The sequence below is a fragment of the Gossypium hirsutum genome, chromosome A02 (assembly GCF_007990345.1).
Source record: "Gossypium hirsutum isolate 1008001.06 chromosome A02, Gossypium_hirsutum_v2.1, whole genome shotgun sequence".
Taxonomy (NCBI): domain Eukaryota; kingdom Viridiplantae; phylum Streptophyta; class Magnoliopsida; order Malvales; family Malvaceae; genus Gossypium; species Gossypium hirsutum.
The window spans coordinates 11,269,869-11,341,957 of record NC_053425.1 but is presented as its reverse complement, the minus strand read 5'-3'; the positions used below and the strand labels follow the sequence as shown (position 1 = coordinate 11,341,957).

Genomic DNA, 72,089 nt, shown 5'->3' with positions numbered 1-72,089 from the left:
TATGAGTCATTAATCTATTTTGCAGGTATGTATGGCATGGAGGGAAACCGTTCGTGGGTGTGCTGGAGTGGAAGAGTGGTGGAGAACATGGGTGCATGGTGGTGCTGAAAATAGTTGTGGGCTAGGTCTAGAAAAATTGGGCTTTCTGCTTTGGGCTGTTTTGATTAGGCCCGGGCAGAAATTGGGCCTTGCACCCTGTTTGGCCAGATGATGTGCCACCTCATTAGCATGCCTCTTTCTTTGTTGAAACCTACATTGCTGAACCTGTTTAGCAAGTATTCAACTCTTTGCTATCAAGGTCCGATTGTTGGTAGGTCTTCTTTGTCTTCCTTCAACTTCGAAACCACTTAGAGAGCATCTCTTTTAGTAATAATGTGTTGCAATCCCAATTGGAGCCCCATTTCAATGGCTACAGTGGAAGCTAGTGCTTCGGTAACTTTAGTAAGGATTAGTTCTCCATTACCGTTGTAGTTGAAAAGTGGTAGAAAAGTGCTATGAAAAAATGTACTCATTAGTTTTTGGTGTTCTCCGTTACTACAAAAAATTCCCGTTAAAAGTCTATCATGTCTAAAGAAAAGGACATTTTAAGTTATGTAATATTTAAATAATTTAATATAATGGTACATGAAATATAAGTTCCAAATATTTTTGAAGTAATTAATATAAATTATTTGTAAAATAGATGATATATAAATTATTAAAAGATATAATAATAAATAATATTTAAATAATTTAATATAATGATATATAAAATATAAATTAATCTAATTTTTATATACCCTTTAAATAGTTAATATAAATAATGGTATTTGATAATTTTCACATTCTAATGTAAAAGCTAAAAGTCAAAAGCATTTATATCTTAATTTTTGTATTTGAATGAAAAAGTACTTTTCCATCACACTTTTAAGTGTAAAAACCAAATGTTCTTTTTAAGTGCTTTTTCACCTTAATGTAGAACGCACCCTAAATTGGATGGTTGCGTAGTCGGACTAAAAAACCATCACAATGCTGCATAACTACCCTCTTCCTCATTTCTTGCTTCCACGTCAAAACTCTCATCAAAATTAACTTTTATCATGTTTGTGGGTGCTGGCTTCCAAGTAGTATTCGTATTTAATATATAGTTAGAAACATAATAATTTTTCTATATTCTGGCTGTTAGAAAAATAAATAATAGGAAAATAGAAGTTAGAAAAATAAAATAATGTTATAAAATATAATGACTTTGAGGCATGTAGAGCACTTTCTTTAAGATTTTAAAATACCTTCAAGATACAATAAAGGCCTCAACACTCCAAGTAAAACAATTTAAATGACTAATAGAAAAGTCTTTTATATAGACATCCAATAGATGTATCTTTTATGAGATACCCTTTAATATGAATATATCTTTTAATAAGATACCTTTTCATATAATTGTGTTGTTTTACAACACAACTTTACATAAAGTTTATAAGACAACTTTACATACAAAAATTCTCTTTACAACACAATTATTTGGCCAATAATTATAAGTTATTAGACTTTTCTACATAATAAAATATTTTTACTGCCAACATTATAAACTACTAACAATCACCCTTAGTTTAAATGTTGGTACCATACTTTATAGCCATTCACTCCAACAAATATTATGCATATAAGATGATATCTCTCAATATGAACCATCAATTAGCGGATGCTTTTCAAAGTTCTAATAAGTCGTTGGTGTCCGAAGATTGAACCACAACTCCTAGTATTAGAAGTTGAAATACACTACACATAATATTCATTTATATTTCTATAAGAGGTTGTTCACTTTTAGCACTAAAATGATCATGTTCTTATCTTGTTCATAATAAACATTTACAAGAGAGACCCTACCTTTACTTGTTGAAGTGGCATCACTTCTTATGTTTATATAGGTAGAGTTCTTTTAATGTTTCCCTTGCTTTAGACATTTAAACAATAAACAATGAACTTCATTAATAGTATTCAAATTCATCCTCTATACACAATGGATAACACTAGTTTCCATTAAACTTTTTTTTTCTATAATGAGTTTTACTAGTGTATCACAGACATATAACGATAACTTGCTTTTACCCATTGAACTTTAAAACAAGAGGTTTCTAATTAAAAGTTGGGTTTCTACTATCAGTTTCTAAGAATAGGATCGAAACACATTCTAGTTGTAGTATTACTATACAAAGAAAATTATTCTCTCACATTCATTAGCATAAATTAGAGATTGAATGTAATATCCCATTTTTCAGTAGTATCGAAAATGGTTATTTCAGGACCATAATTCCAACAAGTGAGTTAGTATTTTATGTTTATTTTATGTTTATAGAGTTATATTTGAGTCGTATTAAAATTTGGATAAGAAATTTTAATGTCTAGTTAGTTAATTTAGTAAAAAAGACTAAATTGTAAAATATGCTAAAGTAGCTTCTATTAGTTAAATGTGCTTGATTTTTAAAGAAAAACTAAAATAATGGACTTGATTGATAGATAAACCTTATGGTTAGTTAATGGAAAATTATGGTCATGTTATGTTAATAATTTAGTTCAGATTAAAAGGTTAATTTGGTAATTATTTTAATTAAAGAAAAGAAACAAAAGATAAAATATGGTATCATCATCTTCTCAACTCTCTCCTACCAAAAAAGAAAAAGAAAAAAAGAAACTCCATTTTTTGAGCTTAAAGTTTCGGTTAGCAAATTGGTGCATGTAAGTGTTTCTCTCACACATATTTAATAATTTTTATATTTTTTGAACTCGTTGTAGCTTAAACTATTAAACCTGAGGATGAAATTATAAAAATGTTGAAGTTTTAGGGATTGGTTAGTAATGGAATTTTGGTGTTCATGATTTTTAATGGTAGTTGTATATATTTGAATGTTGATTAGGATATTTTTGTAAAAGAATTTGTGTTAATTTTGAGTTTAATGATCAATGTGTAAATAATTAAAATTTGCATAGAAATTTTGTGAATTGTAAATAATTGGGGATTGTACTAGTTTAGAAAGAAGTTCGGCTAGCATGGAAAATTGTAAAATTTTGTTAAATTTTGGAATTTCGGGTTTAGGGACTAAATTGTGAGAAATGTAAAAGTTTAAGGAAAATGTGAAAATAATGAAAACATAAGGGTGTCATGCATTGAATTGATTTTTAAATTATGTAAATTTAATAAATTAAATTAAATTATTATATAGATCAAGAATCGAGTCAAAAAGACAATAATCGAGGAAAGAGAAAAATTGCGGAGTAGTCCCTGTATATTATTTGGAAGTGGATTGCAGGTAAGTTCATAATGTAATAATATGTCTATGTGTATCTCTTTATGATTATATTATTTTTTTCTAGTTAATGGTATATATGGGAAATTTCATTAGTTACTTATATATTATTAAAATTTGTAATTAAGTACAAATATAAAATGAATGTTTGATGATGGTAATTATTGTTATTATGTGTACGAAAATAAGAAGTGCCTCTAAATGATGGATTTATTGGTATTGCGATTTTAAGTATAATGCCCCATTCTTAATGCCCCATTGAACATAGTAAATGATTAGGATACGATTAGTATGCCAATAGGGTTTTAATGTGCGCTTGTACGGGTTTGCACTTTGGTGCATTTGTTTGCACTTCAATGCCTTTGATTGCATATTCCTTCCTCTGTTTGCACTTTGGTGCCTCTGTTATGCATCATTGAGTATCCGAGTCCAGTTACTATAGTTCAGCGGGATATGCATCAAATGACTTAAAACTCATTTATTTGTTCAATTTTGTTGGATAGTTATATTACTACTAAATGATAAATGTTTCTATGAAGTTTTTGTTTTATAAATGTTAATGGTTGTATTGAGAAATTTTGGATGATGAATTGGTTATGACTTTTGGAAGGTATCATTTATGATGTAAATAAATATATACTAATGTGGTGTGATCTTGCATTTGAATATCAAGAATTAGAACTTATCTTTTTTGTTTATCTATATTGGTTGAGTTGGCATTTTATGGACTGACTAGACGAATTGTTTTGGAGCACACACTATCCAGCCATCTTGGTAGCTTTTGTATTTCATTTTGGGATGTGGTGTCTTATTGTTGATGTGTAAATCGTTAAGTTATTTTGGTATTTCTAGTGATGTGCTTTGTTTTGGATGTGTACTTGTGTTGGATATAATTAAGTTGATCCTAAATGGTATATAAAGATTTGGTGATGATGTTTTGAAATGGTTGCTTGTTGAGTATGCCCATATTTTCGTCAATTAGATTGGTGGTTTTAGGCATGAATGGTTAACTAATGATAAAACTTGTTCCTTTATTGTAACTTTGTTCTTGAGTTGAATGAATGTATGGATTGAGATGCCTTTTGATGGTATATTGGTTAGACATAGGATGAATGAAATTTTGGTATGTATTTGGTGATCTGAATGTGATTTTTACCATGTAAAATTAGTTAGATATGGTATGTCTTGCTGTGCAAGAAATGATGCTTGATTAACTTAATTTAGGGGTTAAAAATGGAGCATACAGCCTGAGACACAAGCTACCACACGACCATGTGCCACACATAGTCACCACACATGGTCGTGTATATTTATTATTTTAGGTGCATATTTCACATGGTCTGTGACACGACCGTGTGTCTCAAAACAGTTTGTGGCACGATCGGTCACATGGTCGTGTGACCTAACTTCGAATACACACACGGTTTACAGTCTGCAGCACAGCTGTGTGACCCTATTTCGATTATACACATGAGTAGACACACAGGCTGGGACACAGTTGAGTGTTTTGACTTCTAATGTTTACGCGGTGTAGGCTTTGTCACACGACTTGGCCATACAACCGTGTGACCCCTGTTTTCCCAAATTTTTATATTTTTTTCAAAATGTTTTGATTTGTTTCGATTTGATCCCAAATTGTTCCTAAATTTTTTCTAGGGCTCCATAGGCTCGATTCAAGGTCTATAAGTGTAATATTTGCCATGATTAGATTTAATTGATATATGTTGGCATTTAATTGTATAATTGTTTCTGTTGGAAAGTTAAATGTTCTATTTTTCTTAGTAATAGTCTGAAATCCTAATCCAGCAACAGAGATAGGATAGGGGTGTTACATTGAATCTATAATATAATAAATTCATATGCTAACATGTCTAAAATTTTATTTTACTACATGTTTTGGACATCAGTCCCTGTTTCTAGAAAATAGTCGGCATCAGTTGTGGCCACAACTTTAATTCTCATTAACACAAATTTTCAACCATTCTATTTCCACAACTTTAATCCAACTTGTAGTTGGATAAAATGAATAAAGTAGTCAACCACTCTAATTCTTCAATATTAAGAACCAACTCAATGAGTTTTATTTAACGAGATAGGTAAACTTTTTTGCTTATATAATTTTACAAATTTTACAAAATATTACAACACTATGGTGATATATATTATTTTTCTTTAATTTGTGCTTAATTGATATATAAGAAACCAACACACCCACAATGTGCAAAATGTACATTCTTTTACTAAAGAATGTTTAATTCAACACTCAAGATACCATATATATCAATATGCTCTTTCATTTATGTTTTTACTATTTGATGGATTTTTAAACATTATTTTCACATATCTAGGAGGCCTCCAATTATGCACCCTTAGTAAAATATCACTTACGCAACAAGTGATACCTTGAAGTTTTCTATAAAGTTTCAAAACTGTTGATCAACTCAATATGAAAGTGCATAAAAGTAAATATATATAAAATATAATCACTATCAAAACAAAATGTCTAATTCCTTGACATTCTTGTACTTTACAAAATATAATCCAAATATATGCTTTTGAACTTGTTAGTAATTCACATTGATTGATTTCTTTCTTTGCTTGTATTCAAGTTTCCATTATTGATGAATCCTTCTATATATATTGTAACCTCTCCAACCCAACCTAGATGTTAGAACCGAATTTGGGAGATTACATCGACCACTAAGATGGCCTATGATTGGAGTTTATAAAACAATCATTTCAAAATATTTGTTTATTTCAGAAGAAAACTTAACCTATTTTTAGAAAAACATATGAGTTAACAAAAACCAATTAATTTTGACATTCTTCTCATCACGGTGACTTTTGTTTTTGAAAACTTATTCTTCTCATCACAGTGACTTTTTTTTTTGAAAACTTAGTTAATTTTTTATTTATTTACTACTCAACATTTATTTATTAATTAGCAACGGAAAAGTGATTAAGATGATGGTAATTTGTATGTAAATGAGTTTTAATGGTGATTCTATGTTTTGTAAGCAGTTTTTACTGTTGGTTTGAGAAGGGTGGTTGAGTCCAGAACTTTGAATTGCAATAGATGAGAGTTAAGTGGGTCTCTATCCTGACTTTTTGATATGAACTGTTCAAACAAGAAGCATATATATATGTGATGATGATGTCTATAGAAATTAGTATAAATATGAGTTTAGCAAAGATGAAAGATGTGCTACGATGATATGTATAAATTCTATTAAAAAGAATAATGTTTGGTAAGCATGCAGGTAAGGTCTGATGTAGGAGATGTATGAGCTAGTAAAAAGGTGATCATCTAGGGAAGTAAATGCTGAGCAAATTTTCCTCTATGATGCCTCTGGTAGGGCAGTTATATTGCTAACTAGACTGGCAGATCACGATACGAAAACAAGAATAAACTATAAGGTTGAGACCCATGACATCTTACTCTGATTTGGGAACACTCATGGTGTAGCCTCTAATAAGATGAAGATTGGATTGGCAGATTACAATACATGAATGTGTGTGTAAGCTATATGGCTAAGACCCATTGCAAGATATGTCTGTATATATGCTTATGGTGTAGCCTTCGATAATGTATAATTTGAAATGGCAGATCACAATACATGAAATTATGTATAAGCCCATGTTGGAGAAACCTATGACACCTTCTGTGATAGTCCATTGATAAACCATAATTTATACATATTCTTACCTCATGCTTAGCATATTTTTGGATGAATTATCATTAGATTTGGTGAATTCGATACTCCTAATCCTTTAATTTCATGTTTTATACTTAGGTGAGCATAAGAAATGGGCCGAAAACGAAGAAAATAGACCAACATGGGAAATTAACAAGGCCTGGACTTCCTCACACAGATAGACCATACGCCCGTGCCTATTTAACAGCCTTGACCATGGTCTGAAGCAATCGCACACGGGCGTGTCACACAAGCGTGTCCCTGTCGAGCCCAAGTTCAGTATTATTCGAAAAAGGCCACTCTTGAGGGCTTTTAGGCATTCTAAAGCCTATTTAAACACCTGAGGAGGCACTTAGAAGACACACAGGGAGTAGGAGGCAATGAATTACTCAAGCAAAGCCAATTGATCCATCTCAAAATCCGGATTATTCGTCAAGACTGAGGATCTCCTTCAATTTCCTTCAGGAGTTTTGGGTTTTCTTTATATTTTGTTATCATTTTTCTTTTGAGATGTTTTCTTTCATAATTATGAACTAAAACCCCTAAATACCTAAGGGGAATGAAACCTAAGACGGATCTTGTTATTATTATCTGAATTGTATGATAAATATTTGACTTATTCTTAATTATGTGTTCTTAATTCTTGGTTTAATCTTCCAAGATATTGATTCAAGTTAATGCCCTTATTCAGAGGAGCAAAAGTCCCTGTCTAAGAGTAAATTTTTCATAATTAAGCGGAGTTGATTGCACGCCTAGAGATAGGGTGACAAGATTTTGCCGGATTAGGGTGAAACCTAATAAGGGAGTCCATAGATCGAGTTAATGCAACACTAGGGTGTTAATTAGAAAGAGATTTCAATTAATCAACCTAGGGTTAGACGTTATCAGTCTCGAGAGAGATAATAATATAACTTAGGGATTTCTACGGATCAAGTCAAATGAATAAATCGTCTGATTCAGAGTCAAATAACAAGTGAAGTCTAGGTGGATTTTTCCTTGGGTATTGTCTTAATCAATTGAGTTTTCCCAAAAGCTTTTCCCCAATTTTCTCTCCGTGCACCCTTAGTTTAGTTAATTAGTTAGATAAACAAATCCCTTAATTTTTAGGCTAGATAATAAAAAGAAAGCAATTACTAATACTCTTGGTTCCTTTAGGTTTGACAATCCGGTCTTGCTAAAGCTATATTACTGTTCGATAGGTACATTTGGCTTCATCGTGATAATAGTTAGTTTCAAGAATGATTAATTATAAATTTTTAAAACCTGTCGCGAATATCACGTATCAAGTTTTTGGCGCTGTTGCCGGGGAACGAAGATATTAGGAACACTCAATTTTTATTACTTTAGCCATTTTACTTTTGTTGCAACTTGAATTTTTATTTTATTTTCTTATTCTTATTTTTCGTTTATTCGCTTCTGGCAAGTTTTTATAGTGCATGACTAGAAGAAACCCGTCAGGACCATTACTTTTTGATAGTGAGATCGATCGCACAGCTCACAGAAATCGAAGAGAAATAAGGCAAAGCCTAAGATACACAGAGAAAGAGCAAGAGGACGATATTTCCACCACAACTGAGGAGATGACTGAAAATCAGGAAAATCCGCTACCTCTTGCGATTGCTGCTAATCAGAATCCTACTCCGCGTACTATGTATGATTATGCTAAACCTACTTTAAGAGGAACTGAGTCAAGTATAGTTAGGCCAGCTGTTGCTGCAAATAATTTTGAACTAAAACCTAACACAATTCAAACGATACAACAATTTGTTTAGTTTGATAGTTTGCAAGATGAGGAATAATCACTTGGCAAATTTTCTAGAGTTTTGCGACACATTTAAAATTAATGGCATTTCTGATGATGCCATTCGCCTTCGGTTATTTCCCTTTTCATTGAGGAACAAATCTAAACAGTGGTTGAACTCGTTACCACGAGTGTCAATCACTACTTGGGAACAAATGACAATAAAAAATTCTTATTAAAATATTTTCCGTCGGCTAAAATGACTAAATTACGTAGTGATATCTCTTCTTTTATGCAGATGAATCTAAAAACGCTTTATGATGCATGGGAGAGATACAAAGATCTGTTGAGAAGGTGCCCTCATCATGGGTTGCCTCTATGGCAGCAAGTTCAGACGTTTTACAACGGTGTAAACCCCTCAACAAGGCAACTTATCGATGCATCCGCTGGTGGGACTATCAATAATAGGACATCTGAAGATGCTTATGAATTTATAGAAGAGATCTCACTGAATAATTATCAGTGGCAAGTAATGAGGACAAAGCCGACTAAAACAACTGACGTTTTTAACGTTGATTTAGTCATGATGCTCTCTAGTCAGGTAGAACTATTAAATAAGAAAATTGACGGGTTATTTGGTTATTCACAGGTTCACCTAGTAATGCAGTGCGAAGCAAGTAGAGGTGGATCAAGCAATTCAGAATACCCACCTTATGGCCACAGTATGGAAAATGAGCAGTTGAATTACATGGGTAATAATCCTCGATCTTAAAATAATCCTTATAGTAACACTTAAAATGCAGGTTGGAGGAACCATCCAAATTTTTCATGGGGAGGCCAAGGAAATCAGAGACCCCCACCACCTCCAAGCTTCCAACAACCACCTTACCAACAAGAGAAAAAGCCGAACCTTGAGGAGATGCTAACAAAATTCATCTCAGTGTTAGAAACTTGTTTTTAGAATACCAAGAAAGCACTTAAGAATCAACAAGTGTCGATTCAAGGGCTCAAAACTCAGATAAGCCAGCTTGCTAAATTGGTATCTGAATGACCACAAGGTAGCCTGTTGAGTAACACTAAATCTAATCCAAGGGAATAGCTCAATGCGATTACCATTCAAGATGAGGAAGGGTTAGTTGCACCTCAACCAGAACTAAGGCAAGAAATTGTGGTAAGTAAAGGTAGAGGTAAGGTGGACCATAATGAGCAAAAACAGGTAAGTAAAGAGTACAAACCACGTGTACTATACCCAAATACGACAAGGAAAGACCACTCAGACGAACAATTCGGTAAATTCCTTAAAATTTTAAAGAAATTACATATTAACTTACCGTTTATTGAAGCTTTTTCGCAGATGCTGAACACAGTCAAATTTTTAAAGGAGCTTTTAGCGAATAAACGGAAGTTAGATGAGGCATCGCATGTGGAGATGAATACAGTTTGCTCAGCCATTCTGCAAAATAAGCTGGCCTGATAACACTCTAGAATGTCATGTTTTTATGTGCTAATTATATATTTATTCTGAGCTTGATCCTACTAATTTTAGCTATTTATGTCTTTTTATCTTTAAAGGACTGATTTGGAGGCAAAAAGAAAAATTAAGGGACAAAAGTGCGAATTTGGAGACACAATGGGCTGATATGCGACACAGGAAAAAGATTGTTCCAAAAGTGCGAGCATGGAAGACACAAGGACTGAAAACTCAAAAAGAAGAGATTTTATTTTATAAGACTCCATTTTATTTATATTAGAATAATTATTATTAAGATAATTATTAGGATTATTTAATTTTAGGATTTTATTTTAATTATCTTTAATTAAATGTATTTATCTTTTTAGAATTTAAGTTAAATTAGATTATCTCCCTAGCACTATAAATAGGGGGTGAAGTGACTCTATTTGGGGTGTTCATCTTTTTCTATAAACACTCTCCCCCTAAAAGTCTAGGCTTTTGTTTCTTCATATTTTCTTTGAATAAAATTTTATTTTCTATTTTTATATTTATTTCCTTTTCCACCATTATCATGAGCCATTAAAACCTATATAGCTGAAGGTTGTCAATATTCCCCAAAAAAGGGTTTTTGAGGCCTAAAACCCGTACTTAGCCTTCTCGCCAAGTATTCATCGTTTCTCCGCACTACGGGCTGACGCTTCTGTCCATGGCCCTTAAGAAGTAAGCTTTTCAGCATATGCAAAAGCGACCGCTTTGTATGTTTTGAAAGGATTGCACAGTCGGTTCGTTAATTTACTGCGTCAAAGGTTGGCGATCCAAAGAGACAAAATGACTTGGGATTCGCCATTGAGAAGCGTTGATCTAGCATAGATTACTGGTTAGAGTCAGGTTCCCTAAAAATCGTAAGTCTAATCTTTGGAGCTGGTGGTCGTAGGCATCCTCTTCCACTATAACTGGCTTACTTGAGTTGAGAAGGGTTACTTAAAGGCCAAGGATTGAACCCAAGGCGGAACGAGACAACCGGAGCTTGGAATCTCGCCACATAAGAAACTTTCTCTTTTCCCAACTCTATTTATTTTTCCTCATTTTAATTTCGACAATTTATTTAATTTCGCAATTTCAATTCCCTTTAAATTCTATTTTTTTTTCCAGATTCTTAATTTTATTTTTTTTTATTTTTTAGGAACGCAGGTTTTCTTGGCCAAGAAATTGTCCAGGATTTCAAGAAACGAGCATTTGTACAATCCGGTCCCTGAGGATTCGACCCTACTTCCCTTTTACTGTTATTTTTACTATTTTACAGAGAATAGGATATTTTTGGTGCTCTCAACGAGACATCATGGCCAACAAATTGAAAGATCCAAGGAGTTTTACGATTCCTTATTTAATTGGTAGCTTAGATGTTAATAACGCTTTGGCTGATTTAGGGGCTAGTGTCAATTTCATGCCTTATAAAATGTTTAAACAACTAGGTCTTGGGAAACCTAAACAAACTAGGATGAGTATTCAGTTAGCTGATAAAACTATTAGATTTCCCAGGGGTATCATTGAAGATGTATTGGTAAAAATCGATAAATTTATTTTCCCAATTGATTTTGTTGTTCTAGACATAGAAGAGGATAGCGACGCACCTTTAATTTTAGGACGGTCCTTTCTAGCAACTGCTAAAACTATAATTGATGTTGGCACAAGTAAACTCACACTTCGTATGGGTGATGAATCAATTACTCCTCAAGCTCGAAATTCTATCAGTACTGATCATGTGGTGAAACCCTCTGTGCAGGAAACACATTCGAGAAACACACTTGAGCCACATTCAAATAACGACAAAGAACCCATCTATGAAGAACAAGGCTACAGGTTGAGGAACTAGATGAATGGCAGACACAGAAATCGAAATCACACGATAAAAAAAAACCATGCCATGACGAGCTCAATATTTCTCCAACTCAACTTAAGGTTGGAAACAAAGTACTATTAGATGCAGCAGACCTTCGGATTGCCACCTTTGAACCTAATGGAGAAATCCCTCTTACGGTACTTAGTATTTTCCCATACGGCACAGTCGAGGTAATTCATCCCAAATTCGGTACGTTTAAGGTAAATAGTACTTGTCTAAAACCTTATTTTGATAAAATTGATAGTAGGGATGAGGAGTGTAAACTCCTTGCACTACCATGACTATGCAACAGAGAGGTAAGTCGAGCTTAGACTATAAATAAGCGCTTTTCGCGAGGTAACCCGAGCACTAATAGTGTTACCTTCTTTAAAATTTTAGTTTTTAACATCTAATCACTAACTGAGTCATTGAAATACTGGTTTTCTAATTCACACGGTGAGGTACACAGGCGTGCCTTAGGCCGTGCTCACACTACGGGAGGAGACACGGCCTTGCGACACGACCGTGTGGAAACAGGGAAAAATTTTTGCTTAACACGAGATGTGATAAGTTGCCACGGCCGTGTAACGTGGCCGTGGGTGAGTCTGTCAAATCAACACGGGCGTGTGATACGCCCGTGTCTTAAAATCGTGCTTGAAACTGAGAATTTAGCACAAGTGTGCGACACGCCCATGCCCACCAACCGTGCTCAAGACTGATAAAACAACACGGGCGTGTGCTTATACACACGGGCGTGGGAGAAGTGAACGAAGTAGGACACGACCGTACGACACGGCCATGTGCACCAACACGCCCAAAGGACATAGGCGTGGGACGAATTTCAGACGTGCCCAAATTTGAAAATCGCGATAAACACGGGCTGAATAAACCCCTTATATTCATCATTCCCTTCCCCAAAATCCCTAACTGTAGCCACCGTAACTCTTGCCCACGCCTTCCTGCCACACCCGTGCGCCAACCACAACACCACCAACGACGACCCAAGCTCCTCCCTCTACCAAGCTTTTGCGTTTGTCCATTCTTTTCTCTTCATTTCGTTTATGAATTCGATTTTTCTTGTTTTATTTTGACTGTTAATCTTCATAGTTCTAATAATAGCCTTGCTTATGCTCTTTGTTTCTTGCTATCTTAGTTGATGCATTATGATACCATCATTCTTGTGTTGCCATGGACTTCATTCTATTTTCCATATCATCATTTCCATATGCATTCATTCACTAGGCATTATTATCATATTCCCATTCGTAGTAATGACTTAATATTTCTGATTGGGTTATTTTTCAGCGTAGTTGTTCTTTAGTACATGACTCCTATAAAGTATCTCTATTAGTTTTAACATGCATTGCATATGTTTTTTCATGTTATTGTTGGAGAGTAAGTTTACTTTTTTATTTATTATTTTTTTTGTCTTGCCATTGCAGATATCATGTCAAACCATGGTAAGAAAATCGCTGTCCCCGCTTCAAAGAAAAGGAAATGAGCAGTGTCATCCTTGGGTCCTACCGTGGAGATCAGACACCCCTTTATTTAGTTTCCCTTAGGACCTCAGGAAGAACTCTTTTAGATACTTCGGGCCTGACCCTTAGGTGTGGGCCGCTGCATTGAATGGGCCGCACTTGAACAAGTCCAACTGGTTGACGCGGTCAGAGCCCTTCTGTCGACTGATCCATGGGAGCTCTTCTTTGGGATCATCAAGCCGATATACCTTAAGCTCACACTGAAACTCTACTCGACCTTTCACTTCCAAACTGTTATGACAGAGTTCGACGATCCTACAACGGTCCAGTTTCGTCTTGGTGGTTTAGTGTGCCAATTGAGCGTACCGGAGTTCGAAATTGTACTAGGGCTGTATACGAAGGAGTTCATGAACTACAACAAACTCGACATCCTTCATCGCCACATCCATTACTCTCACTCGAAGTGCTGGAAGGCCCTCGTCCCTGCCTCGGCCACCTACGACCCTAACCGTTCCAAAACATCAACTCTCCCTTCATCCTTGAGGTACCTACACGCCCTCTTGGCCCACACTCTGACAGGAAGACAAGAGAGCACCGGCATTGTCAACACTCACGATGCCTACTTTTTATGGAGCATGGCGAATGGGCACATCTTCGACCTCGCCTATTTCATTGCCCTCGCCATTCGCCATCAGACGGAACGGCATAGGAAGGGAGTCATCTCTATTGGCCCCTATGTGACTCGATTGATTCGGCACTTTGGACTCCTTAACACAGCGGCACAATCATTCTCGCTCACTCTCATCGGCTAGATGTCCCCACAGGGTATTTCAAGCATGCTACATATGAGGATGATCGAGAAATGACATGGAATCGATTCTGCTCAGTACCGCCTCATCCAGTCAGCCGAGGAGGAGGACCCGGAGGAATTACTAATGATGTCCCTCCACGTCATGAGGACCCACCATTTCAGCCACAACCCATCTATCGTCCAGTTCATGCGGCGATTTCATACTCTGACATCTCTGAGTGCCTTATTGATTTGAGCAACAGTGTTTTCAGCGCTTTGATAACATTAATGCTACTCTACATCAGATTTGTCAGCACCTTCACATCTCATCACCACCACCACCTTGCGAACCATCCAACGATGACGATGTTTAAAAACTTTTTATATTTTATTTTTATTTATATTTTTAAGTACTTTTTATTTTATTTTCCTTTAATATTATTTCATTTTTAGGTTTTATAATTTTTATTGAATAATTTATAGTTTCAGCTATTTCATTACGTGTAATTATGCTTCCTTACATTTCTTAAAGAGTTCTTGATTTTATCACAGTTACTAAGAGCCCCAAAGCTCACCATCACTTAGAAACTTGAAACTCCACTGGAAAAGGTTCTCCATAACTGTAATGTCTTGCTCGACCACCACGATAACTTCTTCGCTGGACACTGAGGTTGTGGAACCCAACCTCTACCACCACCGAAGTATCCTCCTCCAATCTTATCATTGCCTTTGCCGATTATTCTCCATAACTCCAATTCAAGGAGTTCATTCATTATTCAGGAAGTTTCACTTCTCTCCCTATCTTATGATCTTATATCTATATCGTTGTAAATCTAACTTTGTACATTGAGGGCAATGTACATCTTAAGTGTGGGGGGCCTTTATATCATTATCAAAAAAATCCTTAAATTTTGTCTTGTTCTCAAATAATCTTCTCATATCATTATTAGAATGAATTTTGATTAATTTATGATTTTTATTGATATGTCTTGAATTAAAACATAGGTATTTATGCATTGACCGTTTAAACTTTGAAGGAATTAGAAAATCAGACATGATAAGTTGATTTTTGAGTATTTAAAATTTTTAGGTTGTTTCCCCAAGTTTAGGTATTATCTTGAGTTGAAATTCACAGGTTCAACATCAAAAAGCCATAATTTTTTGTGAGATTTTAAGCCTTTAGATCATATTTTATTTCTTTCATGCTCACTTTTATTATGAGTGCGTCAGTATTGATTTGTTATTCTAGAACTTGCTTGATTATGCATGTCAAGACCACACCATTTGATTTAATATGTCGAGATGATAAAGGCACTTAGGTTTAACCCACTCACTCCACAAAAGCCTACCTTCATAATTTATCCTTAGTGAACCCCTTTGAGCCTAACAAACCATCCATTGATTTACCCTCAATATTAACCTATAAACTATTACTGTTGAAATCCCCTCAATCAAGTTGATCCCAATTTTTGTCGAGATTTAATTTGAATAAATTACTTAGCTATGTTTTATTTTTGATAATTAACCTATATTATTTGACTTGTTCTTAAAAAAAATTATAATACATACATATATTAGTAGTAATTCGTTGTTTTCGAGCTTAAGTGTTCAATTTCATATTTTGAGAAGAAGTTTACATGTATTCAAGTAATGACTAGTTATTTTTCTAGTTAGGTAATTTTTCAATTCAATCTTGATTCTAACCTTTCTTTCAGCTTGTGACTACACCCCCTAACAAAAGCCACTTTACAACCCTCTAAAGACCTTTTGATTGATGTATCATCTCAATTTATAGTGGTGGAGATTTGACTTTCATACAAGCCTTTGGTAATAACTTTTCATATTGACTAATGAGTGCTTCATTTATTATCCTTAAACACCTCGAGTGATTTGAGTGAATCTTTAGTGAGGTTGTTAAAACTTTGTGATATTTTGAATCAAAGGTAATCACTTAGATGAGGGGAAACACCTATGTTTTCGTGATAAAATGCTCGACTTGGAATGTTTGAGACTTTAATGCTTTTCTAGTTGAATTCTCAATATATGATTACTTATGGTTTATTTTGAGATATTATTGATAGGGGTTACAAGTTAAGAAGAATTTATTTTGATTTTGAGTTGAGGATTTTGCTAAAGGACAAGCAAACGCTTAAGTGTGGGGGTATTTAATAAACCATAATTTATACATATTTTTACCTCATGCTTAGCATATTTTTGGATGAATTATCCTTAGATTTGGTGAATTCGATGCTCCTAATCCTTTAATTTCATGTTTTATACTTTGGTGAGCATAAGAGAGTAAAAAGAGCGAGAAACGGGCTGAAAATGAAGAAAATGGACCAACATCAGAAATCAACACGGCCTGGACTTCCTCACACGGGTAGACCACACGCCCGTGCCTATTTAGTAGCCTTGACTACGGTCTGAAGCAATTGCACACGAGCATGTCACACGGGCGTGTCCCTATCGAGCCCAAGTTCAGTCCTATTCAGAAAAGGCCACTCTTGAGGGCTTTTAGACATTATAAAGCCTATTTAAACACCTGAGGAGGCACTTAGAAGATACATAGGGAGTAGGAGGCAATGAATTACTCAAGGAAAGCCGATTGATCCATTTCAAAAGCCGGATTCATCGTCAAGACTGAGGATCTCCCTTCAATTTCCTTCAGGAGTTTTGGGTTTTCTTTATGTTTTGTTATCATTATTCTTTTGAGATGTTTTCTTTCATAATTATGAACTAAAACCTCAAAATACCTAAGGGGAATGAAACCTAAGACGGATCTTGTTATTATTTTCTGAATTGTATGATAAATATTTGACTTGTTCTTAATTATGTGTTCTTAATTCTTGTTTTAGTATTCCAAGATATTGATTCAAGTTAATGTGCTTATTTAGAGGAGCAAAAGTCCTTGTCTAAGAGTAAATTTTTCATAATTAAGCGGAGTTGATTGCACGCCTAGAGATATGGTGACAAGATTTTACTGGATTAGGGTGAAACCTAATAAGGGAGTCCATAGATCGAGTTAATGCAACACTAGAGTGTTAATTAGAAAGAGATTTCAATTATCAGCCTAGGGTTAGACGTTATTAGTCTCAAGAGAGATAATAATATAACTTAGGGATTTCTACGGATCAAGTCAAATGAATAAATCGTCTGATTTAGAGTCAAATAATAAGTGAAGTCTAGGTGGATTTTTTCTTGGGTATTGTCTTAATCAATCGAGTTTTCCCAAAAGCTTTTCCCCAATTTTCTTTCTGTGCACCCTTAGTTTAGTTAATTAATTAGATAAATAAATCCCTTAATTTTTAGGCTAGATAATAAAAAGAAAGCAATTACTAGTACTCTTGGTTCCTTTGGGTTAGACCATCCGGTCTTGCTAAAGCTATATTACTGTTCGAGAGGTACACTTGCCTTCATCGTGATAATAGTTAGTTTAAAGAACGATTAATTATAAATTTTTAAAACCTGTCACGAATATCATGTATCATCCGTCGAGATAGTAAACACATGATTTTGTATGAAGCCTTTATGGCATATTTTGTTTGGCCTTTGTAGCACTTTCAGTTAAGTTTGTCTACTATAATATGATTATCTGCCTTTATTGTAAAATCTGGGTAAATGCCAATTTCTTTGTGACAGATATTGATATGATAGGTTTATGATACGTCTGAAGTTAAAGGTTGAATAAGATCTGTGATATAACTGAGTAAGTCTTAAGAGATTTTTAGAAAAGAAATGCATATATGTATAAGAAGGGTATCCGTCATGATTATCTGTTAGTATTGAATATGGACGTATTCATAGTTATTTGGGACATAAGAAATTATCAATGTGATTTTGTCTATGTTATACAGTTGTTGAATCTGAGTTGTCTGGAATTCGCCATATTTGGGTTGTATTATATCCTTTTTTGAAATCATATGGAAATTGAGTTATTGTTATGATGATTTTCTGGGGTCCTGTAACAAAGTAGTGGAAAATTCATTTGAATAAATTGTGTAGTACATTATCAATGGGAGTTTGTATGGTATCGAATCAATGTATGATTTGATTAGTAGTTTGATGGTATTCAGATCTGCGTAAGTATTCACCAAAAATGTATGTATCTGTCAGTGATTAATATATGTGAACAACTGTTCTAGAATAAGTGAGTGTGTTAAGAGTATGATAGCTGACGTATAAGTGAAAGTCGAATCTGTAATAGTATCCGTCTGATTCAGAAGAAGGTGGTTTAAAAAGATAGATGGCGCACAGATGTTAGTCAAATAATTAAAGTACTCGCCAAGGTATTTTTGGGATAAAATTCACTAAGTTCTCTTGAGCTTATAATGTTGTTGTTTTTAGGTGTATGGGTAGAGAATGCGTTAGGAGTGACGATGCTAGGAGTACGCCAAGATAGTGCTGAAGTGGGTTATTATGTATATAGTGGAAAAGTGGCATAGATTAGGGTTATGCCCCAAGAGTCTGTCTTTAACAAAATTTTATACTATAATCAGTTGTACCAAGTCTGATGTAATAATTTATTTTATTTCTAATATTTACCCTTGTTATTAAATATTTACTCTTTCGGTTAAAATAATAAGAAAATGTTTTTAGTAAAGAGTATTTGTCAGCTATTTTGATATTTTACTAAGTACTGTGTATAGTAATACCCGAGATCCAAACTCGACATATCGAGTCGGGTTGAGAGGATTACATAAAATGTATCGTAATTTGAGAAGTTTGTATTGGTGACCTGGAATGAAGAAAGAAATAACAGAGTACATCTCCATTTCTTTGACATGTCAGCGGATTAAAACAGAACATCAGGTTCCCTTAGGCAAGTTGTACCCTTTAGAGATACCTAAGTGGAAGTGGGATAACATCACCATGGATTTTGTTTTGGCTCTCCCTTTCAGCCTTTTAAAGAAGAACTCAGTTTGCGCAATTGTAGATCGACTTACTAAGTCAGTCTATTTCTTGTTTGCCCGCACAAATTACTCATTGGAAAAGTTGGCTAAGCTCTGCGTTTCTGAAGTTGTATGTCTTCATGGGATTCCAACATCCGTAGTTTTAGATCGAGACCTAATGTTTACATCAAGATTTTGAAGACAACAGCAAGAATCGTTAGGAACCAAGATATGATTCAGTATTGCCTTTCATCCCTAATCAGGTGAACAATTTGAAAGAGTAATTCAAGTTTTGGAAGACATGCTCAGAAGTTGTATTATAGATTTCAGAATGAATTGAGAAAGATATCTTTCTTTGCCAAAGTTTGTGTATAATTATAGTCATCACGCCAATCTAGAAAATCACCATTTGAAGCTTTGTATGGAAGAAAGCGTAGATCTCCCACCTGTTGGATGGAACTCAGTGAAAGGAAAATATTTGGTTTTGATTTAGTACAAGAAACAGAAGAGAAAGTCTCTATTATTTGAAATCATCTGAAAGTAACTTAAGATCGTCAGAAAGCTTACATTGATCTAAAAAGGAAAGAAATCTCTTTCGAAGTGGGTGACAATGTATTTATGAAGTTTTCTCTTTGGAAGAATATCATAAGGTTAGAATAAAAAGGGAAATTAAGTCTGCATTTCATAGGACCATATGAGATTTTGGAACTGGTTGGTCCAGTGGCATACAGATTGGTGTTGCCACTAGAGTTATCAAAGATACACAATGTGATTAATGTGTTCGTGTTAAGAAAATATCAATCCAAACCAGATCATGTGGTACAAGTCAAAGCATTAGAAAAGGAGCCAAACATATCCTATGAAGAAGAACCTGTTCGCATTAGCAAGGGAGGTAAAAAAGTTGAGAAGAAAAAGAATTCCTTTTGTTAATGTATTATGGAGAAATCAAAATAAAAAAGAATCCACTTAGGAAAGAGAGAGTTCAATAAAAGAACAATATCCTCAGTTATTCACCATTAAGAATTTTGAGGACAAAATTTTCTAAGTGAGGGAGAATTGTAACAACCCACCTGATGGATAATGTATCAAGTTACTTTTTGGCGCATTGTTGTTTATGCTAAGAATAAAAAATAAGTAAGTTAGTAGAGTATTTGTTTTTTGGTTGTGTGTTTGGCGTATTCTATGGGAATCTCTATTTGGCGAACTCCAGGTTTTGGTGAACTCAAGGATTTGGAGGGCTTTTCTGATAAGCTATCTACCAACCCCAGATGTTTGGGTGAACTTGTTCGTTCGCAGCTCGAGAAATTTGTTTATGTGGTTAGTATATGTTATAATGACATGGTAAGTGATGTATGTGTTTATGCTACTATATCTTATTCTACGTGATTGTCTCATTGGCATCTACACCAAATAGTTTTAGAGTGTTGTTTTAACTGCCAAAAATGCACTTGAAACTATTGTATGGGATTAACTCATCTTACATTTCATATAAACTTATAAACTTTTGTAAGGTTTCTGCCATGTGTTTTTCCTAAAAATGTTTGTTCCTGGCGTATCATTGATTTGATTGTTTCATATTATTATACTGAGGGTTACACCAAGAACTCGATACTTTAATAAATTTCAAATATTTATTATTCAATTCATATGGTTTAAGTTGTGGTACTCTCTACATGGATTTGGTGATCGGATCAGGTAAGGAGTGTTACAATCTAGTTTAAGAACTGGGGAAGACTCCATATCGCATTCAAAAGTTTGGGCTTGATAAGACCTAATATTTCATTCAGGAGCTTGGGAATATCCAATATTTGGTTTTTCTTCACGAATAACAGAAGGTTAAGGAACTGGTTGATCACTATTGCTTTCTGACACCTTTTTTTTTAAAAATAGATTCGATCTTTTTATTGACCATTATTTAATCGAAAAACCTGATGATTTTAATAATATATTAAACAAAATATATTAGGAAAAAATAAAAAAAAAAGTCAAATAAATAAAGAACATAATTTATGCAAAAAATTTACCGAGAGGTTTTTTGCATAAGGAGCCAAGAGGAAGATAATTTGTATATTTTTGCTCTATACTCTTAGTCTCGTCATCAAAATCCTTTCTTTTTCTCTTGGTAGTGTCAACACTTTACCAAAGGAAGATAATTCCTTAAGAAGACATACAAATCAAAATACATGAAAGTCGCTAACCTAATATGTATAGTATGAGCCAAATCAATTAATTAATTATAGAATTTGGCTTTAAAGTCCAAATTGGACCTATAAGTTTAGTCTTTCAATGCCTATCATACATTAATATTTTATTATTATTGTTATTATTAAATTTATATAATTAAAAAAATGGAAAATACTTTGTTAATATAAAGTATAACCTTATGGTTTAAGGGGGCGAATGATATGAAATACAATTTGGCAAAGGGGGTGAATGTTATACAATGTGGACACCAAATCTAAAATACATGATAATTTATATATAAAATTCAAAAATTTGAAAATTTCAAGGTTGCCGCCCACAGCCCCTTTGGATCCATCCCTATCTACTGTCCTCAAAGTTAGCAACATTCTGATGCCAATCACCATACTATTCTCTACATTCTATAGTTCCCACGTGGTCAATACAATGACATCAAAGTCATCTTTGCTTATGTTGCTTTTAACCATTTCTACCAAATCTATTCTATTAGTACCAGTTACAACTAACAACTTTAACCCAGTTACAATTAAAGGAAAAATTGACAAAACATTGTAATTTGCATTATTTGATTAACATATTTTGAGTAAATTTATTTGGATCTCTCTTAAACGGTGCGATTAAGACAAACAAGTTAGCTCTTAATCTTACTTTAATTACTTTCATGTCACATGGTAAACCTTTTTCCCCTACGAGATGCTATCAACCAAGAAATTAAGTGTTACTTTTATTGCTCTAATGCCATGCGGTAGAGCTTTTTCTATAAGGGGATGCTATCAAGCCAAACAAGTTGGCTCTTACTCTTACTTTAACTGCATCTAAGGTATTATGGTAGAGCCTTATCCATAGTTGGCTCATACTCTTACTCTTATCTCTCCTAGTTTTCTCTAAGAGATGATATCAAGCCTGTTAACAACTGTATTATGAAGAATAACAAAGAAAGTAGAATGAACACGTTAAATCTCTTCTGGTATTATTAGCTTACCTTTGAACTATACATAAATAGAATTTATACTTGTATGACTAACTGCTATGACTAATTGCTGCTAACTGGTTACTAACAATATTCTAGCCTGTATAACAAAATGGTAACAGACTAATAGAGTCTATACTCTAATATTCACCCGGCTTCATCCAGCTTCTCAAGAGGTAAGACTTGAGGCAGACTATGAAACCTAGCAAAAGTAGAGATGGACAATGGTTTTGTGAGAATGCTAGCAACCTGATCACATGCCGGAACTTTGCCAACAATGAGAGAACCATTAGTGACATTTTCGCGAACAAAAAATAGATCAAGCTCGACATGTTTAAATTTGGAGTGTAAAACCGGATTAGCAGCAACCACTATTGCACTAGATTTGTCACACCAAATAGTAAGTGGATTTGGAGAACAAATTTTTAAATTCGTTAACAGAGAGGCTAACCAAGTAACATCACTGGTAGCTACTGCTAGACTACGATACTTCGCCTCAGCCGTGGAGTGAAAAATAACTTGTTGGTTCATAGAACACAAAAAGATGGATGTATGTCCAAAATACGCACAATAGTCTATGGTTGACTGACGATCATCAAAATCCAGTCCCCAGTTGGAATCAGCATAGCCAACTAAAGACAATCTGTCGAACGGACGAAAAATTAACCCATGATCAATAGTGCCACGTAAATAGCGCAAGATTATTTTCAAAGCCACCAAATGTACCGTAGTAGGCATATGCATGAATTGACAAACACGATTTACCGCATAAGCAATATTAGGCCGAGTTAAGACCACATATTGTAATGCTCCGGCAAGGCTTTTATATTTAGTGGGATCAACGAGGTGATTTTTCTCATCTTTAGACAATGTAAAAGAACTAACCATCAGTGTGTGAACACTTTTCACGTTAGCCCAAGAACTCCTGTCAAGCAGATCCTAGATGTATTTGCGTTGGCACAAATGAAGTCTTCTAGTGGATGACCGAGTGACTTGAATGCCTAAGAAGTAGTGAAGATCTCCCATATCTTTAAGGGAAAACTTATTATGTAACTGTTGAATAAAGTCATTTATACCGTCGGTCGTACTTTCAGTAACGGTAATATCATCCACATAGATTAGAACATAAATAGTGGATACGTACGTAACTCGAACAAACAGGGATGCATCAGATTTGGATAACACAAATTTGGTAGAAAAAATGTTTCAATTTATCAAACCAGGCACGTGGAGCTTGTCGTAATCCATACAACTCCTTTGTCAGACGACACACCAATAGCTCACGATATGGACCAATCTGAACATAGCCTGAAGGTTGCTGCATAAACACTTCGTCAGTGAGATCACCATCTTAAAAGGTATTATTCACATCGATTTGACGAAGTTTCCACCCATTGGAAACAGAAACAGACAATATTTTTCTAATAGTAGTAGGTGTAACCACTAGACTAAAGGTTTCTTTGAAATCACACCCAGGTACCTAAGAACAACCCATTGCTACCAGCTGAGCCTTGTGCCAAGTGATAGCCCCATCAGGATTTTTTTTATTTTAAAAAGCTACTTACACCCAATCACTTTTCGACAATGAGGTAAGGGAACAAGCTCCCAGGTAGAGTTAGCCATTAGAGCAACAAACTCAGCTTGGACAACTAATTGCCATTCCTTACTAGCGAGTGCCTCATCAATCGTGCGTGGCTCATAGTCGACAGTTTCAACAGAGAAAGCTTTGGGTTTAGAAATACTAGCCTTAGACCGAGTAATCATGTTATGAGTATTCTCTAGAAAAATAGATGGAATAACCGAGGGAATTATAGTAGAGTCGCATTGACGTGATTCAGGAGATGAGGTGAAGAGCCGGTGCACCTCATGAGTAGAACCCAATTCAGTCGGAGAGTCAACTGAAATAGACGTCTTGGAACTACAATTAGGAGTAAGAGTCAAGAGGACTTAATGGGTTGAACAAGCGAGGATGCCGTGGCGCGGCGAGATGAAGACCGAGCAATAGGAACATATGTAGAGATACATGGACCCGACTGGACGGTGTTTGCAACATAAAAAAAAAGAGAAACCGACGTTCATCAAACACAACATGATAAGAGACAATGGCCTTACCATCTGGTGTGAGGCAGTGATAGCCTTTATGTTGAGAACTATACCCTAAAAATGTGCAAGGCTGAGAACAAAAATCCAAGTTCTGTTGCAGAAACAGACGCAAGTATGGAAAGAAATAACACCCAAACACCCGTAAATGATCATATGTAGGGTCACTACCATGAAAAACTTAATACGGAGATTGACCTTTCAAAACCAAGGTAGGTGGACGATTAATGAGATAAACGACACTGCAAAACACGTAACCCCAGAAATCCATGGGCATATTAGCTTGGGTCAAGAGAGTAAGACCTATCTCAACAATGTCTTGATGTTTTGGTTTGGCTATACCGTTCTGCTCGGATGTATGTGGACGGGAGAGGTGATGAAGTATCCCATGAATAGCAAGAGTTGATGCGAAGGCACGAAACTCACCACCCCAATCACTTTGAAAATTTTTAATATCTTTCCCAAACTAGTTTTGACCATTTTTTGAAACTGAAAAAAACAGTCAACCATCTGAGACATTCATTTAATGAGATAAATCCATGTAAAACGACTACTGATTCGTGATATTTGCGATAAGTTTTAAATAATTTATAAATGATCGTTCTTAAAACCAACTATTATCACGATGAAGGCAAGTGTACCTATCGAACAGTAGTATAGCTTTAACAAGACCGGATTGTCGAACCCAAAGGAACCAAGAGTACTAGTAATTACTTTCTTTTTATTATCTAGCCTAAAAATTGGGAAAATACTTTTTAGAAAATTCGATTAATAAAGACAATACCCAAGGAAAAATCCACCTAGATTCACTTGTTATTTGACTCTGAATCAGGCGATTTGTTCATTTAACTTGATTCGTAGAAATCCCTAAGTTATATTATTATCTCTCTCGAGACTAATAACATCTAACCCTAGGTTGATTAATTGAAATCTCTTTGTAATTAACGCCCTAGTGTTGCATTTACTCGATCTATGGATCCCTTATTAGGTTTCACCATAAGCTGGTAAAATCTTGTCACCCTATCTCTAGGCGTGCAATCAACTCCACTTAATTATGACAAATTTACTCTTAGACAGAGACTTTTGCTCCTCTAAATAAGCGCATTAACCTGAATCAATATCCTGGAATATTAAGACAAGAATTAAGAACACATAATTAAGAACAAGTCAAATATTTATCTTATAATTTAGATAATAATAACAAGATTCGTCTTAAGTTTCATTCCCCTTAGAAGAATAATGAATACAAAACATAAAGAAAACCCAAAACTCTTGAATGGAAATTGAAGAGAGATCTTCAGTCTTGATGAATAATCCAGCTTCTGAGATGGATCAATCGGCTTTCTTCGAGTAATTCATTGCTTCCTACTCTGGGTCCCCCCGTTCTAACTGCCTCCTCAGGTGTTTAAATAGGCTTTAGAATGCCTAAGAGCCATCAAAAGTGGCCTTTTTCGAATAGGACTTTACTTGGGCTCGACAGGGACACGCCTGTGTGACACGCCCGTGTGCGATTGCTCCAGACCGTGGTGAAGGTTGCTAAATAATCGTGGGCATGTAGTCTACCTGTGTAAATTGTACGCCGATCCTGCCAAATGGACATGGCCGTGTGGCTTACCCGTGTGAGGAAGTCCAGGCCGTGTCGATTTCCCATGTGGGTCTATTTTTCTCCGTTTTCGACCTGTTTCTCGCTCTTTTTACTCTGCTATGGTCACCTAAGTATAAAACATGAAATTAAAGGATTTGGTGCATCAAATTCACCAAATCTAAGGAGAAATCATATATAAATGTGCTAAGCATGGGATAAAAATATGTATAAATTGCGGTTTATCAAAAACTCTCACACTTAAGCGTTTGCTTGTCCTCAAGCAAAATCCTCAACTCACAATCAAAATAAATTCTTCTCAATCTATAATCTCTATCAATAATATCTTAAAATAAATCATAAGTAATCATACATTGAGAATTCAACTAGAAGAATATCAAAGTTTCAAACATTCCAAGTTGAGCATTTCATCACGAAAACATAGGTGTCTCCCCTCATCTAAGTGATTACCTTTGATTCAAAATATCACGGAGTTTAACATCCTCACTAAAGATTCACTCAAATCACTTGAGGTGTTTAAGGATAATAAATGAAGCACTCATTAGTCAATATGAAAAGTTATTACCATAGGCTTGCAGAAAATCAAATCTCCACCACTATATATTGAGATGATACATCAATCAAAAGGTCTTTAGAGGGTTGTAACGTGGCTTTGGTTAGGGGGTGTGGTCACAAGCTGAAAGGAAAGGTTAGAATCGAGATTGAATTAAAAAAATCACCTAACTAGAAAAACAACTAATTATAAGTTGAATACGAGTGAGCTTCTTCTTAGAATATGGAATTAACACTTAAGCTCAAAAACGACGAATTACTGTTAATATGTAAGTAAGTATTGTATTTTTTTTAGGAATAAGTGAAATAAACAAGTGAAATAACATAGAACTTTGCTAATTATTGCAACGAAGAATAAAACATAGCTATGCAATAATTCAAATCAAATCTCGACAAAAATAGGGATCAAATTAGGGGATTTCAACAATAATGTGTTATGGGTTAACATTGAGGGTAAATCAATTAATGGCTTGTTAGGCTCAAAGGGGTTCACTAAGGGTAAATTATGAAGGTAGGCTTTTGTGGAGTGAGTGGGTTAAACCTAGGTGCCTTTATCATATTGACATATTAACTCAAGGGTGTGGTCTTGACATGCATAATCAAGCAAGTTCTAGAATAATAAATCAATATTGACACACTCATTATCAATAATAACAGTGAGCATGAAAGAAATAATAGTTGCTCTAAAGGCTCAAGATCTCACAGAAATTATGGCTTGTTGATGTTAACCCTGTGAATTTTAACTCGAGATAATACCTAAACTTGGGGAAACAACCTAAAAATTTTTAATTCTCAAAAATCAACTTATCCTGCTTGATTATCTAATTCCTTAAAGTTTAAACAATCAATACATGAATGCCTATGTTTTAATTGAAGACATATCAATAACAATCATAAATTAATCAAAATTTATTCTAATAATGATATGAGAAGATGATTTGAGAACAAGATAAAATTCAGGGATTTTTCTGATAATGATATAAAAGACCCTCTACACTTAAGATGTATATTGCCCTCAATGTACAAAGATAGATATACTGAAAAATATAGATAAATACTCATAAGATAAGGAGAGAAGTTAAACTTCCTGAATGATGAATGAACTCCTTAAATTGGAGTTATGGAGAATAATCAGCCAAGGCAATGATGACAGTGGAGGAGGATACTCCGGTGGTGGTAGAGGTTCATTAGTCCATAAGTCCTGCGCCAAAAGAATATTATATCTGGTAGTAGCTGTGGTCGTGGTCGAACAGGACTTGACAGTTGTGGAGAACCTTTTCCAGTGATTTTTTAGTTCCTAAATGATGATGAGCTTTAGAGCTCTTTATAACTGTGATAAAATCAAGAACTCTTTAGGAAATATAAGGAAGCATAATTACTCGTAATAAAATAGCCAAAACTATAAATTATTCAATAAAAATTATAAAACCTAAAATTGAAATAATATTAAAGGAAAATAAAATAAAAACTACTTAAAGAAGATAAATAAAGATAAAAGTGGAAATAAAAATAAAAAATAAAAAGTCTTTAAACATCAGCATCGCCGGATGGTTCGCGAGGTGGTGGTGGCGATGAGATGTGAAGGTGCTGACAAATCTGATGAAGAGTAGCATCAATGTGATCAAAGCACTGAAAACACTGCTGCTTAAATCGAGTAAGGTGCTTAGAGATATCAGAGTATGAAGCCACCGCATGAACTGGACGATGGATGGGTGATGGTTGAGACGGTGGGTCCTCATGACGTGGAGGGACATCATCAGTAATGTCTTCTGGGTCCTCCTCTTTAGTGGACTGGACGAGGCGGTACTGAGGAGGGTAAGTTCCACGTCGTTTCTCGAGCATCCTCATATGTAGCATACTCGAGATGCTTTGAGGGGACATATGACCAATGAGAGTGAGGGAGGATGATTATGCTGCTGTGTTGAGGAGCCCGAAGTGCCGTGCCAGTCGAGTCACATAGTGGCTAATGGTGATAACTCCTCTCCTATGCCGCTCTGTCTGATGGCGGATGGCGAGAGCAATGAAATAGGCAAGGTCGAAGACGTGCCGTTTGCCATGCTCTATAAAAAGTAGGCGTCGTGAGTGTTGATGATGCCGGTGCTCTCTCGCCGCCCTGTCAGAGTGTGGGCTAAGATAGCGTGTAGGTATCACAGGGATAGGGTGAGGGCTGATGCCTTAGAGTAGTTAGGATCATAGGTGGCCGAGGCAGGGACAAAGTCCTTCCAGCATTTGGAGAGAGAGTAGTGGATGTGGCAATAGAGGGTGTCAAGTTCGTTGTCATCCATGAACTCTTCCATATACAGCCCTAGTGCAATTCTGAACTTCGGTACGCTCAACTGGCGCACTAGACCACTGAGGTGGAATTGGACCGTTCTAGGATCGTCGCAGTTTATCATGACGACTTGAAGATGGAAGGTCGAGTAGAGTTCCATTGTGAGCTCGTGGTACATCGGCTCGATGATCTCAAAGAAAAGCCTCCACGGGTCAGTTGTCAGGAGGGCTCGGACCACGTCAGCCATTTGAATTTGTTTAAGTGCAGCCCAGTCAATGCAGTGGCCTACACCTAGGGGTCGGACCCATAATATCTGAAATAGTTCCTCCTGGGGTCCAAAGGGAAACTGGAGGAAAGGGTAACGGATCTCAGCGGTAGGACCTGAGGATGACGTTGCTCATTTCCTTTTCTTCGAAGAGGGGATGGCGGTCTCCTTACCACGTGAGGTTGAGATAGTATACCTACAATGGCAAGAAAAAATAAAAAATAAAATTACTCCCCAGCAATAGCATAGAAAATATGCATGGTAAAACTAATAGAGATACTTCATAGAAGTCATGTACTAAAGAACAACTATACTAAAAATAACCCAATCAGATATATTAAGTCATTACTATGAATAGGATTACGAGAGTAATGCTAATGGAAATATCTATTGAATGAATGCAGGTGGGTTTAATAAGTATGAAATATGGTGTGGGTAAGCATGAAATCTATGGAAACAAGAAAAGTGGATAAATGCAGCAAAATATATCAATTAAAATGGTAAATTTCTTAACAAAGAGCATAAGTATTCTATCATTATAACTATGATTATTTACTCAAAATAAAATAAAATATCATCAAATAAGTAAAAGAATGAAGAGAATAAAGGGAAAAAAATGTACAAACGTAAGAGGGAGGAGCTTTGGGTTGTCAAAGGTGGTGCTGTGGACGGTGCACGGGCGTGGCAGGTAGGGCATGTGAAGTTGCAGCGGCTAGGGTTAGAGATTTTGGGGAAGGGGGTGATGAATAGTAAGGGGTTTATATAGATTTTGGGCCACACGGTCGTGGGGCACCCCCGTGTGCCCTTATTTCAGCCCGTGTTTATTGTAATTTTCAAATTTGGGCGTGTCTGAAATTCTTCACACGCCCGTGCTCTTTGGGCGTGTTGGTGCACACGTCTGTGTCACATGACCATGTTCTGCTTCATTCTCTTCTCCAATGCCCGTGTATAGATGTCCACGCCCGTGTTCTTTTTTCAGTCTTGAGCACGGTTGATAGGACATGCTCGTGCTAAATTCTCAGTTTCAACCATGGTTTATAGACACGGGTGTGTCACACGCCTGTGTTGGTTTGAAAGACTCGCCCACGGCTACATCGCACGGCCGTGGCAACTTATCGCATCCCGTGTTAAGGAAAAATTTTGCCCTGTTTTCACACGGCAGTATCGCACGGCTGTGTCTCCTCCCATGGTGTGAGCACGGCCTAAGGCATGTCCGTGTGCTTGGCCGTGTAGATTAGAAAACCTGTGTTTCACTGACTCAGTTAGTGATTAGATGTAAAAAACTAAAATTTTAAAAAAGTTAACATCATTAATGCTCGGGTTGCCTCCTGAAAAACGCTTATTTATAGTCTAAGCTCGACTTACCTTTCTGTTGCATGGTCATTGTGATGTGAGGAGTTCACACTCCTCATCCCTGCTATCAATTTTATCAAAATAAGGTTTAAGACGAGTACTGTTTACCTTAAAAGTGCCGAGTTTGGGATGAATTACCTCGACTGTACCATATGGGAAAATGTTGAGTACTGTAAGAGGGATTGCTCCGTTAGGTTCAGACGTAGTAATACGAGGGTCTACCGTATCTAGTAGTACTTTGTCTCCAACCTTAAGTTGATTTGGTGAAATATTGAGCTCGTCATGGCATGGTTTTGGTTTATCGTGTGTCCTCGGTTTATGTGTCAGCTATTCATCTAGTTCCTCGAGTTGTAGCCTTCATTCTTCATAGATAGGTCCTTTGTCGTTACTCGAACATGGCTCAGGTGTGTTCTTTGAACGTGTTTCCTGCCAGGAAGGTTTCACCAGATGATCAGTTTTAATAGTATGATTTATACAACCACCTTCAATTTTTGATGTGTTACTTGAATTACGAGCTTAAAGGGTGATTGTTTCGTCTCCCACACGAAGTGTGAGTTCACCTGTGCCAACATCAATTATTGTTCTAACAGTTGCTAAAAAGGGCTCCCTAAAATTAAAGGAACGTTACTATCCTCCTCTATGTCTAGAACAACGAAATCAACTGGGAATATAAATTTGTCAATTTTAATGAGTACATCTTCAATAATAACCCTAGGAAATCTAATTGTTTTATCGGTTAATTGAATACTCATCTTAGTTTGTTTGGGTTTCTCAAGACCTAGTTACTTAAACATTTTGTAAGGCATGACATTGATGCTAGCCCCTAAATCAACCAAAGTATTATTAACATCTAAGCTACCAATTAAGCAAGGAATTGTAAAACTCTCTGGATCTTTTAATTTGTTGGGTAGCTTATTTTGTAGAATAGCTGAGCAAGCTACGTTCAACTCCACATGCGATGCTTCATCCAACTTTCACTTGTTTCCTAAAAGCTCCTTTAAAAACTTGACTGCGTTCGGCATCTACGAAAGGGCTTCAATAAACGGTAAGTTAATGTGTAATTTCTTTAATAGTTTAAGGAGTTTACAAAATTGTTCATCTGTATGGTCTTTCTTTGTCACATTTGGGTATGACACTCGTGGTTTGTACTCTTTACTTACCGGTTTCTGCTCGATGTGGTTTACCTTACCTTTACCTTTACTTACCACAGTTTCTTGCCTCGGTTCTGGTTTAGATGTAACTAACCCTTCCTCATCTTGAATGGCAATCGCATTGAGTTGCTCCATTGGGTTAGATTCAGTGTTACTCAGTAGGCTACCTTGTGGTCATTCAGATATCAATTTAGCGAGCTGGCCTATCTGAGTTTCGAGCCCTTGGATCGACGCTTGTTGATTTTTAAGTGCTGTCTCGGTATTCTGGAAACGAGTTTCTGACACCAAGATGAATTTTGTTAGCATCTCCTCAAGGTTCGAATTTTTCTCTTGCTGGTAAGGTTGCTGTTAGAAACCTGGAAATGGTGGTGGTCTCTGATTCCCTTGGCCTTCCCATGAGAAATTTGGGTGGTTCCTCCATCCTGTATTGTAAGTGTTACTATAAGGATTATTTTGAGGTCGAGGATTATTACCCATATAATTTAATTGCTCGTTTTTCATGTTGTGGCCATAGGGTGGGCATTCTGAATTGCTCAATTCTCCCCCACTTGCATTGTATTGCATTACTGGGTGAACCTGTGAAGAACCAAAAAAACTGTTAATTTTTCTATTCAAAAGTTCTACCTGATTAGAAAGTATGGTGACCGAATCAACATTAAAAACCCCGGCTGCTTTCATCGGTTTTGTCCTCATGACTTGCTATTGATAATTATTTAGTGACATCTCTTCTATAAATTCATAAGCATCATCAGGTGTCTTATTATTGATAGTTCCTCCAACAGCTGCGTCAATCATCTGTCTAGTCGAAGGATTCAGGCCATTGTGAAACGTTTGAACCTGTAGCCAGAGTGGTAACCCATGGTGAGGACATCTTCTTAAAAGGTCCTTGTATCTCTCCCATGCATCATAGAGTGTTTCTATATTCATTTGCATAAATGAAGAGATATCATTACGTAATTTGGCTGTTTTAGTCGACGAAAAATATTTTAATAAAAATTTTTCGGTCATTTGTTCCCAAGCAGTGATTGACCCTTGTGGTAACGAGTTCAACCACTTTTTAGCTTTGTTCCTCAATGAAAAAGGGAATAACTGAAGGCGAATGGCATCAGTAGAAACGCCATTGATTTTAAATGTATCGCAAAACTCTAGAAAATTTTCCAAGTGGTTGTTTGGATCCTTATCCTGCAAACCATCAAACTGAACAAATTGCTGTATCATTTCAATTGTGTTAGGTTTCAGTTCAAAATTATTTGCAGCAATAGCAGGCCTAACTATACTTGACTCAGTTCCTGTTAAAGTAGGTTTAGCATAATCATACATAGTGCGTGGAGTAGGATTCTGATTTACTGGATCAGCAGAAATCACAGGAGGTAGCAAATTTTCCTGGTTTTCAGCCATCTTCTCGATTGTGGTTGAAGTATCGTCGTCTTGCTCTTCCTTTTTGTATCTTAAGCTTCGTCTTATTTTTCTTTGGTTTCTGTGAACTGTGCGATCGATCTCACTATCAAACAGTAATGGTCCCGACGGGTTTCTTCTAATCATAAACTATAAAAACCTGTCAGGAACAAATAAAATAAAAATTAGAAAATAAAATAAAAATTTAAAGTAAAAATAAAGAAAAATGGCTAAAGTAATAAAAATCGAGTGTTCCTAATATCTTAGTTCCCCGGAAACGGCGCCAAAAACTTGATTTATGATACTTGCGATAAGTTTTAAATAATTTAGAAATGATCGTTCTTGAAACCAACTATTATCACGATAAAGACAAGTGTACCTATCGAACAGTAATATAGCTTTAGCAAGACCGAATTGTCGAACCCAAAGGAACCAAGAGTACTAGTAATCACTTTCTTTTTATTATCTAACCTAAAAATTAAAGGATTTGTTTATTAAAACTAATTAACTAAACTAAGGGTGCAGAGAAAGAAAATTGGGGAAAATACTTTTAGAAAATTCGCTTGATTAGGACAATACCCAAGGAAAAATCCACCTAGACTTCACTTGTTATTTGACTCTGAATCAGTCGATTTATTCATTTGACATGATCCGTACAAATCCCTAAGTTATATTATTATCTCTCTCAAGACTAATAACATCTAACCCTAGGTTGATTAATTGAAATCTCTTTCTATTTAACGCCCTAGTGTTGCATTAACTCGATCTATGGATCTCCTTATTAGGTTTCACCCTAATCCGGCAAAATCTTGTTACCCTATCTTTAGGCGTGCAATCAACTCTGTTTAATTATGACAAATTTACTCTTAGACACGGACTTTTGCTCCTCTGAATAAGCGCATTAACTTGAATCAATATCCTGGAATATTAAGACAAGAATTAAGAACATATAATTAAAAACAAGTCAAATATTTATCATATAATTCAGATAATAATAACAAGATCCGTTTAGGTTTCATTCCCCTTAGGTATTTAGAGGGTTTAAATCATAATTATAAAAGAAAACATCTCAGAAGAATAATGAATACAAAACATAAAGAAAACCCAAAACTCCTGAATGGTAATTGAAGGGAGATTTTCAGTCTTGATGAATAATCAGGCTTCTGAGATGGATCAATCGGCTTTCTTCGAGTAATTCCTTGCTTCCTACTCCGTGTCCCCCCTTTTAAGTGCCTTCTCAGGTGATTAAATAAGCTTTAGAATGCCTAAGAGCCCTTAAAATAGACCTTTTCCGAATAAGACTATACTTGGGCTCGACAGGGACATGCCCGTGCGCGATTGCTCCAGACAGTGGTCAAGGCTATTAAAAAGGCACGGGCGTGTAGTCTACTCGTGTAAGTCTTGCTTCGATCCTGCCAAATGGACACGGCCGTGTGGCTTACCAGTGTGAGGAAGTCCAGGCCGTGTTGATTTCCCATGTGGGTCTATTTTTTCCGTTTTCGGCCCGTTTCTCGCTCTTTTTGCCCTCCTATGCTCTCCTAAGTATAAAATATGAAATTAAAGGATTAGGAGCATCGAATTCACCAAATCTAAGGATAAATCATCTATAAATGTGCCAAACATAGGATAAAAATATGTATAAATTACGGTTTATCAACTACACATCTCGATAAACAAAACATAATATAAATTATTTCTACAAACAACAGACGCTGGTCCCCATAAGTTAGAGACAACCAAATCAAACAAATTTGTATATTCAGTAGTAGAACTTGAAAAAGGCAGTTTGTGTGACTTCCCGTTTTGACATGCAATACAAATATTTTCAAGGCACATTTTATTTTGAAACAACTTGACACTTATCGAGAACAAGTTTAACAATCGAGGCAGACAAATGACTATGCCTGTGATGCCATAATGCAAAACAATCATCATATGCATTGCGACTCTAGAGCCCAGTGCTATGAAAAAAGGAACAACGACAAACAGAGCAAGAGTAACCGACGAAAAATAATAGAGCCCATCACGAGTGTAGCCCCGTAGTAAAATTTCATGAGTCTGGATGTCCTTAATAACACAATAAGACAGGTGATATTTAAAGAACACGTTATTGTCATTAGCAAACTGAGAAACAAATAGCAAATTCTTCCGTATATTTGGCACACACAAAACATTAGACAAATGAAGCAATTTGGTTTTCATAGACAAGATAAGATTCCGAACATACGATATTTTTATAGGAATACCATCATCCGTGAGGAAAGAAGATGTACTTGAGTATGGCGTAGACTCATTCAAGGCAGAGGCTTCTCAACAGACATGATGCGTAGCCCCTAAATCAAGACACCATGATGAGGTCCCTATAGGCATAGGAATGTAAGAATTACCATTATCAAAATTAGACCTATATGGAGTTGTATTGGCATTAGACCCAGTGGTAGTAAAAAAATCGGATACGTGAAAATTAGTAAAGCGATGCAACCCAACGCACAGCGAAGAATCAAAATCAATAACGCGTGCCCTCGATTTTGTGTGCCATGGAACACATGATCTATTAATTGGCACTGAAACATTGCCAGTGGTGGGCCCAAACTCTTGTCTATACCCAAAAGAACCCTCAAGTCCAATAAAATTGACATTTGACCCAAGTGAACCCTATCCAATGCTAGGACGAGCACTGGCTGGCCTACCAATTCCATTTAGGCCAAAATCTTGGCCTGAAGCAGTTGGCCTAGGAACACCAGCGAATGGCCCAATGCGTTAGCCCATCTTCAGCGGCAAGTGAGGACCACCAGATTGGTCACTATTTGAGCCTGGTTCAACAGCGGGCCCAAACACCTAGCTTGCCTCATTGTTAAAATTAGGAGCAAAAAGGTTAGAAACCCTAACATTCGGTAGACTTGGCACAAGGGAGGCATTGTTTTACAAATGTGGCCATCCTCCCCAAGAGGAGCCATAAGGGAAATGCGTCGGTACCGTCACCGAAGAATCGGCACACTGTCCAGGCATATCGAAGGGGTTTGAACTAGGATGAGCTGATGGAAACCAGCCGGTCAAGAGACCAGTTGCACCAAAAACATTGTCGCACGAATAGTGCCCAGCACAAAAGCGAAGCCTGCGCCATGGTCAGAGCAGATAGACCACTGTATTCGCGGTTGAAATGATAATAACAGCGTTGTGCCAGATGTCCATAGCAACCATAGATCTGGAACTGAAGCCGAGTCGAAAGTCATGCCCACGAGCACCAGGAGGAGGATGGCTACCATGTACGGAGTCCTCCACCGATGTCGCCGAAGTGGCCTCTACCAGATGAGCATGAAAAGGTATGTCATTCACGACATGAGTCTGACGGCTTTCGAACTTCAGTAGCACAACAACTATATTCTGTAACGGAAGAGTTTCAGAAGAGAACTATGGTAGTGTTAAAACGACATCATAATCTGACGATAGGCCAGCAAGAATGATCTCTACCTTCTCGGCCTTCGAAACCACCAATCCAGATGCCTCGAGTAAGGTGCATGTATTTTGAATCTTAATAATATACTCTTTGACAGTCATCATGCCTTTCTTGATGGAGTGGAGTTCATGCTTAATACGCGATAACTTCGCTCTGGTGGCAACAGTAAAGAGGTGATTCACAGTGCTCCAAACCTCACACGGTGTCTTAGCAGCTATAAAAGAGGACAACAAAGGAGCATTAATCGTAGAAAGCAACCGAAGAGCGAGTAACTTATCTTGCTGAACAAACAGGAATGCATCGGGAGCCGAAGCCAAGGTTCCATCGGGAGATGACACAAAGCGAGGCGGAGTAGGTAACGTCCCTTCTAAAAATCTTATGAGTTCATACCCTTCAATTATCAATAGGATATGCTGTTGGCATTGCATAGCATTTCTTTCATCTAACTTCTCAGTGTGACGACGAGGAAACGATTGAACCAAACATGAATCGAGAACGAGGGACTGCTACGACCAGTGGAGGTAGAATCAGTGGAATTGGCCATGGATCTACAATAGAAGCGACCTCTAAGAAATTAGGGGACTGATACCATGTTAACAACTGTATTATGAAGAATAAAAAAAAAAGTAGAATGAATACATTAAATCTCTTCTGATATTATTAGCTTACCTTTGAACAATACATGAATAGAATTTATATTTGTATGACTAACTACTATGACTAACAGCTGCTAACTGCTTTCTAACAATATTACAGCCTATATAACAAAATGGTAACAGACTAATAGAGAATGGTAACAGACTAACAGAGTCTATACTCTAATAAAGCCAAACAATTTAGCTCTTACTTTTACAATATTTGCAACATAATTATCTCTATGCTTTTTTAAATCTTCATCAAATCACTGTGTAACCTTATTCAAACCTAGTGGTGACATATGTTATACCACAATATTAATTCTAGCTATCAAGCACTTTTAGACCAACTTATGGGACGGCCTTGCAACATCAGCCAATAAGAGATGCTTTGGGGACCAAACACAAAAAGGAAAGTGGTGTTAACCCCTTAAGTGCAATCTCTCATCTCTATCTTCTCATATCATATCCTCGCCTCATAGCCATTATGTACAGTCACATATTACTTGCTTTCTGTATTATAAGTTTATCGGGATACAAGTTCTAACATCCTTTAATTTACTTGTAAAAATCTAAATGCATCCGAGTTCATCTTCAAACCCGATCTCTGAGCAAGAATGTTGTAATCAAAGCATAATGTCATTCGGAGGGCTAGAAAAAAGCACAATAAAATTTTACATGTATGATTAATTTTAATTTAATAATTCACATCTTCAATCGGATGCTTTTCTCTTTCTTCTTTTGATAAAAAATAGCTTATAAAGTCAATGTCAGTATTTAAGTAAAAGATTCTACCCAGATCACTCTATTTTAATTAAAAACACTAGTATTTCTTTTCTTTTTTCTTTTTTTTTTTGTGAAGAAAAACACTAATTTCTTTTTATTTTGATAATAAAATTGTTTTTATTTAAGTTTTATTTATTTCAGAAAGCTATCTTGCAAAGATACTTAATCTTTTTGTTCTTTTTTTATATGCTTAACCTTGTATGCCATGTGGACATCACCGATGTTCCTTTAAGTAATTAGATCTATTATTAAAAATCAAATTGATTTTTTCTAATATTTTTAAAGGAATTAAAATAAATTGGTGGTAGCTAGAACTAACACATTTCCTCTGCCGGTGATTAAATTAATCCAATTATAAAACTAATGTAGCATATTGTAGTCGTGATTTGTGCTCCTTTCACATTTACCACTTTTTTTTATACTAAATAAGTTTTTATTTAGTTTAGATAACCAGTTAAAACAATTATATTAAAAGGTTAAAAATTTGAAACAATTTTTTTTATTAAGAATTTTTTTTATTTTTAATAATTTTAAAATTTAAATTAGATAATCTAAAGTACGATTTTTTAAAAATCTTAAAATAGATTAGTGGTAAAATTAGAAATTTTAAAATCTATTGAGTGCAAGTTTAATATTTGATGTTTGTATTGATTTTATACATTTTACTTTCAACCATAATATGAGTCATATAATCTACTATAAGATAAAATGCTTTCGATTTGAGTTTAACCGTTTACACTATCATTTAATTAACAAAAGAATGTTTAAAATTAGAAATATAAATATTAATGATTGTTTTTGGAAAATTAATATATTTTAAATAATAAAATGAATATTTAAATTTTAGATAAACAAGACTTATCGCGATTTTAATTATGCACATTCATTTTTAAGCGGTTGTTTTGGTGCTTTCCTATGTTAAATTTCTAATGGAATGTGATTGATAAGAATATCATTGTTCAAGAAGTTATTTCACAATGTTTGGTAACCACTGAAAAGTATTAATTAAAATCTTGAGACATTTAACACTTATTGGGAATATAAGATTACTGTACAAAATTATCATTATTATATAAAAATAATATTAACGTATTTAATATTTTTCAATAATTTTTTATTATTAACAAATATTTGAGTTATGTTTTTTCACATCTTGATCTAAAACATTATATTAATACATTAAAAAATTGTATATTAACTCAAGATTGTGAAGATGTACAATTTACAAAATTTTTACCCTCATTACTTTGTATGTACAAATTCAAGTATATTCAATATTAACTTGAAATTATCTCAATACTAATTTTTAAATTAGTAGTTTCATTTAGATGTATGAAATCTTTTTTAATAACCGCCATATTTTTCATTTTTAACACATACAAATTATATAATTTTTTTATTAGAAAATTTAGACAATGTCAATATTATTATTGCTAGAGTAATAGGTATTATATGTGAATAGGCTTGTTTTTCATAGAATTACTTGATTCTACAAGTTGTCTTTAAGTTTTGTATGCTAAAAAATATAATTTTCTTATAGCAAAATAAAATATAGATATTTATCTACTATTTAGAAGAAAAAAAAAACTTACTCTAGAATAATGGTTTGAAGTTGTAAAGATAAGAAAATGACATGAAAAAGCAAGCTACAACTATCTTTATCTCAATAAGTTAATTAGTACCTAAACATAAATAAAAGAAAGTTAATTTTTTGTTCTAATAATTTTTATTTACATGTGAAAGTAATTTTCTCACAAATTATCACTTTCTATTGTTAGTAAGAAAATAACTCTCAAAAGAATATTACATTCTAAGGAAAGTAAACTAATTTTTCCTGCCAAATATTAGAATCACATTTTAATCAATTAAGTTCTTTAAAAAGTGATAAATTTTCAAAATATAAAATAGGATTATGATTTGATGCCTTAATTAAAGCATAAAATAAGATAAATTATTAATTGTTTAAAGTATTTATTAAATCGAGTTTAATGATTAATTATTCATATTCTATAAACTTATTAAAGAATTAATAGGGAGTGAGAAATGAATTTGATAAATATTTAATAGAGAAAATTGAATTTATGGGAAACGACAAGGAAGAGAATAGAGAATTATTATATCATACCATGCTAATAACCTAAACGTAATGTCTTTTTTACATGCTGCTGAAGGTTCGGTCCATCTTCAAACTTTTTTCATGATTATAAGGTTAAAGAAAAAGTCTATATAAAGGGAGTGAAGAGGGTTGCTAAGAGCATAACCAAATTAAACCCATTTTTAGAAGTATGGGGAAAATGGGGTCATCAATGACCTCTCTCTTTCTCACTCTTTTAGTTTTAGCAGTGTCTCTCAATTTGCCTTTTGAAACCTCAGCAGATTACACTTATTCTTCTCCTCCACCACCTCCTAAGAAGTACCCACCACCACCTTACCATTACAAGTCTCCACCACCACCTCCTCCGGTCTACTCTCCACCACCACCACCACCACACAAGAAGCCTTACAAGTACAAATCTCCTCCCCCACCAGCTCCTGTTTACAAGTATAAGTCCCCACCACCTCCTCCATCACCACCCAAGCATCCTTACAAGTACAAGTCTCCTCCACCTCCACCACCATCACCACCCAAGCATCCTTACAAGTACAAGTCCCCACCACCACCACCACCATCACCACCCAAACACCCCTACAAGTACAAGTCCCCACCCCCACCCCCACCATCACCACCCAAGCACCCTTACAAGTACAAGTCTCCACCCCCACCATCTCCAGTTTACAAGTATAAGTCTCCACCACCTCCACCGCCATCACCACCCAAGCACCCTTACAAGTACAAGTCCCCACCACCTCCACCACCATCACCACCCAAGCACCCTTACAAGTACAAGTCCCCACCTCCACCACCATCACCCCCAAAGCATCCTTATAAGTACAAGTCTCCACCACCACCACCATCACCTCCAAAGCATCCTTACAAGTACAAGTCTCCACCACCACCACCACCACCATCACCACCCAAGCATCCCTACAAGTACAAGTCTCCCCCACCACCACCTCTATCCCCACCCAAGCACCCTTACAAGTACAAGTCTCCACCCCCACCACCTCCGGTTTACAAGTATAAGTCTCCACCACCTCCTGCCGTTTACAAGTCTCCTCCTCCACCACCACCCCATTATGTCTACTCTTCACCTCCTCCTCCTCACCACTACTAAGTGATGACGGCTTTGACCATACTCCTAGGTAATGTACATTTATATATCTCCTTTTTTTACCAACTCGTGAAGGTGCATTATTTCACATTGTTTTGCATGTTTTGATGTTTAATCAGTTCAATACCAAAGAACCCATTGTTTTGTTGCAGGAGAAGAGAAGATTGTGATTCAAATAAAGCCACAAAAGATGGTTTGAAAAGAAATCTAGAGGGAATCATAAAGAAGAAGATTGGAAGCCCAGCCTACCTAGTCTCCGCGTTTGAAGTGAATAATGTTAGATAAATTGTGTGTTATTCAGTGGCTTCACTCGTGTTTATTTCTGTTTAAAAGAATCATATATGTAACTGTGTATGTGCTCTGCAACCATTTTGCAAATGCATGGGTTTATATTATATAAATTATTAATGTGTCACGATTTGCATAAGTATTTTAACTTTAAAATATCACATTTTATAAAAAAAATATAAACAAGTTGATTAAACTAAAGTGTGAAATATATTGAAAAAAAATTGTAATTAGATATCTAAAACATTGTAATTGAATTTTTAAAATATTAATATAATATTAATTAGGTTCGTTTATCGGTTTGAATATCAAATGTTAACTTAAAATATATGTGAAGCATATGTAAAATTCGTAGATCAAATTTTTAATCAATTATATAAAAAAGCTTAGATCTAACCTATTAAAAAATAATATCATTAAATTTAATAGGGAATTTTTTAAGATAATTTAAACTAGCTAGAGATCTCACCCAATTATTAGTGAGCTCTCATTTTGGTCATCAAATTATAAAAATTACAAAATAAATATTAAGTTATTTATTTGTAATATCTTAGGTACTCGTCCATCAACTGTAATTAATCCCTTGATAGAATGATGATGTGAAACGTTTATATAAGGTTAATATCTATTTTGTCCTTAAATTGCTAAAATATTAAAGTAATTTTTTTAACAATAAATTTAAAAATATAACAAATATCATAAAACTCTAAAAAATGAAAATTTATTTTCAATTATTTTTTAAAAGAAATTATAATTATGCTAAAAATTTATAAATTTTATTATAAACTTCATAATTTAAATAAAAAAATTCCAAAAGAATCCAAAAATTGATACACTTTTAAATTATAACAAAATGCAAAAAAAAATCTAAAAATCCTTAAACTTATAAAAAATTCAAAAAAAAATATAAAAATTAAGTTTCATGAAATTCTTAAAAAAAAACTTAAATTTTTGGGGAATAACCCAATACCAAACTGTCTTTATCCAGAAGACAAATCAAATTATGCACTAGCACCATAATAAACATTCATAGCATTTTCTGAAGAAATTGGGGATAAGCAATAGATGCTCATAAAAATTGTAGTTAACAAACATATCCTCAAAGTAAAAGGTTAAAGAGCTTCATTACCTCTCCCAAGTGAGAAATGCATTAGTAATTACACACTTGAAGGAAAGAAATGTAGATAGGATGAATAATAATAAGATGTAATTTGGATCTAATTTCTCATAATTAGCTGGTATATATATTTTTCTTTGATAAATGAAAACCATCTTTTAAGATTTACCCAAAAGAAAAAAACATCTTTTCAACATAAACCAATCAATTAGACAATGTCTAAAGTATTAGCAAGGTTACTAAACTGACTTAAATTTACCCATGTACTAATTGTGAATGAATTCACTTTACTTCTATTATTTAGCAAATATTAGCCAATGATTGCCTGCATTCTAGAAACTTAAAAAAATGGCAAATAAGTATTTAATATAATTTACTTTATTCCCTGGAACAACAATTCTCAAGCACCAATTAAAAACAAACATCAGGCTATTGAATAAAGATAAGCTTTATCTTAGGTTATATGAATATCCCACTATTTTAAATATTTTTTTTAGTTTTTATATTTAAAAAATTGCTTCTTTAATTTTCTGAAACTTTATAATCCTTAATAATTTTTGCTTTTTTTATGATTTAAAATTTATTAATTAGAAAAAGCTCAATTCTTTGGGTGAATTACACATAAATACAGTTTTTTTTGGATAATTATTGAATTAGGTCAATTTTTCCAAAATTTACTAAATTAGGCTAATAATACAAAAACGTCTTTTCAGCAGATTGGCAAGAAAATGCTTCCAATTGAATGTGTTTTCCGTAATGGCTACCCCAACCTCCATCGATGAATTTCCAACAATCCCCACCCAACGGCTATTTCAACGGGATTTTAAAACGCCCCCCCCCTTGACGTCCTTTTTTCCCCCCTATTTCAACACCTAATTCCATTGTTTTTCAATTCAATCTCAACTCAACTCTCTCTTACATTCTCAATTCTCTCTCTAATCTCTTCTAAATTTCTCTCAATTCCCTCTTAATTATCACTCATTTTTTTTTCTTCTCTCAACTCTATTTTTTATTCAAATTTTATTAAGTTTTTTTAAATAATTTTGTATTACAATTTATTTCGTATTTATTGAAATTAGTAATGACAAAATCTCTAATTCGTTTGAATGACAAGCACATTTCAGTTGATCAATTGCACATGATAATAAGGTTTTTATTATATTTAATCTAACTTAATTTAAATATTTTGTTACTATACAAAAATTTGATATTTTGTATGTTTTTTTATATATAGTCGGGAGAACGAATTTTGGAGACATATATTCGTAATCTATCTGATCCTCCATCATCTTTAATCGAGCCATACTTGAGAGATACGGGGTTTTTGCACATGGCCCATATGGGTATGGGGTGTAAATTGGACCCCACAATTGAAAGCGTGTTGGTGGAAAGATGGAGACTTGAGACGCATACATTTGATCTTCCATGCGGCGAGTGTATTATTACATTCAAGGACGTGTAGTTACAGCTCGGGTTACCGTGAATGGGGTGATAGTGACTGGGTCAGTTTTCGCAATCGATTGGAGAGATGTATGCCAGCAACTTTTAGACAGTGTTTCAGACACGATTGATGGAACCCAGATAGATATGAATTGGTTGAAAAGAAATTTTGTTAGACTCAATGCAGAATCGAGTGAAGTTGAAAGAGAATAACACGTTAGGGCGTACATCCTTAATACCTGACAAATCACAAAATTTTATCCATTTAAAGTGGCTGCTAAAACTCGTGAACTTTAGAGAAGTAGGCGAACTCAGTTGGGGGCCAACTGTGTTGGTGACGTTGTACCGGGAGATGTGTGAGGCGAAGAAACCATCAGTGGTCGGATGCTACTACTGCAATCATGGGTGTGGTACTGGCTACCATTTTTACGTCCTCAAGCGGACTAACTTTATACATTCGCACTCATAACAAGGTAAAATTCATTAGATAATATATTTATCATAATAAAATTATTTAAAATTTAAATTATTGTGTTAACATATTATTTCAATAGGTGGAACCATGGGTCGAGATATGTGGAACTACTGGAGGAGCTTTAAGATATACGACTTTTGTTAGATCCACGATTAGAAGCAGAGGCATGTATTTTTAAAATTTCAATTATATAATATTAACGTAATCGATTTAAAAATTAATAGTAAATATATAATTAAAATTATTATTTTAATATACTTTGAATGGACGCCATACTCCGATCCAAGAATTCAAGCATGCATCCTATCTGAATTCTTGGTTAATCTTAAGATCTGGCACGTGAAGGCCATTAGTAGTGTCTGCTACAGTATAGATGCACAAATTAGATAGACTTATGTGGCAGCTTAGGTTTAGGAAAACGATTCCACCAGTACCATAAAAAATAGAATATCTGCACCATATCGACTTACGGAGGAAAACTGATGAAATAGGGTTGAATTTGACTCGAAAATATCAACATTTGGAACTATAGGTATGACTTTTTACAGACACATGAACCCATTATCGCTCGAGAATTAGCCTGCGATTCGGAGTACATGTCATGGTTTAGACATCATTACAAGCCATATCTACTAGCGAAAGAGGCGAGGCAATGTCATACGAGAGGCACCTAGGAATCCAAGGTCTGGAGTAGTTGTTGAGGCTGGTCCATCATCTGCGCCAACACAAAAACAAGCACCGATGGTCACACCATCCCTTGGTTAGTATGGCGTAAGTGACACTTTGAATGCATATATTTAGCTCGTGTTGTAGCCTCTCTAATTTCTTTCATAATGTCTTCACACCAAATGTACCCATGCTTAATCTGTCCAACATATTTTTCCGCTCTTTTTTGGTAATAGTGTTGCTAAATAGAAATATGTTTATTTCACAACCGAGGTTATCGAAAAATGACATGTCCTCTTCAATATGGAATTGATTCATTCTGCCAAGTTTGTCGTCATGTGCCCATATCGTAGACCTCTGTAATACAATTTTGTCTACTAGCCGAATGGTATATTAGAGAGGTAACTTGCATCAACACTGTTAATGGCCGGCAAGTTTTTCAATATTTCATGGAAATGATGTTTGACGAGCTTGTACTTTACCGAGGAAAGTGAATAGTTTATCCATTATCCCTAACATCTGTTGACCGGTTAAATACCAGGCAATTGAAATAGTGGTGAATACATACCCATGATAATCACTTGTACGTGTTGAGCTTTAGATTCGAGCTGTTCGTAGTAGTTCACCGCAACATGTCTTAAACAATATCTATGGAGTGCGCAGTCCCAAAGGCTTCCATGTCATCCAATTGCGACCAGTAGTCTAGGTCCCCTGTCGGAGATGACGCATATATTGTGTTGGTGGACAACATACTTCCTCAACCTAGACAGGAAGAAATCCCAATCGTCCGCTTTTTCAGACGGTGTTTTTGCAAAGGCAATGGCGAGATCAATGCATATATCCCCTGGACATAAAGATGTCATTGATTTGTACCAATGTCTTACAATACCAGAAAGTTTGTTGACATTGCTTGAAAGTCTAGAAGAAAGGATGGAACACATCCAATTGAGTGTGCTTTCAGTTCATTTTTTTGACATTGCACTAAAAATGCGCCCTATGTGGAACGTTTTCCCACTACCAATTTCAACTCCTACAAATTACCCATTCACCCATCAGATATCCCAAGATTCTCAGGATAATATTTTTTGAAAATTTTAGATTGGCCTCCTCTTGCCGTAAACTATGGGTGATCAAAACTTGATTCCATTCGAAAAAAAATACGAGCTACAAGTTAATTGAATCAAGTAGTTCGAGTTTCGATTTTGAATCAAATTAAATTTTACAATTTGAATAATTTGAATATACAATTGGCGTAAATACAATTGTTGTAAATACCTTTTTGGTACTTGTCATGTTTTAAATTTATACCAAATTGGGCTCTAAATAATTTCAAATTTTTAAAAATAATATTAATTTTATAACTTAAAAAAATATAAAACATTTCTAAAGAATATATAAAAAAAGTTAAAAAGTAAATAAAAAAACCCTAAAACATTATTTCATAAAGGGGTGGGCAAAATTCGATTTGACTCGAAAAAAATTTGAATTTTAAATTATTCGAATTGAATTAATCAAGTTAACCAAATCAACTCAATTTTTTTTTAAATTTCAAGTTCAAATCGAGTTAAAATTTCGAATTTGAATAACTCAAATAATCCGAATAAATCAAATATCAAATCCTTTTACTTTCCTTCCCCCAACCCCCCTCAAACCCTTTTACTCCCCCCCAAACCCTCAAAAGTTTTACTTATCCCTCTAAAAATTTACTTCCCTTTAGACCCTTAAAACATTTTTCTTTTTGCTTCCCCCCCCCAAAAAAAAACTTTTTTCTTTTGCTTTTCTCTAAAACTTTTACTTCCTCCCAAACCCCCAAAACTTTTTTTTTTCGAATTTATGTGTACTATTTACATTATCGAATTAAATTTCACATTTTCTACTACTTATATTATTAAATTGTTTAGTAATGTCGGATCTTTATCAATTTGTATTAAAATTGAATTATTGATGATGCCATAAAATATTCGTGTTAAAATTTTCTATTACTATCAATTTCGCATTTTATCTGTAAAATAACTGTTGTTAAAAAAATCACATTTTTTACATTTAATATATTTTTTATTTCAAAATATATCGCGAAAAATATTAGAAGATAATTGAAACAAGTAAGTAAGCAAAGAAGCTAACCCGTATATAAAAGATTAATAAATAAATTATAAGGAGATGAAAATTCATAAAAAAAATTGATTACGGTGGGTGGTAATGGCTACAAGGACCTAAAGTCATTTTTTTAATTTAACTCGAACAAATATATTCGATTAGATTCAATTCTAATTTCATCCCACTCGACTCGATTTGAGAAAATTTCAAATTAAGTTAGGATGATAAAATAGGACTCGTCAACTTAGTTAACTAAAAAAATTTCATTTGATACAATCTAATGGTCACCCCTAATTTCATAAACCCTAAAACCTTAACAAAATCTAAACCCTAACCTAAAACAATTAAAAGAACTAAAATGATAAAAGAACCCTAGCCCGTGGAGAGAGAATGAAAATGCGACCAGTTGGAAGCGTTTTCTTGCCAGTCCGCTGAAAATACGTCTAACTGGATGCGTTTCCGTATTTTTGACCTAATTTGATCAATTTTGGAAAAACTGACCTAATCTGATAATTATCTAAAAAAATTGTATTTATGGGTAATTCATCCCAAAAGAAAATTTTGGGTTTCTTTTTTTTTCTAATATCTAGAATTTTGTGAACTTTAAAAAAATAAAATTTGTTTCATTATTACAATTCTAAGAATATTTTTATAATTTCAGAAAATAAATTATGAGTTTTTTTAATAGAGTTGGGCTTTTTCTCTCAACTCACGTTAGCACGTCTTTCTTGACTTTAGGGGAATTGCCACCATCTTTTTTTATCTTTCATTCATTAATTCTGTTTTCAACATCAATTTACCATTCTATTTGTTTGATTGAGTTCACCTACTCTTATATTGTCTTTAAGTGGGTGAGAAAAGAGAAGTTTTAAACAGGTTATTAATGGTGATCCTCCCATCACCAAGTTGGTTTAGAACTCAAATGGAGACAACCTGGAGGGATCCAGCAGCGGCTAGTGTTGATTACAGACATACATATATATTGGAATTTTTAAATTTTATTTTTTTAATATTCAATTATTTCACTTAATAATTATATGAAAATATTAAGTTAATGTTTTTACCACGTTTTGCCTTCTTATTGAACATTAGTTGCCACTTTCATCTTGGACTAATAACGTTAGTCAAATTGGTCCATGTGTTTGTCAGCAAAATTTTAGGTATTTATCTAAGTTCAAGAGGTACTTTGGTATGAGTAACTTTTGGTTCACACATGTAAGAGTATTTTCGATAATAAAATTAGTAGAATGTAAAATTATTTAGTATATTATAAATATGTTACATTATTTTATATTTTATTGAAAAGAAAAATTTTATTGTTTAGTTAACGGAATAAAAAAATTATTTAAAAATACATTTTATTAAACTATATTTATTAATAAGTTTAAAAATATTGATACGAAGGTTAATCAAACTTACAAAAATATAAATTACACTAACATAATATTATTATAATAAATATATTCATTTTAGTTCAAACCTTATTAAGAACAGATGTATCCTTCACCAGTAAAACTAAATCTCTACTTAAATAATTATCAAATCATTATTTAAATACCCAACAACCTCTTATTTAGGGATAATTTTATTGTGTTGTGCTGGCATAAAAATTTGGATTCAATTCTTGATAATTTTATTTTAATTCTAATTATTAAGAAAAAAATCAGTTAATTAAGATTAATATATCATTTGGTACTTATGTTTGACACTTTTTTTTTAATATGATATCTGTATTATTTTAATCTAATGTTATACATGCATTTGACAAAAATTATATATTTCAGTACTCAAATGTAATTGTGTTAACTTTTTAATGTTTAATTTAAGTTTTATGGTTGATTTGATGTAAGTTAATTGCTAATATTCTTAGTCTTGAATCTTTCATGGTTTTGTTAATAGCATAAATGTGTTAATTATGAGTTTCTTTAATTTTGCATTTAATTTATCAAATACAGTATGATGGATACAATTCAATTCAGATTTTGGAATTGATTAGATGAAAGATAATTGCTAATATTATTAGTTAATTATGAATTTTCATCAAATCAATTATAAACTCCAAATTTAATACTAAAAAGTTAACATTATTACGTTCAGATATCAAAATATACGACTTTTGTTAAATACATATACCACATTAAATAGAAAAGGACATAAATATTACATTAAAAAAATATTAAACTTAGGTTTCTAAGGTATATATGAAGCCTTTAATTAAAACTAAGATAATTGTTTAATTAGTAGTGTTGATAATTAATCAATTCTTAAACTCGTCGAGGACGATATTGATAATACAACTTTACCAAAATAATAATAATAGTAATAATAATACAATAACAATCAAACACTGAATTAAAATACTAAAAGGTTTGGTGTGTCCAATTGACAAATGGATTGGGCAAATGTATGTGATTGTCACCTTGAGACTCCACAACAGCTTTGTTATAAAAATAAATCCTAAATTTCCAATATCAATTAACAGCCTCAATTTTGTTCCTTAATTTATGTATTGCTTGTTTGTTTCTATGACATACAAATAGTTGGTAATCAACATTTCGTATGAGCATGCATCACAAGTGGGCTAGGTCTATCAGTTGCTATTTATTTGAATTAAAAGACTACATATTTTAAGATTTATGATCGGTCTATAAAAAGGTACTTTTTTAAACTATCAAAAATAATACTTCAATCTAAATAATTCCATTTTTTATAAATTAAAAATTGAATAAAAGTATTATCTAAATAAAATCAAAATATACATAATTCTAATTAATTTTGATTTTTTAAATATTTTTTTATGAATTTCCTATAAGATCTTTTTTTTAAAATCATATTTAATATTGGTTTATATACTTATTGTAAGCTCCTCAACCTTGCTTAGGCGTTAGACCTCTATTCGAAAGATTACATTAGTCACTGAAATGAAAACTTACGAGTTATCAAGACTGGTTTTAGATTAGCTACCTATGTAATGGTGACTCCTTTAGTGAGTGCACCCACTATTCAACCATTTAGCCGATGTCATTTCTTTATTCATTATTTCGATTAACTCCCTATATTTTGGGTGTGACACTCACATTAAATTTTTAATTTTGGAAAAGCAACCTCAAATCCTCTAAAAGAATTAGTCTTTATAGATCATAAAACGGACATAAAAGATGCCTTAGAAAAAAAAACTTTCAAAATGTGCTTAAAAAAAAATTTAAATATTATATATTAGGTTCCAAATAATGTTCTTATTTTTTTTTCTTTTCAAATAATATCCGACTAAGTTGTTATCTATTCTATTCTAAACATGTAATATCCACCTAATTTTATACCATAAAATAGGGTTATGTACTTAAAATGCTCTTATTTGAATACATTAAAAAAGGTTTGTCTTTTTTTTTTCACTTACCAATTCATTTAAGAAATAAGACAAAATCCAAAAACACAATAGACTATTACGACCGGGTAACTATTGAAAATTATTTGACTCTTACCTAAGCAATTTTTTAAAAAATTTATCTCAATTTAGGTAATTAGTCTTAATATTAAAAAAATATTTTGATTGTTTGGTTGAGTTTTATTTTTATTAATTTTAATTGAAGAAATTAATTAAGTATTAATTTAATTGACATTATTAATATTAGAGTAGCTTAAAAAATAAATTTGAGTATATTTAATATCCGACTTGAAGATTTATATATATATTGTAGAAGCCCAAATTTGCTGGCCTAGTAAAAATAATAACCCAATCACAAATGGGCCCAAAAATTAAAAACCTAGCCCAAACAACATTAGCATTTTCAGCAGAAATGAGTAAAAGAAACCCTAGGAGCCGCATGCCTCGGGTGGCCTCCTCGTCTGCCACCCCCAGCCACCAGGCACCTTCAGCGCACGCCTCTGACACTGCCGCCGTTGGCCCTCCACGCGTGTCAGACCACCTGCAGAGAGAAATGAAGGCAAAGAAATAAAGAGCAATCAATAACAATAAAAAAACAGTTTGTAATGGCCTATAAAAAACAACAAGAGCCATTTTTAGTTCGCCTTTGATTTTCTTTGTAAAAAAAACGCCTAACAGAGATTAGAAATAAAAAAGAAAAAAAGGTTGTTGTTTTCTCCTTTTTTGTTTCTTCGATTCATTCAATTATTTTATTACATTTATTTTTTTTTCTTTTTTACAAATCTGTTCTAAAAAAACTTTTAGTAAAAGAAAATAAAAAAGGGGAAGAGGGGACTTACCGGGGAAGCGCCGTAATCGTGCCCGCGAAGGGTTCTCCCTCGTCGCGGCCGCCAGATCCAAAGGGCGCCGAGGTTATTCTCTCTTTTTTTCTTTTTCGGGATTGAGGGCTTAGCCTTCGGGGGTGTTCCAAAGTCGAGGTTAGAGGTCTCTTCTCCATCGCTGGCCATCGGTCTCTGTGGCCGCGATGGTGGCGCGCCGGAGGCCACTGAACCCAAGGGTGGGACGTTTGGAAGAAGAGGGGAAAGGTTTTGAAACTAAAAAAGAAAAAAGAAACAGAGGCTAGAATGAAAACTCTGCTTAAATGCACTAAGTAAAACGGCGTCGTTTGAAGGAGAGTGACCAGCGCATTCTTGCCCTAATGGGTAATTTGCGTCTTTGGTCCCTCCGATTTTGCAGCGCCATTTAATGCAGCCTTTTCTTTCTTTTAATTTCGACCATAGAATTTCGCCCCTTTTCCAATTCGGTCCCGCGCAAAGCAATGTGTATATGGGACGGGGAGTATTGCACAATCGGTCCCCCATGTCCTCAGCGTATTTTATTTCAACCCCCTAGTCACCTGTTTTATTTATTTACAGTTTGGCCCTCGGGTTTTGGTTTGATTTTAATTTCATCCTTTAGTTCATTTAATTAATTTTTTTAAAAGAAAAGGGGAGTTCCTCTATTATTTATTTTAAGTTATATATTGTATATATATATGTATATATATTATTTACCTAATATCTTTCTTATTATTTGTATTATTTGATTTAAGTCATTATATATGCACATACATATTCTTTTATAATTTATATACACGTACGTAGTTATGTATATTTCTTATTATATCATATAATTTATATGCATGTACATATTCTTTATTTATTTTGAATACACATTTTTTATATTTCATATTTTCTACATGCATATATATACTTATATATTTACATATTTTAATTCATATACCTATACATGTATATACATACTTACATATATTTTTATATTTAACAATCTCACAATATGTATACGTACGTAGATTTTTCATATTTTCATAATTTTGTGTACATTCATGTAGATACGTTTTACATCTATTCGTTATTTATTTATTTATTTATTTACACTTTCATTATTATTTAGAAAGAAGGATTCGATTTTATTTGCCTATGTATTTGTCATTTTGTATGTTATTGATTGGTCCCTTTTATTATCTTATTTTCGTTGCTATTACTCGTGTTGCTTTTATGCCACCGTATTCATTATTGTTTTGCTATGCATATTAACACCGTACATCAAAAGAAATCTTTTCTAATAAGGTAATATTTTGCATTTTGGAAATTTGAGAAATTGTACCCTAACTTACTGGGTCTCGATTTTCTCATTAAACCCAAATAACAAAATATCCTTTTAAATTTCAAACATATAAAATTTCGAAAATAAAGACGATATTCCGTATTTAGAAAATTCGAGAAATTGTGCCCTAACTTACTGGGCTTCGATTTTTCTCGTGATTCTAAATAACCGAATATCCTTTTAAAATTCAAATAAATGAGGTTTAAACAAAAAATATATGCAAGCTTACTCTCGAAAATACGAGGTGTCGTGTCCTAACTTACTGAATGTGACATCTTGTTACTTCGAGATAAGAAGGCATTTTTCCATTTTGATTTATCCAAGTAATTTTTTTAAATAATGCAATATAAAGAAGGATCGTATTTTTAAATTCTTTTCGAGTTTTTAATTTTCGACACCAAGACATTAAGTAATCAACTAGGTACCAATTTTGGGCGTATCGAGGGTGCTAACCCTTCCTCGTGCGTAACCGACTCCCGAACCCGTTTTTCTGAATTTCGCAGACCAAAATCGTTGTTTTAATAAAAATTAAATCGTTTATTAAAAACAACCACTTTTCGAGGTGACCCGATCACACCTCATCAAAAAAAGGATTGGTGGCGACTCCCGTTTTCATTCTTTTTTCAAAATCCAAGTCGACCCCGTTTTCATCAAAAAAAATGGTGTCAACAGCTTGGCGACTCCGCTGGGGACAATAAGAGAGTCAAGCCACGTGTTGATTATTTCTTGTCTTTTTGTTGAAAGTGGAAAATTCGATTTAAATTTACGATCCTCTCATTGCATCTCTTTTGTTTTGAGTTATATTTTTTTATCGTGTTCTGTATTTTATTTTATACCTCTGCACATTGCATTGCATGTCCGCTGGTCATACCCTTTTAAGTGGGAGTGAGAAACTACGCCTTCGTGAGGTTTTCACCTTCGCATGGGATAGTGAATCGCTTCCGGGATACATCCGTACCTATGTCTTCGTGAGATTTTCATCTCCGCATGGCCATAGGGAAATGTATTCCCCTGAACTGAACTCGGTCCATATGAGCCTATAATGGGTGAGGATCGAGGAATCTGCTGGTTCAGGTACCCTTACTTTAGAACCAAACCCCATGTAGTGAACCTTAGGAGCCCACCCTAGGTAGAACCACTTCGAACCCCTAGTATTCACCCAAATAGGTGTTCTATTTATTCTTGCTTGCTTTTGCTTTGTACTAACATGTTTTCTTTTTGTTATGATTGCATTGCATTTTCATCATAAAAAGAGGTGTTGATTCACGTTCAATTGCTAAATAGAGAGCTTGTCATAAGAAAATGGGTTTCTTGATAAAGTGGATGACGATACGGTTGTCCTAATACGGTCCGAGAAGATATAACCAAAGAAGGATGATAGTTCAGTAGAGGACTATACGACTTTGCCTCGTTGCCTGAAGACTCAAGATGACAAAGATTATTCGAGAACCGCTAAATTTTTTAAAGAGAAGCCAACGAGCATCACAAGGATGAGTGAGTAACGAGTCGCGGCCCAGATGAAGAAAAAAAGAGATAGAATGGATGTCCCTTTTGAAGAGTTCGGGAGATTTATCTTAACGCTCGAATGACGAAGAGGATCGAATGTCCCCGCCTATGACGGCAAAGCCGTATATATATCTGCTTTATGTAAATAGATTTGTTTTCTATTCCAGTTGTTCTAATAGAATTGAACCAAGAATCAACGTTTCTTTTGGCATTCATTTCATGCATTTGCATTACATTGCATCATATGCATTAGACTTTCACGAAGTGACCCTAACTAGGTAAAATTATTTCAGCTACCCTGGAAACCACCAAAAATCTAATCAAATATCACTACGGTACTCGTCGCCAAACGAAAGCAATGGATCAAAGGTTGGAAAGATTGGAACAGTTGCAACGAGAGATGCAAGAACGACTGGAAAAAATCCAGCAAGACATGTTAGAATCCCAGAACACTGTGATGAACCAATTAAAGCAGTTATTGACTGGAAGGAATGACAAAGGAAAAGGCCCTTTAGTTGATGTTGGGGATGATCACGATGACCCTGCCTATCCTCCAGGTTTCACCCCAACTAACATCCAAGCGCAACCAGAGGTGTACCCGCAGAGGGCACCTATTACCATTAGATCCCAATACCAGGTCGGTGCCCCGGCATCGATGAACTTTCCAATAGGCTCGGGTTCTAATCCCGGTGATAATCCTACCAACCCCGTGTTTCCTGATCTCGATAACATGGCAGAGATGGAGAAAGCGAAAACGGACTTGTCAAAACAACTTGAGGACCGATGTAGATGGCTAGAGGAGAAATTTAGAGCCATGGAGAACACCGACTACCATTGTGGAGTCGACGCCAAGGACTTGAGTTTGGTACCTGATCTAGTACTCCCTCCCAAATTCAAAATGCCGGAGTTTGAAAAGTACAATGGGACTAGTTGTCCTGAAGCTCATATAACTATGTTCTGTCGAAGAATGACGGGATACATCAATAATGATCAACTGTTGATCCACTACTTCCAGGACAGTCTGATCGGGTCTGCAGCTAAGTGGTACAACCAGTTAAGCCGCGTCAACATCCATTCATGGAAGGACTTAGCACAGGCTTTCATAAAGCAGTACAACCATGTGACAGATATGACACCCGATAGAATCACATTGCAGAACATGGAAAAGATGCATAGTGAGAGCTTTAGGCAATATGCCCAAAGATGGAGAGAGGTTGCGACACAGGTCCAGCCACCTCTTTTAGAGAAAGAAACCACGATGCTTTTCATCAACACTCTGAAAGCACCGTTCATTAACCACATGTTAGGAAGTGCTACCATGAGCTTCTCAGATGTAGTGATGTCTGGTGAAATGATTGAAAATGCAATAAGAAGTGGGAAGATAGATGCGGAAGAAGGCATCAAGAGATCAACCCCAAAGCACAAAGACAATGAGGTGAACAACACGAGTACATATAGCAAGGGTTATTCAAAACCAATTACGGTGAATCAGCCAAGAAAAATGGTCGCTAACCAACAAGGCTCATTGAGACAAGAACCTGGAGTGAAACCAGGTACTGAGAACCTCCAGTTCACAACAATTCCAATGTCATATCAAGAGTTGTATCAAAATTTATTCGATGCGCATGTTGTTTCCCCTTCCTACTCAAAACCCCCACAACCTCCATATCCAAAGTGGTATAATGCGAACACACACTGTGACTACCACGCAGGAATTACGGGGCACTCAATAGAGAATTGCATCACCTTCAAGAAACTAGTTGAAAAACTCATCAACATGGGTATTGTCAAGTTGGGTGACTCATCTACGGTAGAAAATCTGCTACCCAATCATGATTGACAATAAGGTGAATGCGATGTATGAAGAGATGTTGGGAAGTGTTCACATCAATGACATGCATGAAGACACAATTGAAGAAGGGACTTTGTTAGATATCGACCCTTATAAACTTGGAAGTGTTCTAAATAAATCAGACTGTAAAAGAAGTCTCTGTAGTATTTAGAACCTACTTAGAGTAATATTCAGAATAAACTTGTTGCTTTTAGCCTGAAGCAATATGAACTCTTTTTGTGAAATAGGCTCATGTCTGAACGTCGTTATTTTAATGAAATGCATCTTTGCGATCATTTTTGAGCTAATATTCTTTCATTCTTTATGAATAATTATTTTTAATCTTTCATTCTTTCTTCCAAATCATTCATCCATTCATAATCATACTGTACAGATAATTATTCTTAAATTCGTACATTCTTTGTATATTCTTTTCACCTATAACGGGTCCCTGAATATCAACGACATGAATGACACTGCTACAAACTCAGAACCTCCTTTTGAGTGAGACATGTGTTTAGAGGAATCTCATGACTTCGAAGAGGACATAGATTGTGGCCTATCTCCGTACTTATTGAGGAGGGTAGAACAAGGTGAAAAACAAATTCCACCTTACGAAAAATCAATGGAGTCCATGACTTCCCCTATGTGGGGCATGAAGGTTGTTAGGTCAATCTCGTCAAAAGAGTCTAGCGGTCATCAGTTTATCTTCACGGGAAGAAGCTGCTTCATATGCCAATGTCACAAAGTCGACAGTAATTTTTTTGAAAAAAATCACGTCAGCTTGAAAAGTCGAAAAGGATCATATTTGAAAATGCACTAAATTTGAACAAGAGCACAATATCAGAAGTTTGCAGTCTGTTCAAGATTAACACCATATCGCCAAAAAAAACTCTCTCAGGGCAACGCCCTCTTTTGGGCTTATCGCGGTTTCACCTATTGAGGTCAAGATTTCCTTCTCTTTGAGTTTTTGGATCCAATCCTGGTTGAAGAGGAATGTTCAAAATATCTATCATGGTCGAATGTACCAAAAGCAAATGGTATGAGTTCACCAAAACAAGGTTTGCTCCAGAGAATTCCACAAAGGGGACCCGATATCAAAGAAGATCCTTCCCATACAAAGGGGACTTTAGAAGAAAGTGGATGCCAAGCCAGAAGGACCTTATGTGGAAGGCTTTATCTGGGAGAGTGTAGGTATTAACCAAGATAGATGGCAAGAACTTGCCTAATCTTGAGAATTTTGATTCAAGGAACAAATACTTCACTTAAAAAAAAAAGAGAAAATTAATGAAAAAGAAGAAAAGAAAAATGAGTAAAAAAGGAGAGGCCAAGGTGAAAACCCGCAAAGGGCGCCTTGAGACCAAAGGGGCTTGAGTTGAAAACCCTAAAAAAAGGGCGACTCAAATTTTGGATCAAATTGGGGCATGAGGCGATCAGAGCAGCTCAAATTTTGATCAAATCGGGGCATGTAATGATCTTGCTATACCTGATTCAACAGGAAAGGGTAGGTAGCATCTTGGGGCATCGACAAAGTCTTGTAGATCTCCTAAACACATGTCAAACACAGCATGGTCTTTCAAAGAGTTGGTACAGAGAAGTTCAAGCTACGATATCTGGGGCATCTTGTCCTCATACTATTTTTTTCTTGGAATACTTCATTCTTTTTCAAGATACGTGTTCCCAATTAATTCCCCTTTTATTCTTGCTATCCTTGATAGTTTATTCATTTTGAGCTATGCTCTCAAATCAATTCTATTTTATCTATCGTTATGATCTTTTGCAAGCATGTTGCATTGGAATAATGATTAATGGACTAATAAAACTTTCACGAAGGAAGTTTTGCATATTACTCTGAAAAGTTTCTAAATAATATAGGAGCCTGAAGCAGGACAATTATTTAGAACACTCCAAATTTAAAGGTTGGAAATTTGGGAAGGAATAGTCTAAGTTTAGACTTTCTCTTTGGATTTTTGTTGTCAAATGCGTTGATTGACAAGACGCCATGTTGGTGACAAAGCTTGAATAAACAAGAAAGTGATGATCTTTAGGAAATAGGAAGAGGTTACCTCGGGAAGGAGAGCCCTCGTTTGCGCATGAGTCTTTGGTACGACACCTTGGGAATGATGTAAGGGACCAGAAGGATTTAAATCTTATACCCTTGAATTGCGATAGGAGAAGATTGACAAAAGCCATATCTTTCTACCCTGGGGTTACAGTGGGAGATTGATGGTACAAATTTTATGTCCCAGTGGGTTGAACTTCGATGTTCACAGTGGGGGCAATCAGATTACGTGTTTCTTTGGAAATGCCGGTTGGTCAAGAAGGCGTTGCGACACGTTAGTGATAAAGCCTTAATAAGCTTTTGAGCGATGATAACCTAAGCATTAAGAAATTATTTTCATGACATTCTGCATTCATTCAAATACCATTCACGCATGTCTAGTTAGGAGCATTTGATTCATTTTGATCATGCCATCCTAATCATTAGGCATAATTAGGTTCATTATACAGGTCATGTTCCCTAGAGAACAGATCAGTAAAAATTGAAGATAAACCTTGCCTCTCTCGGTCGTAGCAGAGCTGGTTGAAGTTATCAGATCTTGCCTTCCTGCATTGACAGCGAAGCAGATCGAAGACAAACCTTGCCACTCTCGTTTGTAGTAGAGCTGGTTGAAGATAGCAGATCTTGCCTTCCTGCATTGACAGCGAAGCAGATCGAAGACAAACCTTGCCACTCTCGTTTGTAGTAGAGCTGGTTGAAGATAGCAGGTCTTGCCTTCCTGCACTGACAGCGAAGCAGATCGAAGACAAACCTTGCCTCTCTCGTTTGTAGCAGAGCTGGTTGAAGATATCAGATCTTACTTTCCTGTATTTGGCAGCGAAGCAGATCGAAGATGGCAGATTTTACCTCCCTGACTATAGTGGAGTACATTGAAGCCGATAACTCTATCTCCCTGTATTTGGCAGTGGAATAGATTGAAGATTGCAGATCTTGCCTTCCTGTATTTGGCAGCGAAGCAGATCGAAGATGGTAGATTTTACCTCCCTGACTACAGAGGAGTACATTGAAGCCGATAACTCTATCTCCCTGTATTTGGCAGTGGAATAGTTTGAAGATTGCAGATCTTGCCTTCCTGTATTTGGCAGCGAAGCAGATCAAAGATGGCAGATTTTACCTCCCTGACTACAGAGGAGTACATTGAAGCCAATAACTCTATCTCCCTGGTTGACAATGGAATAGATTGAAGATTGCAGATCTTACCTTCCTGTATTTGGCAGCGAAGCAGATCAAAGATGGCAGATTTTACCTCCCTGACTACAGAGGAGTACACTGAAGCCAATAACTCTATCTCCCTGGTTGGCAGTGGAATAGATTGAAGATTGCAGATCTTGCCTTACTGTATTTGGCAGCGAAGCAGATCGAAGATGGCAGATTTTACCTCCCTGACTACAGTGGAGTACATTGAAGCCGATAATTCTATCTCCCTGTATTTGGCAGTGGAATAGATTGAAGATTGCAGATCTTGCCTTCCTGTATTTGGCAGCGAAGCAGATCAAAGATGGTAGATTTTACCTCCCTGACTACAGAGGAGTACATTGAAGCCGATAACTCTATCTCCCTGTATTTGGCAGTGGAATAGATTGAAGATTGCAGATCTTGCCTTCCTGTATTTGGCAGCGAAGCAGATCAAAGATGGCAGATTTTACCTCCCTGACTACAGAGGAGTACATTGAAGCCAATAACTCTATCTCCCTGGGTGGCAGTGGAATAGATTGAAGATTGCAGATCTTGCCTTCCTATATTTGGCAGCGAAGCAGATCGAAGATGGCAGATTTTACCTCCCTGACTACAGTGGAGTACATTGAAGCCGATAATTCTATCTCCATGTATTTGGCAGTGGAATAGATTGAAGATTGCAGATCTTGCCTTCCTGTATTTGGCAGCGAAGCAGATCAAAGATGGCAGATTTTACCTCCCTGACTACAGAGGAGTACATTGAAGCCGATAACTCTATCTCCCTGTATTTGGCAGTGGAATAGATTAAAGATTGCAGATCTTGTCTTTCTGTATTTGGCAGCGAAGCAGATCGAAGATGGCAGATTTTACCTCCCTGACTACAGAGGAGTACATTGAAGCCGATAACTCTATCTCCCTGTATTTGGCAGTGGAATAGATTGAAGATTGTAGATCTTGCCTTCCTGTATTTGGCAGCGAAGCAGATCGAAGATGGCAGATTTTACCTCCCTGACTACAGTGGAGTGCATTGAAGCCGATAACTCTATCTCCCTATGTTTGGCAGTAGAATAGAGTGAAGAAAACCAGATCTTATCTCCCTAAGCAGTAGTGGGAGCAGATCACATCAAGTCTTATCTCCCTAAGCAGTAGTGGAGCAGACGAAAGAAACCAGATCTTATCTCCCTAAGCAATAGTGGAGCAGGTCGAAGATGGCGGATTTTACCTCCCCGATTACGATGGAGTACATTAAAGCCAGTAGTTCTATCTCTCTGGGCAACAGTGGAATAGATCAAAGATTACAGATCTTATCTCCTTAAGCAATAGTGAAACAAGTCGAAGATGGCGGATTTTACCTCCCCGATTACAGTGGAGTACATTAAAGCCAGTAGTTCTATCTCCCTGGCAACAGTGGAATAGAGTGAAGATTACAGATCTTATCTCCCTAAGCAATAGTGGAGCAAGTCGAAGATGGTGGATTTTACCTCCCTGATTACGGTGGAGTACATTGAAGCTGGTAGTTCTATCTCCCTGAGCAACAGTGGAATAGAGTGAAGAGCACAGATCTTATCTCCCTAAGCAGTAGTGGAGCAGACTAAAAACACAAATCTCATCCCCATGGAGTCGTAGCAGAGTAGATTGAAGTCATATCTCTCAAAAGATGCCGTAAAGAGGATCGAAGTAATAAGACGCAGTGGATCGGAGCAGTACCCAAATAAGCCAAGCCTCGGCGAGACTAGACAAATTTGGTCCTTTTTAGTCTTTGCTCTGTTCTCGTTACACGAAAACGAGCAAAGAGGGGCAGCTGTAGAAGCCCAAATTTGCTGGCCTAGTAAAAATAATAACCCAATCACAAATGGGCCCAAAAATTAAAAACCTAGCCCAAACAACATTAGCATTTTCAGCAGAAATGAGTAAAAGAAACCCTAGGAGCCGCATGCCTCGGGTGGCCTCCTCGTCTGCCACCCCCAGCCACCAGGCACCTTCAGCGCACGCCTCTGACACTGCCGCCGTTGGCCCTCCACGCGTGTCAGACCACTTGCAGAGAGAAATGAAGGCAAAGAAATAAAGAGCAATCAATAACAATAAAAAACAGTTTGTAATGGCCTATAAAAAACAACAAGAGCCATTTTTAGTTCGGCTTCGATTTTCTTTGTAAAAAAAACGCCTAACAGAGATTAGAAATAAAAAAGAAAAAAGGTTGTTGTTTTCTCCTTTTTTGTTTCTTCGATTCATTCAATTATTTTATTACATTTATTTTTTTTTCTTTTTTACAAATCTGTTCTAAAAAAAACTTTTAGTAAAAGAAAATAAAAAGGGGAAGAGGGGACTTACCGGGGAAGCGCCGTAATCGTGCCCGCGAAGGGTTCTCCCTCGTCGCGGTCGCCAGATCCAAAGGGCGCCGAGGTTATTCTCTCTTTTTTTCTTTTTCGGGATTGAGGGCTTAGCCTTCGGGGTGTTCCAAAGTCGAGGTTAGAGGTCTCTTCTCCATCGCCGGCCATCGGTCTCTGTGGCTGCGATGGTGGCGCGCCGGAAGCCACTGAACCCAAGGGTGGGACGTTTGGAAGAAGAGGGGAAAGGTTTTGAAACTAAAAAGAAAAAAGAAACAGAGGCTAGAATGAAAACTCTGCTTAAATGCACTAAGTAAAACGGCGTCGTTTGAAGGAGAGTGACCAGCGCATGCTTGCCCTAATGGGTAATTTGCGTCTTTGGTCCCTCCGATTTTGCAGTGCCATTTAATGCAGCCTTTTCTTTCTTTTAATTTCGACCATAGAATTTCGCCCCTTTTCCAATTCAGTCCCGCGCAAAGCAATGTGTATATGGGACGGGGAGTATTGCACAATCGGTCCCTCATGTCCTCAGCGTATTTTATTTCAGCCCCTAGTCACCTGTTTTATTTATTTACAGTTTGGCCCTCGGGTTTTGGTTTGATTTTAATTTCATCCTTTAGTTCATTTAATTAATTTTTTTAAAAGAAAAGGGGAGTTCCTCTATTATTTATTTTAAGTTATATATTGTATATATATATATATGTATATATTATTTACCTAATATCTTTCTTATTATTTGTATTATTTGATTTAAGTCATTATATATGCACATACATATTCTTTTATAATTTATATACACGTACGTAGTTATGTATATTTCTTATTATATCATATAATTTATATGCATGTACATATTCTTTATTTATTTTGAATACACATTTTTTATATTTCATATTTTCTACATGCATATATATACTTATATATTTACATATTTTAATTCATATACCTATACATGTATATACATACTTACATATTTTTATATTTAACAATCTCACAATATGTATACGTACGTAGATTTTTCATATTTTCATAATTTTGTGTACATTCATGTATATACGTTTTACATCTATTCGTTATTTATTTATTTATTTATTTATTTACACTTTCATTATTATTTAGAAAGAAGGATTCGATTTTATTTGCCTATGTATTTGTCATTTTGTATGTTATTGATTGGTCCCTTTTATTATCTTATTTTCGTTGCTATTACTCGTGTTGCTTTTATGCCACCGTATTCATTATTGTTTTGCTATGCATATTAACACCGTACATCAAAAAGAAATTTTTTCTAATAAGGCAATATTTTGCATTTTGGAAATTTGAGAAATTGTACCCTAACTTACTGGGTCTCGATTTTCTCATTAAACCCAAATAACAAAATATCCTTTTAAATTTCAAACATATAAAATTTCGAAAATAAAGACGATATTCTCTATTTAGAAAATTCGAGAAATTGTGCCCTAACTTACTGGGCTTCGATTTTTCTCGTGATTCTAAATAACCGAATATCCTTTTAAAATTCAAATAAATGAGGTTTAAACAAAAAATATATGCAAGCTTACTCTCGAAAATACGAGGTGTCGTGTCCTAACTTACTGAATGTGACATCTTGTTACTTCGAGATAAGAAGGCATTTTTCCATTTTGATTTATCCAAGTAATTTTTTTAAATAATGCAATATAAAGAAGGATCGTATTTTTAAATTCTTTTCGAGTTTTTAATTTTCGACACCAAGACATTAAGTAATCAACTAGGTACCAATTTTGGGCGTATCGAGGGTGCTAACCCTTCCTCGTGCGTAACCGACTCCCGAACCCGTTTTTCTGAATTTCGCAGACCAAAATCGTTGTTTTAATAAAAATTAAATCGTTTATTAAAAACAACCACTTTTCGAGGTGACCCGATCACACCTCATCAAAAAAAGGATTGGTGGCGACTCCCGTTTTCATTCTTTTTTCAAAATCCAAGTCGACCCCGTTAATGAGTGATTGATTTATCACTTTTCAATAACGTTAGTGATTGTTTTGTTATTTTTTCAAAGTTGAGTGACTGAAATGAAACCCAGGTGACTGTTTTGTCAGCTACCCCAAAGTTGAGTGACTGTTGGTGTAATTTATCCTTTTCTTTTTTTCCTTTGCCGGCTTAATATCTAATATAATTCTGAATAGATATTAAATTTAAAAGATAATAATTTAAATGAAGATAATCTTAAAATATATTTTTTTTTGACACTACATATTATTAATTTTTAAAAATATATAAATGTTATTATATACTCATTCATATACGATTAATACTATAATCGACTTTGTTACTTTAGGTTGATAAAATTTTAAATAAAATTTTTAGGCTTTAAACATTTTGATATTGTTAAAGTATGTGGACTCATTTATTAAGATTAATCCGTTTCAAACAATTTATTTTGAAGATTAGATTAGTTTGGATTACGCATTCGAATTCATTGAATTTTATAGACTGGATCCGGATAGCATTGAGGACATATCTTGAACAATCCGCCTTACATTAATCTTTATTATTACATTGTATATTGTTATTTTAGTTGTTGTTTAACAAGAGAAATAATTATAATTTATTTCTAATATGTTAGCTAGTCTCAAAACTCTTATATATTTGAGATTTGTATAAGTTTTGTATCGAGTATTGTGAGCACATATCTATTCATTGTAGAACATATTTTTTAGAGTACACTTAATAGGGTAAACACATTTTACCTAAGTTCTTAGACTTAGAGGAGAGTGATCTATCTCTTTAGGTACAAAATTGAGGTTGTTATACCAATTTGTGATAGAACTTAAGTCGCTTTTAACTCATTTGGTTACTTATGTAGTAACATCAAGAAAAAACTTATTTATTACATTATTTATTGTAATAGTTAGACATAAAATAAAATATAGCTAGTACAAATTTAAATTTGAGATTACAAATATGAGTAAATTTTTTGTAAAAAATAACACATCTTCAAAATAAGCGAAAATTTTCTCTGTTCTTCTCGCAAATTAAGCCATATAAGTGGCTAAAAATGACCAATTGAAATTAGTTTATTACAAACTCATATATTAAAACATAGTAAAAAATAATACTATATTTAAAGATAATAAATTTAATAAAATCAAATTGTACAAACAATCGTACGTACTTTCTTTTTCATCAAAATGCCACTTTTACTAACCACTACAATCATAATTCCATTCAAGTAATTTTTTTTTCTTAGCGTCCGTCTTCCCAAACAAATATTGCTGATCACCAAATACAAATTCTAGTGTCTTGATTTTATTTTTATCGAATTTACTTTTCATACAAAATCGTAAAATATTTTTATAAATATACCATTATTATCACTCCAATTGATGAGGCATAAAAATTCCATATATTAAAAGATTAATTTTTAAAATTTTAAATCTGTTTATAATAAGAATAGCAACGGGTTAGAATATTTGTAATTTTAGGATACTTGAATATGTAAATCTGTTTAAAAATTTAAATCTAAATATTACTATCTATATTCGAATATGAATTAAATATCATTATCTCCAAGTGTCTTTATCAATAAAAAAATTTCAAATTCAACATTTTTAATCATTAGCTGGATATTCGAATCCAAAAAAAATCTAAATTTGAAGATACTAAAATTAAAATTTTAAAAATAATATTAAAATAAAATAGAAATTGATTTTAGATAAAATTTATTCATAATTAATAATAATTAAATAAAAAATAAATTAATTGAAGTAGCTAAATAGAAACAAATTAAGCATAATGATTTCATAACAATATAAATATACCTAACAATTTAAATATAAGGATTCCAAATAAATTATAATTATATATATTATAATCTACCTCAAAGTTAGTTTCATGTTTAGGGTTTAAGCTTACATATCATTATATAAAAATGTATATTATAATATCATAAATCTATATAGAGTTATATATCATTAATAATCTACCATAATTATATAATAATAATTGTATATATATTCTAATCTACCATAAAGTTGGTTACACATTCAAGGTTAAAATTTATATATCATTAACATAAAAAATTAACATTATAATAATATATCATTCAAAAAAATTATAATAATATATGTAACCTCCCCAACCCAGCATAGACATTAAGCCCGAATTCAGAAGATTACATTTATCATCAAAATGGCCTAGCAAAACTATCGGGGTTTAAAAACATTTGTTTTAATTTTTGAAGAAAAACATAGCGTGATTCTAAAAGGTACAATTTAATTTCAAAAACAAGATGATTTTAGTGATCGTTTTGCCAAAGTTAAATTCCAATTTTATGTATGTATACATATTTATTTAAATCTCATTTACCTAGTCATGTAGCAAAAAAGTGATTTTTAACCTAGTTTTAATGAAAATTAAATTTCATGTATAATTAACTCATAATTCATAATTCAACATCCTGATTTCAAATTATATGTCATGCATTCCAAATCAACCCAAAACTTAAATCACATGCCACAGTTTGAATAAATCAATATAGTTGCAAATAATAGAATTTATAAAATCTCAATACTATTTATTAAAATTATTATTTTCGAGCCGAGACCTTTCGAATGTCAAGTCTGTGCCCTAACCTTGCGGGTTATCTGGAAAGATAAAAATTATAGTGGGGTGGGCTTTAAGAAGCTCGATGTGAGTCTTATCACAAGAAAATTAGTGAAATTTGTAGATGTAACATACAAAATAACAATTTTCATAACAAACACAATCATATAACAATTCTCAGAATCAGTTTTCCTGATTAATACATCACTATAATAATATTTCAGAATACACAGTTATGCATGTATAGCCCAATATTTGCCCAACCCATCACAAAATTAAACCAACCCTAACCAAACCCAATTTAGCCCAACAGACTAAAACCCTAAGCCCAGCCCAAACCTAAACAATTTTCAGCAAAAAAAGAGAGGAGAAGAACCCTAGCCGCCGCCCCACCTTGGCTCGCCACTACCAGTTGTCTGCCACCAGCACACCCACTTGCCTCCACCATTCTATGCCTGCAAAAGAAGACAAAAAAGGACAGCAAAGAAAAACACCAAAAAATGAAATTCTTTGTATTTTTTTTGGATTTTGGGCTATATAAAAGCCCTATGGTCATTGTAAACGGGAGAGGGGATTTTGATGTTTTTTTGGAGATTTCAAAGGGAAGAATCGGTTGTATTTTGGGGGGACCCCCTTTTTTTTTCCTCTTCTCTCTTTCAATTTCTTAACCAAAAGCAAACAATTGATATCCGAAATACTACAATCTTAACATCAAAAGGCAGAGATTCGAACACCCAAAAATCAGTAAATCAACAAGTCAAAAATCAGAACCGGAAACCTAAGGTGGTTGTGGATCTATTCTTGTTTTGTCTTTTGTTCTATTTTCCCATATATATATATACTTAAAAATATAAAAATAACAATATAATATAAACATAAAAAAAATAAAAAAATATTTTTTTACCTTTTCCGGCCACCGCGTGCGGTGGCCGGCGCCGGCGCCGGAGAGCCTCCGGTGGCCGTCCGGTGACCCCCCCTGGCCGGATTTTCCTTCCCCCCTCCCTTCTCTCTCCCTTCTCTCTTCCCTCTCTCTTCTTTTTTTTTCTTTCCCTCTCCCTAAATGATTTTTTTGGTTAGTTTAGGCCTTATATAGCCCTCCAAAACGACGTCGTTTTGGGGGCTACACTTAAGCCCCAAAACGACGTCGTTTTAGCCATGCCCGACCCATCCGACCCGACCCGCTAGAGGATCCGCGTGTTCTCATTTGAATGGGATATTTATGCGCGCAGTCCTTCCGCTTTTTCAGGGTTTTGCAATTAAGTCATTTTCTTTTTTTAATTTGGCCCCATAATTTCTCGCGCTTTTTGATTTAGTCCCCGCTAATGTGCTGCGTTTTAATGGAATGGAATAATTGTTGTTTCGGTCCCCCTATGTTTTGTGCGCGCTCAAATAAGCCCATTTCTCTTCATTTCCTTTCACATTTGCCCCACAACTTTGTTTTTAATTCAATTTTAGTCCTTTTTTTCGTTTATTTTTATATCTTTATTAAATATCCTTGTTATTTTTATATTATTAGTATTATTAGTATTAGTATTAGTATTATTATTATGTATTAGTATATATTTTTATTATGTACGTGTATACATATACATATTTTCATATCTAATATTTTTATTTCATTTTTATTCTAATATTTTATTAATCTTATGTTTGTTTCTTTTATATTCCAATGTTATCATTATTATTATTATTATTATTATTATTTTTATTAGTTTATGTTTTGTTATATATCTATATATTTATAATATGTATATATACTTGACATATTTGTATATACCTCGGTAATATTATTACTAGTTTTTAATATACGCATATATTACCTAAATATTTTAGTATTATGTATACTCTTCATGTATTATATATGTGTCCTTAATACTATACTTTATTTGTGTCATGTTTTTTTATGTCGTATTATTATATTTTAATATTATATTATATAATTATATATACATATATCTTTTATATATATTATCATTGTATATATTTTATTATTATTAGTTATATTTTACATTATTATATATATTTTTCTAATATTATATTGTATATACTGTTGTTTATATATATATGTGTATGTATTTATGTAGTGTAGAAAATAGTTTTATTGTCATTCTTATCATTTCTAAGGTATGCATATACTATATATGTTCTACGTATGTTATATGGATTCTTAATATCGCTAAATATATATGTCATCATCTTATATATTATTTATATTAAATATTTAATATTCATAATTTCAAATTGTTGATACATTTTTATAATATATTTACGTACATACTTTTCATTTATTATAAATATACTTTTTATATTTTTATATCTCATATTTTATGTATACATAGGTATAAGCATAAATACATACATCTTAATTCATATATGTATATATATGTACTTATACATACTTAAATGTATTTTTCATATTTCATAATTTTTATATACTTACATATATTTATGCATATTTTACATCATATACATACTTATATATATTCTTTATATTCTTAAAAATGCTTTTTGTATACTTCACATATTTTATAATTCACATACATATATTTTATATTATCACAATTTGTAAATATATATAAACACATATTTACATTTTTATTTTTATAATACTTACCGATTTTTTATATATGTATATATTTATCTATGTTTTCATATTCTATAATTTATATGCGTTTCTTATTTTATGGCTAAAAATTATACATGTATATACATTTTTACATAATTGTATTTATCGTCATCATTGTTATTTGGTGTTTGTTTATTTATCCATGTACACTTGTGCTTTTTCTAAAATGTTAGTTCTATTTATTTATTTGTATGCTTTGTTTATGTAATCGCCTCGTCATTTCATTTTTGCCTATTGTATTGTTGTTACTCACTTTACTTTGCTTACCTTGTCGTATTCGTTATTGTTTTGTCAAGCATTAACACCAAGCATCAAAAGGAAATTTTTCTAAATAAGGCAATATTTCGCGTTTGGAAAATCGAGAAAACGTGCCCTAACGTGCTGGGTTTCGATTTCTCGTTCGACTAAATAGCCAAATATCCTCTTAAAGCTTCAAAGTGTGGTTTCATTAAACTATAAGGTGATCTTGGTTTCGATGGTTTAGAGTATCGTGTCCTAACGTGCTGGATGTGATATTCCTTCGGAACAAGAGAATCTTATATTTCAATTCACGTTATCAGAGTTTCTTTTAAGGATCGTATTTTTAAAACTCTTCAAATTTTCAATTTTCGACACTAAGACACTAATTAATCAACTAGGTACCAATTTTGGGCGTATCGAGGGTGCTAATCCTTCCTCGTGCGTAACCGACTCCCGAACTCATTTTTCTGAATTTCGTAGACCAAAATCGTTGTTTAAATAAAATTAAATCATTTATTAAAAACAACCACTTTTTGAGGTGACCCGATCACACCTCGTCAAAAAAGGATTGGTGGCGACTCCCGTTTTCATTCTTTTTTTTAAAATCCAAGTCGACCCCGTTTTCATCAAAAAAAATGGTGTCAACAGCTTGGCGACTCCACTGGGGACAATAAGAGAGTCAAGCCACGTGTTGATTATTTCTTGTCTTTTTGTTGAAAGTGGAAAATTTGATTTAAATTTACGATCCTTTCATTGCATCACTTTTGTTTTGAGTTATATTTTTATCGTGTTCTGTATTTTATTTTATACCTCTGCACATTGCATTGCATGACCGCTGGTCACACCTTTTTAAGTGGGAGTGAGAAACTATGCCTTCGTGAGGTTTTCACCTCCGCATGGGATAGTGAATCGCTTCCGGGATACATCCGTACCTATGTCTTCGTGAGATTTTCATCTCCGCATGGCCATAGGGAAATGTATTCCCCTGAACTGAACTCAGTCCATATGAGCCTATAATGGGTGAGGATCGAAGAATCTGCTGGTTCAGGTACCCTTACTCTAGAACCAAACCACATATAGAGAGACCTAGGAGCCTACCCTACGTAGAGCCACTCCAAACCCGAATTGCTTTATTTGTATTTATTCTGCACTAACGTGTTTTGTTTTTGTTTATAATTGCATTTTATTACATCATCCTAGGAAGGAGGTGCTGATTCATATTTGATTGCTAAATAGAACAGTTTGTCATAAGAAAACAAATTTTTTGATAAAGTGGATTATAACACGGTTGTCTAAATATGGTCCAAGTGAATACATGAAAGAAGGCTGATAGTCCGTGAAGAAATACAAGACTTTGCTTCATTGCCTGAAGACAGAAACTAACAAAGATTATTCGAGAGCTGTCATGTCTTGACTTTCTTAAAGGAGCTGAAAAGTATCATAGAAATAAGTGAGCAACGAGTCGCAGCCTGGATCAAGCAAAAAAGGAGTTAATATAGACATCTCTTGGAGAATTCGTCAGACTCGACCATAAGATCCAGATATGAAGAGGAAGAAAGGTGTCTTCACTTGGAATATGAGAGAAAGACCGTGTATGTAGTCCGTTTTATGTAAAGGAATTTGTTTTCTAGAAAAGTTGTTCCAATGAAATTAAATTCAGAATCAATGTCTTCCTTTCTTTTTACATTCATGCATTTGCATTACATTACATCAAAGAAAAGAATGTGTTGATTCGAAATTCGATTCCTAAATAGAATAGTTTGTCATAAGGAGACGAATTTCTTGATAAAGTGGATTATAGTGCGGTCACCTGAATATAGTCTGAGTAAACACGATGAGAGAAAGCTGGTAGTTCACGGAGGAATACATGATGTAATTTCTAGAGATTCAAGCTAACGAAGGCATGACGAGAGAAAGCCGGAAGTCCACGAAGGAATACATGACTTGATTTAATTGCCAACGAAGATTATCCAAGAGCCGGCACTTTTTGATGAATATCATGGAGATAAGCGAGCAAGAGATCGAGGCTCAGATTAAGCAGTAAGGAGCTAGCAAAGGCATCTTTTGGAGAATTTACAGGGTTTAACCATGAAGAAAATATCAGCGTTTACTTGGACTATGAAGGGCAATACCACATATGTAAACTATTTTCATGTAAAAAATCTGTCTTCTAGAAAAATTATTCTAATAGAATTAAATTTAGAATCAACGCATTCTTTTTCTTTGCATTCTTTTCATGCATTGCATCACATCATATGCATTAATGACCATTTAAAAAAAAACCTAATCGAATAAAATCATTTCAGTTAACCTGGAAAACCAACAAAGTTACGGCACCCGAGCTAAGACAAAAATTATGGACCAAAGGTTGGAGAAGCTAGAGCGACTTCAAAAAGAAATGCAAGACCAGTTGCAGGCGCAAATGAAAGAGCAAATAGAAAAGATTCAGCGTGACATGGTGCGAAAGATGGAGGAGTCCCAAAATGATCTGGTGGCTAAGATGACGCAATTATTGAAGGGAATAGATAATGGTAAAGGTCCTGTGATTGTTAGTGAAGAAGAAAACAATGGGAACCACTTTATCCTCCAGGTTTCACGCCTCCGCATGCGCAAGTACAGACTGAGCTGCATCCGCGGAGACCCTCTGTGTCGGTTAGGCCCCAGCAGTTCCAAGGCGATGCTTCAATCCCAATGAATTTTCAACCCGGAGCGGGCTTTAATCCCAGTGATAGCCCGAATAATATTGTTGTCCCAGATCTTGATGAGATGGTTGAAAAGGACAAGGCGAAGGAGGAATTTCCAAAACAATTTGAGGAGAAATGGAAATGGATAGAAGAAAAGTTTAGGGCAATAGAAAGCATCGAAAGCTATGGAATAGATGCAAAGGATCTGAGCTTGGTTCCGGACTTGGTGCTCCCTTACAAATTTAAGATGCCGG

The 72,089-nt window shown here is 34.5% G+C and overlaps 1 protein-coding gene, 1 long non-coding RNA gene and 2 other non-coding genes across 6 annotated transcripts in view; 3 read left to right on the top strand and 1 right to left on the bottom strand.

The window, feature by feature from the left end:
- LOC107951510 (uncharacterized) overlaps positions 1-645 on the top strand; it is a 1,130-nt gene extending 485 nt beyond the window's left edge. Inside the window, exon 2 of the long non-coding RNA XR_001698474.2 lies at positions 26-645. This is a non-coding gene — a long non-coding RNA (uncharacterized lncRNA). The remainder of the gene's footprint in view (positions 1-25) is intronic.
- An 8,340-nt stretch (positions 646-8,985) lies between these two features.
- LOC121217336 (small nucleolar RNA R71) lies at positions 8,986-9,092 on the bottom strand. Its single transcript, XR_005913410.1, has one exon. It is a non-coding gene; the product is annotated as a small nucleolar RNA R71 (small nucleolar RNA).
- Positions 9,093-32,530: 23,438 nt separating this feature from the next.
- LOC121216991 (small nucleolar RNA R71) lies at positions 32,531-32,637 on the top strand. The gene has a single exon (XR_005913193.1). It is a non-coding gene; the product is annotated as a small nucleolar RNA R71 (small nucleolar RNA).
- Positions 32,638-40,184: 7,547 nt separating this feature from the next.
- On the top strand, positions 40,185-41,563 carry LOC107951511 (extensin-2). Of its 3 annotated transcripts, none has more exons than XM_016886581.2 (2): positions 40,185-41,193; positions 41,295-41,563. In XM_016886581.2, the coding sequence occupies exon 1, from the start codon at positions 40,236-40,238 to the stop codon at positions 41,163-41,165; it is 930 nt and encodes a 309-aa protein (XP_016742070.1). In that variant the 5' UTR covers positions 40,185-40,235; the 3' UTR covers positions 41,166-41,193; positions 41,295-41,563. The 3 variants fall into 3 exon arrangements, with proteins under 3 accessions (XP_016742070.1, XP_016742069.1, XP_016742067.1); XM_016886580.2 differs by having other exon boundaries at positions 41,282-41,563; XM_016886578.2 differs by having other exon boundaries at positions 40,186-41,193; positions 41,315-41,563.
- The last annotated feature ends 30,526 nt before the right edge of the window (positions 41,564-72,089 follow it).

What these genes read in the sequence shown, in the direction of transcription:
- LOC107951511 (XM_016886581.2), top strand. Translation starts at nt 40,236, where the DNA reads ATGGGGAAAATGGGGTCATCAATGACCTCTCTCTTTCTCACTCTTTTA.